This window comes from Candoia aspera, chromosome 2, assembly GCF_035149785.1.
Source record: "Candoia aspera isolate rCanAsp1 chromosome 2, rCanAsp1.hap2, whole genome shotgun sequence".
Lineage (NCBI taxonomy): Eukaryota > Metazoa > Chordata > Lepidosauria > Squamata > Boidae > Candoia > Candoia aspera.
In genome coordinates, this window is record NC_086154.1 from 244,286,074 (window position 1) to 244,358,162 (window position 72,089).

General features: G+C 39.4%; 1 protein-coding gene across 1 annotated transcript; it reads right to left on the reverse strand.

The window, feature by feature from the left end:
- Window positions 1-5,998: 5,998 nt before the first annotated feature.
- On the reverse strand, window positions 5,999-12,630 carry MRPS30 (mitochondrial ribosomal protein S30). Its single transcript, XM_063295686.1, has 5 exons — window positions 12,042-12,630; window positions 11,385-11,530; window positions 9,528-9,633; window positions 7,488-7,664; window positions 5,999-6,535 (listed from the first exon to the last, which is right to left on the reverse strand). The coding sequence occupies exons 1-5, from the start codon at window positions 12,613-12,615 to the stop codon at window positions 6,267-6,269; spliced, it is 1,272 nt and encodes a 423-aa protein (XP_063151756.1). The 5' UTR covers window positions 12,616-12,630; the 3' UTR covers window positions 5,999-6,266.
- Window positions 12,631-72,089: the final 59,459 nt, after the last annotated feature.

The window sequence follows — 72,089 nt, forward strand, 5'->3', positions numbered from 1 at the left end:
AATTAGGTATCTGGGATACAGCATTCATTTTACAAGACAATGTGATAGATGTAATATTAATAATATTGATATTATTTAGGAATAGTATTGATACTGTAATAAATAATGTTATGTAGTTGGATAATGAAACATCTGCAAGCAAACAACCAAGCTCAGAGAGCATCAAAGACTCCACGGTTCAACCCTGAGCTACATCTATTCTCTTCTGTTGGATATTTATTTATATTGCAGTTAAGTGCAGAACATAAAAAAGGAACATCAATTGATTCAGAATATACAAAATACAAAGTTAATACATTAAAACTAGGCAGGAAAGTAGAGAATACCAATTTAAAGTAACCACTTTACAGCTAATCCTCACTTAACAGCCACAATAGGGACCAGAAAACTGGTTGTTAAATGGTACAGTCATTAAGTGAGTCAACACGGGACTATACCTGATTTAATGACCATTTTTACAATGATCATTAAACGAATCCAGCTTCCCCAATGGACATTTTTTGCTGGAAATTGGCAAAATGGTTGCAAGTCGCAATCACATGACTGCAAGATGCTGCAACTGGTCGTAAAGGCAAGCCAGCTGCCAAGTGCCTGAATTGCAATCACTTGACTGCAGGGTTGATGCAGGGCCGCAACTAGGGGGGGCAACCGGGGCATGTGCTCCAGGCACCGCGCTGGTGGGGCGCCAAAATGAGTGCTGGGGAGGTGCCAAAATGGGCGCAGAATCCATGTTTGTGTCAGGTGACAGACCCTAGCTGTGGCCCTGAGTTGGTGCAATGTTTTGCGACAGTTGTAAGTGTGATAAGGTCATAAAGCACTTTTTCTGAGGCTGTTGTAACTTCGGACTGTCATTAAACAAATGGTTGTTAAGCAAGGACTATCTGTACAATGAAAAGAATAGATCAACTCAAACTTGGCAAGTTTAAGATGCGTGGACTTCAATTCCCAGAATTCTCCAGCAAACATGCTGGCTGAGGAATTCTAGAAGTTGAAGTCCACACATCTTTAAGTTGCCAAGTTTGAAAAACACTGAGCTAGACCCTATAAACAATATGTAACAATATAACTTGGTAACTTAACAATATAACAATATATCACTAATTAGATCAATTAAAATTAAGCAATATATTATATAAAAGCCAGAGAGGCCTATCACCAAGGCCAGTCCAGAAGCCTCATGTCCCCAATCAGTGAAGGACCCCATTCCTCAGAATCAAATGAAAAAGTTTTAAGCCCAGATTTAAAGTCTGAAAAGTCATCTATCATCTAAAAAGTAAGAGGGAGCCAATTCCCCAACTGTGGAAGTAGGTCCTGAAGGCGCTCCACCTTGAAATGGCAGTTAGAGTAACGGAAGCAGCCAAAAGTGCTAAAGAGACTGAACAAATAGATTTTGTGGAGATGTACCTGCTCAACAATTTGAATTGAAGCCACAAATACTTTTATTAGGAATAATTCCAGAAAGCATGAAGAAAAATATCACAATCTTCTGAGATACATGCTGACAGTGGCAAGAACGAATTTAGCACAACACTGGAAAAGTGAAACCCTGCCGACAATACAAAAATTGGAGACCAAAATTGGAGAGTATGTAGCAATGGAAAAAGTGCTAATATGTATTCATAACGGAAGTTTAACTAAATTTAAGTAGGAATGACTCCCTTACAATACATCACATAGCAAGTAGGTTTAATCATTTGCAATATGTTTCTTAAGAAAAAAGAGTTGAGAGATCAATTAAAAACTACCAGATGAATCAATTTAAATAAATATAGCCAACCATCTCCAACACTTCAAGAAACATACAAATGCTTGACAGATGGAAGGGGAAAATGAGCTACTAAATGTTATGTTTTTATTTTTTTACTTTCAGTATCTCACTTTTCACTATCTATACTCTTTATTGTTCACTGCCTTGAGTTATTTATAAAAAAAATAAAGGTGGGACAGAAAATAAATAAATAAATAAACAAACAATTCTTTACTATCAGCTCAAAGAATGTAAATGGACTACAGTATATGTTGGTTTACACACTGGGTATATAAATCAATAAAAAATGTGTATGTAAATGAATGAAAAAATGTGTGTATCCTTGTCCATACAGAAGAAATTGCTTAATACATTCACAGATAATCTTCAGGATGAATTTTGATGGCATGTGGGCAACCTAGAGCTTCCTCATATGATATTACACTCCCACAACCCCTTTAAATGGAATAGACAGTCTGAAGGCTGCAATGCCATACTAAACCAACAGTACCCTTCCGTGTCAGCTTATTTGTGATTACCAGATGTTAAGGCCAAAATCACATCTTCATATCCTATTTACAGACTTTCAGACTCAGCAGTCCCGTCCCTGCTGAACTAATAATTAGGGAGGAGGGGACTTTATCTAGCAAGGACATTTTTTTTTCCTTCACATGTACACAGCTCTTCCATTCTTGCTCATCTTCCCAACCTTTCTCAGTTTAGAGCAACACTTTTAATCCAGTCTATCTGGGCAATACATGGCATAGCCAATGGAGGCCTAGCAAAAACAAGGAATGGGACACCAAAAGAAGGAACTGAAGAGTTGTTTGGGGAACACACCAGAATTTCAGTTTAAAAATAGTAGCAGAAAGAACTAGAAGGTTTAACCTGGACTATACTTCTAAAAATATTAATGAGTTTTCAATAAAAATCCAGAACAAGGAATTATTGCATAGTCAAACCACCTCTGGGGAAAATGAGGTTACCACATGAGAACATTTCCATACTGTTTATTTATTATAAATGCCTGATATATGAGAGGTTTGCAGGTGCATTCTTGCTGTGCAAGTATTTTCCATTTCCACGACAGGCAGGCAGAAAAGCATCAGCGCTTGCTCCATCCTGCAATGACTGGAATAAAGCACAGGCAGGAAATCCCAGGACTCTGAATGTTTCAGTTTTAATTTTGAAACATTCTGCAACTATGATAGATTCTCTAAAGAATTTGTTTCAAATACTTTTCAAAAAGCAACTTGCTTCCTCCTTGGGGGTGGGGGGGAAAAAACACAATACAATTCATAACAAGAGTTCGTTCTTGAAAATAAACCCAGAATTGCAACAATACTGTTTTGTGCACAGCTTGGGGCTGGTTGTATATCTTCACGCAATCCCACTTTCCTTATTCATTCTGTCTCTCACACGAACACACACATAGAAACACAAACCCAATGGGACTGTTGCTACCCCACTGTCTTAAGAATCCCATTTCTAGGTAACCTACATTAACTGGGTTTGTCAGCCAGCCCTTCCCTCTGGGAACAACTTCCAACATTTACTGGTTTAACTTCTCAGTAAGTCATATTCTTGAGAAAGCCTTCCCACATTAACCTGACAGTAGATTATAATTAAGATCCTCTCTTGGCCTACCCACATTTACCACTTAAGTCCATCAATGGACTTATACTTTCCTTGGGCTGTTCACATTTAGCAGCTGGATTTATCAATCAGCCCTCTTCTTATGTTCATTTGAGTAAGCTGGGAGCATAAAGTTTAAGAATCAGATTGAGTTAAACTGTTTCGCTTCTTTACTTGGTTAAATAAGTTATTACAATTAAGTATTGGAAGTTAACATATAATTACAAAATTCATCACCCTAATATATAGGAAAGTTCTGAGATGTCCCCAGGAGATTTTAAGTACAAGTATTGCTTTTCTTTCACCATCTATTTTAATTCTGATCTTCAATTTCTTTGGAACATGTCTGAGTAGAGAAAGCATTCTAGGTAGAACTGGAACTAACTAGGCTTTGGGAAGCTAGCAATCTTTTTCTTGGTACATTTCTCCTTTGGGATAAATCTTCTCTCCTGATACCTTGACCCATCCTGCTTATGGTTCTTCTCCACATTTCCTCATAGGCAGACAATTCTGATCTTCTTCCTTTGACTTCACCTTTTCCATTTGAATACAATGTGGCTGCAATTGGTTGTTTGCATCTTGGTTTTGTTTTTTTTCCTCTGTTGGTAGAGTTGACTACAATTGCCTGTCTGACATTGCTTCTAGGTTTGATACCGTCTTTCAACATCTGTTATTGTCGGTGGTTAGCTATCAACTATCAACAAACCCTCCACTGAAATGCAACTATATTGATATCATCCTCTTCATGTACATAGCTATCTACCTGACCAGCCACTTCTCTGTTCTAGCCTGGTAATACCTATCAATTAGGTTGCACTGAATTGGAGCTTACTGCGTAGAAAAGCTATAGAACATGTTTTCAGTTATAGTGACAAAATTAATTTAACCGCTGAACAAAGCAATATTCAACTGAACTCACAAATAGCGTGCTATTGATCTGTACAGATAATGTCTCTTTCACACTGAGAAGAGTAAAATAACAGGACATGTACTAATATTTTATACATTCCAACTGCATATATCTCATACCCTAGGACTATTTTCAAGGTGCTGACTGGAACACTAGGATGTCTCTGTAAAACAACACTTGTGTATATATACTATATTGACACCACTATTAATCTCAGCAGATAGCAGCATCTTGCTCACCTTGGTTGGGCTTGGAAGGTAAGCAGAGAGATCATAAAGGCTGTACACTAGACTGGAAAATTAAAAAATGTTCCAAATGAACACAATTTCTGTATTGTTGCCAAGAAAACCAGAGACATATCTATGAATTCAACAAGCCCAAATCAAAGGTGACTGTTTTTACAATTCCACTCAAATTCAACATGATCTTAACCTTTGTATGTTTTTAGATGAGGAGAAAATATACAAGGTATGTCATGCCCAGAGCTGAACTGGACAGTTTGGACTAAAAAACAAGAAAACTGATGACTATCCACTATGCATTACATCCCTGTAGTGATATTGATAGATTATACCTGCCCTGCAGAAATGGAGGCAGAGGTTTACTTCAGGTCAAACAAACTGTCGAAGAAGAAAAGCATGATTATGTAAAAGATAGCCAAGAACAAGCATTGATGCAAGTTAAAAATAGGAATTTACTGAACGTACAGGAAACAAAATGTCAATATCAAAAAAAATGTAATAAAAATACACACAGAATGCTGACAAGGAAAAGCATTACATGGTCAATTTCTACAAAAGATTGAGGGGAAAGTGGATAAATGGCAATGGCTTACAACTGGAACATTAAAAAAAGAAGCAGAAGGCTTGATTTTGGCTGTTCAAGAGCAAGCTATTTGAACTAATGCAATCAAGGGACGTGGTGGCGCTGCGGGTTAAACTGCTGAGCTTGCCGATCAGAAGGTCGGCGGTTCGAATCCGCGTGATGGGGTGAGGTCCAGTTGCTAGTCCCAGCTCCTGCCAACCTAGCAGTTCGAAAACATGCCAATGTGAGTAGATTAATAGGTACCGCTTCGGCGGGCAGGTAGTGGCATTCCATGTAGTCATGCCGGCCACATGACCATGAAAGTGTCTACAGACTATAAACAACATAACACTGTCGCCAAAATGATTCACTAGAACATCTGTAAAAATTATGTGCCAGTAATGAAAAATTGGTGGGTATACTTGAAAAAGTAGTCAAAAATTAGCCTGTTAAAATATTGTGGGGTTTCTGAATGCAAACTGGTAAAAGTTCTGGCCCATAACACGCCAGATTTAACTGTGGTTGAAAAGAAGAAAGTGTGGATAATTGATGTGGCAATACCAGGGGACAGCAGAATAGAAGACAAAGAATTGGAGAAGATCACGAAGTATCAAGATCTGAAAATCGAAGTTAAAAGATTATGGCATAAACCAGTCGTGGTGGTCCTAGTGTTTATCAGCACATTGGGTATCATACCAAAAAGCCTTGGATAGCACTTAGAAAATCTGTTCACTGACAAAATTTCCACCTGTCAATTACAAAAGGCCATATCTGCACATATACTATGCCGATACATTACGAGATCCCAGGTTCTTGGGAAGAACTCAGTGCGAATGAAGGCCAACACCAGCTAAAGAACTGGCAGCTGTGATTTCACATTGTTATGTATATAATAATAATAATACATTATTGGAATATTAAGCTTTATTATATGTCAAACAATTGTGAATTTAGGTCATCCCGTAGAAAAGAAAATCATCTAAAACAGCTCACCACATACAGAAGATACTGGCCTTAAAATTTCATTTATACAGCATGGACAACACTCCTGTGCAACTCCTGTATATCCCAATAATTGTATGTAAGACTGTAACTCAATAGTTCCACTTTTCACAGTCCAGGTAGCATTTTAACACTTGATTTTATTTCAGTATTTTCAGAATAATAAGATCATAATTCCTTTGGTCTGTTTAACAGAAATTTAACAAACTGTGCCAGAACTTCATCGTTAAAACCTTTCACATCACTATTTTCTATTGCTTCATACAGGGGCTTACTTTCAGTCCCCCAACAAATATTCCTTCTTGGGTTATTTCTGTCAGCATCAACAGTTAAAGCCAAGGTGTTTAGCTGGTAACAAAAGAAGGCAAAGTATCTTCCTTCAAAAATTACAGCCTGTGATACAAAGGGTCGAGTCACATCGTCCTCACTCCAGAATCCTGAGAAAGAAGAGCAGGCACTTAACAAAAGCATTTCTCTACCATCAAAAAGGTGGATTGTAAAAAGCATTGCAAACTAGGGCCTCTGGCACATTGGACTGGAAGGCTAAAAAAGTGTTTCAAGCAAACAGGGGCATGACTGTAAAATATACATACACTTTCTCAAAGCAGCTGCACCTTTTCCTGCGATCACATGGCTGCTGCCACCTGCAGGTGCCAGCAAAAGATGTGTTTAACAAGTTGCAGGCAGGTGCTGCGTTATGGTTTTCTGAAGTTATGGTTATCAAAATAAGTCATTCTACAATGCAATCTGATCACACAGAACAAATTAATTATTATTCTTGCTTCAGGAAGGAGAAGCAGCCCCAAAATTGGAAAATATTTTCCAAATTGGTTCCAGAAGTATATATTCAAGATGTTCCTGATCTTACAAAGAGCCATTATGCATCATAGATCAGCATAACCCATTTCTCCCACATATAAGACCATGCTCAGTAATTCTTTTACAGATTTCAATATGCACAGATTAAAGTATATAATGGCATCATTTTCTAAATTTGTAAATGAACTTAGCATTTTCTTTGTTAACTGTAAGAATTTGTTGAATTGCCTTCAACAGATGGCATAAATCAATAATGGAGTACATGTATACTTATGTTTAATTACTGACAGGGGTGGGCAAAACAATTCCATTAAAAAAAACAACTGTTTTGAGTTCGAAACCTTAGTGGAAGTGTTCCAATGCTGCTCTGAGCATTCTGGCATGACAAGAATGTGACAATCTTGAAGCATTTCCAATAGAGTCAAAAGAGTATCAGCTGACTTCCAACAAGGCTGGAACAGCTGACTTTGAGCTCTTGGGGTGGGAGGGTGAGAGATCTCAAGCTCAACCATATCAGACTTAAACTGTTCTGACATTTGATAAGTTTTTTACACCTTTTAATTTAATTACCTTGGTACATTGCTTGTGCTCCAGTCCATGCAAAGAGACTTGCAATTGCATTGGCTCGATATGGAACTTCAATCTGATCAGTGAGCTTCAATCCTATCAGTCTTTCCCTTTTCACCCTGTCAGGAAGCAAATGAAACTGGGTGTGCCCATAGCAGCATGGATCTGATATTTGAGAACCTAAATCCCAAGAGAGGATTATTTTAGGTAATTTTCTATACAAGTTCAGAAAATCATACACACAATCATACAGTTGATAGCAGCATAGTTTTTATAGACATTTAAGTTCAAAATTCTAGGCAAGAATGATTTCAAGAAAGATTTATTTAACTATTTAAATATGAAAATATTAGCTGAAAATGAAAACAGGTATTTTGTAACAACCTTTGCCTTAATAGTAAATAGTATTTAACACTTTTTATCAATACAGAATGCTTATACAGTAAACTCTTGATTTAATAGACCTTGGCTGAGCAGACTTCAGATTTAATGAACAAAATCTGATGAACAGAATATGGATGGCAGCAGCTAAAGGCAGGCACTGGGGTGTACGTGTGTGTCAGGATATGTCAGCATCTATGGGAAAGGAAGATGTTAGGAGGATTGGGATGGGGGTGTAAGATATGATGTACTGGGAGTAGCAGCAGCATTCCAAAGAAAAGGGAGGGAAGGGAAGTCACAGAGAGGTTTCAGCTAAAGGCAGGCACTGGGGTGTACGTGTGTGTCAGGATATGTCAGCATCTATGGGAAAGGAAGATGTTAGGAGGATTGGGATGGGGGTGTAAGATATGATGTACTGGGAGTAGCAGCAGCATTCCAAAGAAAAGGGAGGGAAGGGAAGTCACAGAGAGGTTTCAGAAGATGGGTGGGCCTGCAGGATATGTCATGCTGGGCACTGCTGAGGAAAAATGGAGAGCATCATATACCAGCTTCCCCCACTTACCAGCCTTGCCCTATTTTCTGCTGCTGTTATTATAAAGTAAACTCTCAACTTAACAAACATTCAGCTTTAATGACATCACTTACCCCCATAAGTTTGTTAAATGGAGGATTTATTATAACTACATTTTGTCCCTAAAGTAATGTAGATAGTTTATTCTACAAATATCAATCTTACAAAGAGTTGGCTCAGGATACGAAATAAGACTGAGCAACAGTCTTTGTCCAAATATCAATCCAATTTATATTGATTATGTGCAGTCTCAGTTGCCTCCACATGCTGCACAAAGCGGACAACAATGGCTTATCAGATAAATGTACAGTAAAGATTGATGAAATTAATTCAGATCAGGTTGAACACTTAAAAGGATCTCTAGCACTGTGGCACTTAACTGGTGGTATATGTAGCAGAGGAGGAACTCAGAAGTACCTTAGGTGACATAGAAACTCTAACATTAACTGTAAATTATTTATTTATACAATTTATAGGCCGCCCGACAAAGAAAAAAGGTAATACAAAAATATGAAAAAAGAAAGAATAAGCAGCCTAAAGGCAAATATATAAGCCAACCATTTGGTCTATCCAACAGGGGCTCAGCCATCACATGTCCCAAACCTAAAATAGCTAGGTCTTTATCAGTTTTCTGAATGTCATCAGGATGGAAGCTATCTAGCTCTCTGGGGGATATTATTATTATATTATTCCAGGGAACAGGCACTGCAACAGAGAAAATTAAACCATGACCATGTAAGCCACCAGAGTCACTTATATAGTGAGATGGGTGGTATATAAATTAGATCAATCAATAAATAAATATTAGTCCATCTTCTCATTATCAACAAACAGCCAATTCATAAGCAGGGGTTGAATAAGTACCTTCAATTCTATATTTTAAAACCGAAATAGTATTATCTGTTCATCATAACAAAACACTCTTTTATGATACAACCCTAAGAACAATAATCCCCAAATTCCATAATTTGGTATATAATTCAATTTCATACTCAAATGTTTAAATTTCCCTTCCAAAAACCATATTAACAAGCTTATGAATGTTAAATCAAAAAGATATATACAAAGATACACTGACCCAATAGTCTTACCTATAAATATTTTGTTCTGATATTGTCGTTTGAACAATGGAAGTTTGTCAGGTAAATGCTGGATAACAGGAATATCTCCATGACCCAGGTAATCAAGAGGCTCAAACTTGAAGAAAGAAGATCAGCTTAGCAAATAAAAATGATTTACAATGCATTTCTCTCATGACAGAAAGCACTTAAATAATGAATTCCGTCATCTCGGATTTGCCATCTCGACATTAAGCTGCCAAAAGTCCTATGCGATTGCAGCAAGGTCGACAAATTTCCCTTTACTAATTACATAGAATCATACTTGTAGGCACGGGGTACCCTTAAAATGTACTGGAAGTAAAAGCCCATAATTCCCAACTATTATCATCCTGGCTGAAATTCCCAGCATATCAGTAGGGCAGCAATTGGAGAAAACCCAATGAGAGGGAAAGAGGATTCAAATTGTGTGCACCCAGGTCACTAGAAGGAAAAAGTGAGCCCATAAAAAGCATTTTCAATGTACTCTGCACCTCATGGCTCAGGTTCTCCTTTCTGTAGTATCTGACCTTAACTTTATCCACAGTGAATTACGAAATACCTTGAGTCACAAATGGATTCAACCTTGTTTCTGTCATTTGGATTAGAATTGCACCCCACCCTCTCCTAATCAAGATTGCTGGGGTTTACTGAGAGACGCCAACATCACTGCTGCTTCCCACCTCTGCCCTCCTTTTTGAAAGTGCCCATTCTCTTGTACTCAAACAGCTACAAAATACAACAGGGTTATACACCCATATAACACTGAAGATACCATAAAAGAGTAACAGGCCTTGGTATAACGAGGCTGCGTTATGCACTATATACTGAACCCTGAATAAGTGGCAACAATGGATACCATGAGTACCATAAATATTCCTGGAAATTTTTTAAAAAGGCCTTTATGGGTCCAAAATGCTCCCCCACAGGGAAAACTACTCACTACATGCCTCTATAAGATCCACTATACTGAATATGCATCTTTCCTTGTAAGTGTGATTGCAACTTTTTTTAATGGAAGGTTGAATGTTACATACATTCACACACTGTGGTATGATTTATCTATCATCTACCTTGAGGATGTGGAAATGAAGCATAATAGAAGTTTAAATCAACCAATAAAAGTAAATGGTTCAGAAACAGAGATATAGGATGTGTCCCAACTTGCATCTAACTGTGCCATAAAACATGCCTTGGCAAACATCTTTTCTGACTGTAACATTACTACATCTCATCTACGGTCCATGAATGAGTCAGTCTTAAGATGTCCTTAGCTATACCGGTGTTAAAAAAAGTATTTTCACCCTTATTCTGGCACCATTCAAAGGGAGCCTAAAATATATAACATCTGTTAGGTTTTGAAAGGAAGTCACATGACTATGTTATAAAAGAGAGATAACAGAATGATAAGGCTTTGTAATGGCAGCAGCAAATTTTATCTCAGTATAGCTTTCTGCCAACTTAAGGCTGGGTGGGTAGTATTCTAACTAAGTTGAGGGGAAAAGTTTACAGTATGATTACCAGTTCTAAGAAGGGACTACTCACTTTGCTTCCTCCTTTCCACACTTAAAATTTGTGAGAAATTACAGGGCCAGGGGTTCTATTCTTACATATTCCAAACATGTGCTTCCACTTCAATTTTAGTTCAGAAGTTTTTAGCCATTAGCAGTTTTTGGAAATTCTACTGTATTTTTACTACTTCCTAATTTTACTCATTTCACTTGTTCACTATTAAATGGCAAAATTGATCAGATGCAATGGGGGAGAGGAAGACAAATCTGACACACCTCTTGCAATCACCAATACCAACAATTCAACTAATAACTATTGGTTAAACAAAAGTATTTGTACCTCGGAAAGTTGCCTTCTTATACGAATCTGACAGCGTGGCTTATCATCAATCTGAAATCTGAACGGGTCAATCCTGCCTCGTCGATGTCCTCGGGGAACTACTGTCTCCCCACGCAACCAGTAGAAATTTACATCTGGCTGAAAGTCTGAAATAATAAGAATGTGTCTAGTCAGGATGTTCACACAGACAATAAAGAGATAGAGGACATAGTGCATATATTATTTGAAAGTCAATTGTATAAGAAAGAGAGAGATCAATATCTTGGACAACACGTTAGACAAACAGTCTACTAGGATTCTTACATTAAAATAATTTTTCATGTGCGGTCAGAACCCAAGAATTACGTACAACACGCCCCTTTATCTGAACAAAACAGTACAATTGAGAACTACATATGTGGATCTGATTGGGGTAAACTGTAGGGGTGACATAGAAATATGATTTGCATTTTCTTTTACTTATGTATTTTACTCTATTTTCTAACATATGGTCTTACTACTGTTCCGTATTTTATATTTTGTATTCTGATAAGCCTAATGGCCAATGAATGAAATAGTAGTAGTAAATGCTTCAGCCTAGTCGCTTGGAATGAAAGATACATGCAGATTTTTATATGATATTTTCATTTTTCTTTAAACAAGGATGAAGAGACACACCTATGTTGGAAGAGGAACCAAGCACTGGGTTGAGAGAGGCCAGGCGGGCTGCAAGCTTCGGCACCAGATGGGTAATGAAAGGCGCGGGCCCCTGCTCGCTGATGCGGAAGAGTTTGGGGCGCTGCTTGCGCTGGAAATAGTACTCCTGAAGGAGCACTTCGCACACGAGGGACCGCAGCTCGGCCAAATCCAAACTGTCTTTCTGGGCTTCTTCCCCCACTGCTACCGAAGAGGGCAGTCCTGGCACAAAGACGGTCTTCGTGAAATGTTGGTACCAGCGGTCAGCATTTAAGGTCCACGTCTGCGGGTAGACCACGTACTTGAGGCGCTGCCGCTTCCCGTAGATCCCCAACTTCTCCTCGACAGTAGGCGCGTTGTGAATCGTCTGGTAGTACAGCTCCCGGCGCCGGAGTTTGGCTGCTTTACTCTTGGCGGTAACCGAAGCCACCACAGGCGGATACAGAGAAGCGGGGGAGGCGACAGCGTCGGAAGAAGGCGCCGCGGAGGCCTCGCTGTGGATGAACTGCCCAAGGCGAGTGCCAAGCAGCCGCCACCAACCTCTGAAAACCGCCATCTTGCCCGGGCAAAACGGAACAGCAAAAGACCGCTTCCGCCACCGTCGAACATCCGATTGACCACTGGCGCTCACGTGACGCACTTCCGCCGGTGGCCTCCCTCTGTCGGGGAATTGGAAAGACTGTGGTGGGATGTTGCTGCGCATGCGTGGTATGGCCTGTCAGTTGCACGTCTTGTAACGCGGGAGAGAACGAAGCGGGCAAGGGAAATGCAGGCACTCGTATCTAAGGAAGCCAACGGGCTTGTTTTTACATTTTTTTTTCGTATGTTTATGTTGCATCTTTCTTTATAAAACTACAGGGAGATTACTGATGTGATCCATACCTCCTTAGCTTTGGGAAGTTGGTAGTGACACTATTTTTCCTACTGGATTAAAGCAAAAATAAACAGTCCATCTGCATTAAAGCAAAGAGAAACAACTCCATCTCTGAATATAGATTATTATTGTTATTGTTATTGCCTTCAATAACAGTGTTGACTCCTGGCAACTGCCTGGACAAGTCCCTGCAGTTTTTTTGGCATAATCAGCACAAAATAAGGCTTTGCCAGATGAAACCCATGTGGAACAACCAGTTTCATACACTTGTCCAAATGCATTAAATAGTCATGTAGAAGACATGTGACAAGCCATCTTATTGTATTGGGGTATAATTCAAACTAAATAAACAAATAAATTGCTTCTGGTTTTCTAAAAGGGCTCAGAATTTCCTAGCCAGAGAAGTAATGATCTTTTTAATTATACATGGAAATAACATTTTCATTGAGATAAATGTGATTATTTATTTATTTTACAACATTTGTATACTGCACCAATCAAAAAAGACCTTAGGCGATGCACAGAAAGACAGTCCCCCCAACCCCCACCAAATCATAATAGTAGTTAGATGGTCACCCACAATGGTAGGGGCCAGGCATACATCCAGGGGGAATGTGTTCTGAAGAATGGGGGCTCTGTGGAAAAAAACCTTCCTTCTAGCCAACACTCCCTGTACCTCTTATGAGGATGGGACCTTCTGTAGATCCTCAAGAAGTTCAGGTTGGCTATAATTGTGAGATCCTCTAGAGGTTAGGATTTATTCTAACTGTAAACCACCTTGAGTGTTCTTCCCAACAGAAAGGGAATATATAGATCTAATAAATAAATGTATAAAAACAAATAAATGGTGTTATTATTGTGATGTGTGAACTCAGATTGAGTGAAAGACTGGTGCAAGGTAACCTTGATGACCTTTCTCCAATTTGGCATACCCCAGATAATCTTCCTAGAGGGTGGAGAAGGGACAATTAAATCATTCAGAGTTGTAGAGTCCTTGGTGCTCTCTGAGCCTTGTTGATTTCTTGCAGATGTTTCATTGCCAGACTAGGCAACATCATTCAGAGTTGTTGGCATCCCCTAATTTTGCAATTCTCCCTCAGTTCACACCATCCTGCTGCACTGTATCCCACATTGTTCAATACTTTTTTTCAATTATCTAGAGTTACTTTTGAGAATTTGTTGGCAGTGTGGTCTTAAACTGCTTGATGTTTGAGTGCACACCAGCTAGAAATAGAGCCAGCTAAAGAAATCCCTTTCTGATCTCAGCCCCTTCCGTACTTCGGACGCAGTGATCCCCTGAAGGTCTCTCTGCACTGCCTTTACTGTCTGTGCCAGGAAAGTAAGTACCACCCCTTTCCTTTAGAGGGCATGTGGTTTCCATTGTTTGTGTGAGTTTTCCTTCATTGTTTGTGTGAGTTTCCATTCATTGACTCCCCATAGTTCCTGACACCATCCTTGTCCTAACAGTCAGAAATCACGCTGAGGCGAGGAGTAGGTCTCTAGTGTTTATTACTGCTACATAAAACAGAATCCTAACAAACTGAAGAAGCGTGGGAAAAACCCAGACATATAACCCCCAAAGGTTAAGGTGGGTCTGATCTGTGTCTCTTTGAATGGCTGCTTAATTCCTCAGTACTACGCATGCGTTTTCCACCCTGGATAGAGGCCCCCTCCTGCTCGCCATCAGTACTCATGACAATCCTGATTGGTGCATCTAACAATGGATGGGTAAAAAATTAAAAAAGAGCACAGTTTTACCGTTTTTCCTGTCATTTGGGCTAGAGACAGAAGTTAAAGAACTCTGGTCAATTTCACCTGGTTAAAACAAAAAGAGAGAATGGTCCACCATTTCAGTGTTCCATCAAGGAACTGGTTTTAAAAAAAGCTTTTCACCTTTCCACAGGGGTTGTAAAAAAGAAAAAGCAGCCATGGAGGGCAGTTTCAGGAGACAGGAGGGATGGGGGTGTTTGTGCCACAGCTCACAGTACCCAACTGGAGTGGAGGTGTTTGCTTACATAGAAATGAAGCACAATCCATTTGTGCTGGCACAAGTCAGAAAGCACAATTTTTGATGTGTTCAAGGTGGGGGTGGGGAAAGTAGGGAGGGGCTGCCTTCTTGGTGGGCTAAGGGCATATCTACTTGCCCTCAATAAATTATCAGTGGCTTGTACTCATGTTGGGGCTAGCTGGTCCTGTGATTAGCCCTTAGATCAGCATTTCTCAACCTTGGCAACTTGAAGATGTGTGGACTTCAACTCCCAGAATTCTCCAGCCATCGTTCCCCTGGCTGAGGAATCCTGGGAGCTGAAGTCCACACATCTTCAAGTTGCCAAGGTTGAGAAACACTGCCTTAGACCTACTAGAAGTTGCAAGCAAAAGAAGGGAAAAAATTTGCTTTCTAGTTCCTGTTTAAGAGTAACTTTACTTTTAAAATATAACATTGCCTCCCAGTTCTATCTAGAAATCCCCAAAGAAGCTTACAACATATAAAACAATTTTAAAAAATCAAAACAGTAAAGACAAGTGAATTCAAAAGCATCCACTTAATGACATTCTTGAACTATTTCCAGGGTACTTATATTTTGTTTGCAAAGAATATAGGAAAATACAGATATAAGGCACTAGATGTCGCTGTCTTATCACTAAGAATTTAAATAACTAACAAATTAGGAATATGCTTTGAGATGGGCTGCCAATTTCATTGCACAATATATTGCGATTCTAAAGAAGACAGTGAACCTTTTACGTGGTATTAAGTGTCAGTGAAATCAATGAGATGCCTACCAGTATTTATTACGTATTCAGTATTCCTGAAAGCTTGAGCACTGCATAATGTTCTTTCTCTTTCCTTTTCTCCTATGGGCTTGCAGTGGAGTATTACAATGAAGCCTTTTTTCATCTTACTATACCAGGCGAAATAAAATTCTTAAGAAACCTGCTGTTACTTTGGGGAACTATGGACATTTTACAAAACACATAACTAAAAATGAGGATTTTTTTATTGCCTCCTGGCTTAACATCCACAAGTCATGTTAGATTGATAAAACCTGTCTATATAGAAACAGTATAATTCTGAATTCCAAATGTTGGACAAAACAATAAGAAAAAGCTGCCACTTTCTCCAGATCTCTTTGAGTAGAAACAGACATCTTGCACTTTGCCTTATTCCGTATGCCTCAAATTCCAGAATAATACACCAATTTCTTAATTTTACAAAAGCTCCTTTAAACAAAAGTATAATTCACTCACATTAAAGTTAGATCAAAATCAAAATCCTTTATTGCCACCAGTGACCAGATGTAAGTACACAATGTTACAAGGGGGGAAGGGGAAGGGGATACAGGTAAGGGTGCAATTTACACAAAAGATAGGAGAAAGAAGAAGAAAAGCTTGTAAGAGCTGGAGTACCAGACCTTATTTAAAGTATGTAAGGCAAAGGGAATCTCAAGAAGTGCTTAATTGTTAAGTACAATGCTATATTACTGATCAACAGTCTAGTATAGTATTAAAATATTGATATATTAAAACATTTAGATAAATAAAAATGTAATAATAAAATACAGAAGTATACACTACAATAATAAAATTCTACCTAGGATACTTTGAGTATAATTGATGATGCTTACTTGATACCTACTTAGTTATTGATTATAATATAATTTAGAGTTATATAAGAGGAGGAGAGAAAATAAGAGAAGGGAAAGAAAAATAAAATGGTCCAAGAACTTTGAGTTATCAGGTTGAGTCTGACATTAACTCTTGCCTAGTTTTAACTGCTGCAGTGACAGTTTTAACTATTGTGTGGGTGACATCACATTTTGAGACTGAAAGGAGATAATGCATATAGAAATTGTCCATTCTCCCCAGCACTTGCTGTAAAAGGGGAGTTATAGTGTTGTTTTAAAGGTCCTTGTGGAAGTTACAGTAAAGGAGGACATGTTGTATTGTTTCGATGTCCCCACAGTCACAAGGGCACATAAGCTGGGGCACAGGGATGTTGGCATACCTGCCATATAAAAGCATCAAAGTTAGATTAAACTGTTAAAGGCTTCCAAGAAAGTTTCCTTGGAAGAAACCAATGTATGGCTGTATTTTTTAAAAAGTCAAGCAAATGAACAAAAATATAAGCAAAAATATTTTTAGAATAAGATGATCTGGTCTGAACATCATGCTAAGTTGTGGTTTGTTTCAGCCATGGTTTTGCTGAATAAGCCACAGTTGGCTGGGTTCACATATAGTAAGCCATAAACCAGGGTTAGGCAATTTCTGAGGGGTCATTGACCACCACTTAGGAGGTCTGCAGGAGGCCATTCTCATTCTCTCCTTTAATCCCATCTCCCCAAAGTATGAAATTATACCTCTCTAATTTGGTTTTTTTGCCACTGATTTTCAGTAAGGGGATTTTACTTTGCTGGGGGTGTGGATGGGAACGGTACACAAGCCACAGGTTGCCTACCCCTGCTATAAACCATAAAGTATTATTTAATTCTGCCTTTTTGTGCAATGTGTGAGCCCGGCTCCCAGTTTTGTTCTTATTGGCTGCCTAAAACAGAAATAAGCCTTGTGCTTAGATGTGATAGCTTTGGTGACCTGCTAGCGATAGATAAAAAGAGAAAGATAATATTGGTAATAATTATCAATAAGCAGTTATTAATACTAATGTCCAGAGAGCCAGTTTGATGTAGTGGTTAAGGATAGAAACCAGGATAGAAACCAGGAGACCCTGAGTTCTAGTCTTGCCTTAGGCACAAAGCCAGCTGGGTGACCCTGGGCCAGTCACTCTCTCCTAGCCCTAGGAAGCAAGCAAGGGCAAGCCACTTCTGAAAATCTTGTCAAGAAAACTGCAGGGTCTAGTCCAGGCAGTCGCCAGGAGCCAACAGTGACTTGCAGGTGCTACACACACACACACACACATACACACAGACACTAATGTCCATGAATTTCAGTCTCAGTAGGTCTTTGGTCAAAGCAAATAGGATCAAGATAGGGATTACTATGTTTATTGTATTTCTACAACTCTGCTACATATAATTTCCAAAATACAGGATGAGTAAACAGAGTCCATGACATAGTGGGTTAATTTTCCAATACTTTTAGAAAAGCCTGTTCTTTATATGTTTACATATAAGAATCTTGATGAAGCCAGATTTGGATTGTAAGCCATTTCTTCTTGGCCAGTTTCAAACATAAAATATTAAAAAATATGAGGCTATGAAAAAGCAAGAATGATGGATGGTGTGATTGAAAGTGAGAGTAAATGCATAATATCCATTAGATGATGAGATCTTACTCTTTTTAACATTTAACTTATGTCTCATCTCCGTTTTCCATCCCGTGAGAAGATGATCTCAACTGAGCAGTTACTGTATGTGGCCGGAATTTACTGTCAACAACCAGGTTGACAGAAAACACCCATTTCCCAGAAACCACCTCCCCTGCCCATGATGCTTTTTCTGCTACCCTGTTTATCATCTTTTCTTTTTCCCTGGGCAAGTGAGCATACTACCAAAGAAAGTGCAGCCTTATGCATTTTTATTTTCTAAGAATCCCTATGGGAATTATGTGGGTCCAGAGGCATTCTTGTAAATAAGGATGAAGCTAGAGGCTCATGTTTATTTTCCATTAAAAAAAAAAAGTAAACAGATTTGAAACGTTCAAGTCAGCTGGGCAAAGATCCAGGTGTGGTCTGTAGGTATAGTGTTCCCCATGGGGTCCATACGTCTTCTCTTGGGCTAGCTGACCAGGCATCTTTTGTGCATTTAATGATTTGGGTTTTTTTAAAGCCACTTCTACACAAGTTCTCAAATTTATTTGTTTGTTTGTTTGTTTGTTTATTCATATAGCTGCCAGAATCTCAAACCAGTGACTCTGGGCGGGTAACAATAATAAAAAAACAGTCAAACAATTAAAACAATACAAAAAAAAATTAAATACAAATAGCAGCCAAGAGATACTAAAATCCGTCAGTGTCAGCACAACCATGAAATGGCCCTTCACACACTCGGGACCCCAGGCCCGGGCACATAGCCAGGTCTTCAAGGCCTTCCAAAGAGCTAGAAGGGTTGGGGCCATCCTAATCTCAGGAGAGAGGAGGGTAGGGTTCCAGGGTTCCAGAGGGTAGGCACCATGGCAGAAAAGGCAGGTCTCCTGGTCCCTGCCGGCTGACATTCCTTGGCTGATGGGACTCAGAGTGTGCCCATCCTGCTGGACCGGATTGGATGAGTAGAGACAACTGGGAAAAGGCTGTCCCTCTATACCTTCTCCCCTATCCTGTTCCAGAAAAGTGTGTGGGTTGGGGGGATGGATCTATGAAGAGCCAAGGGACAGTAGCAAGATATGGAAACTCAAGGCACAGGAGAGGTTTCTTAAGAATGCCTTTGAGGGAGCACTGAGATATTCATCTATTACTAGCTATGGAGAAGATGGGACTGGTTTAATGCCCATCATGGTAACTACCTGCACCATTCCTCCATAAATGGCTGCCATACACCCTTTCCCCTCAGATTTTGTTTTGTTTTACATTATTTTCCTCACAAATAATACATGAGAATGGCATGGTAAAGCAAAGTGCCAGCCTCACGAGTCACCTTTTGACCGCAAGGGTCAAAAGGAGGGCAGAGGAGGTATCTGCAGACCCTTCACATCCTGGACATAAACTGTTTCAACTTCTACCATCAGGACAGAGTACCGCATGTCAAAACATCTAGACATCGAAACAGTTTTTTCCCTCGTGCCATTGCTCTGTTGAACTCCTAATTAATGTAGCATGATATAATGATTGATAATGTATGGCAAGACATGACTGCTAAGATATGACCAGTAATGCTCTGTTAAATGTGAACATATGTTAGACAACAGATGCAGTATATTGTCCCTTAATTCTCCCTTTAAATATGAGTGTGTGTTAGTTAATAGCCGTAGTATTATTTTCCTTCAATTTTTCTTTCTTTCTTGATTGTATAGTTTTAGTAAATAAGATTATTACTTTACTATTGTTTATTTTTGATGTTCTGTAAATATATTGAGAGCTCTTGCACCGAAGTCAAATTCCTTGTATGTCTAATCATACTTGGCCAATAAAGTATTCTATTCCATTCCATTCCATTTCCAAGGTCTCTGGACTCCACGTATAGTCAAGAAGTACTCTTAGAAAATGAAAATGGTGGGTGGTTGCAGCCCAGTTTGGAAGTGTACTCATTAGTTTAGAAAAAAAGAGACCAAAGTAAATGGAGATGATAGGGAGCGTTCTGGCGAGAAAGAGAGTGGTGAAGAACAAACTAAATTGTTTGCTTTCTGTCAAATGGATGTTTGGGACGAATCATGACCCCATGGCCACCATTGCATATTATTCTCAGAATTCCAAATACCACCCCCCAGCAATTTCATTTTCCAAACAGTTTCAATTTAAATAGAAAAAGAGCAGCAGGGGTGTTGGGACAATTACCTGGACTAGATCTTAGTCCTATTGAACAAAGACAATTAAACTTGAAATAAACAAGTCATTGGTTTCAAGATATAGTTATAGCAAACTTTGGCAAGGTTGACCATATTGTAACTTTCCCCAATCCCCTGGTGGCCTCCAGAAGGGATCGACCCTCATGCTGGTTGGCTGAAGATACTTAGAGATTTCTGCCTAACACATCTGGAGGGCTCCTTGTTGGGGAAGGCAGAGATATTGATTTTCAATGACTGCCTCACAGCTATGCAAAATAAGAACATTTGGCAGAAGTGTAAGGGTTATATCTATGAGTAAATTCACTCCCTGCCAGAAACAAACTTCCCTCAGAGCTTTACATCTAACATTTCTCCAAAAGCCTTCCCTAGAGTTCTACTGTAAAGCATTTTGGTTCCAGAAACAGTTCTGCAGAGAAAACAGAATGTTAGCCCAACAGCTGATTTCTATTAATAAGTTCCTTTAAAAAAATAAAGAAAACTACATTTATAGCGCTTGTTAAAAATCACATCAAGTAGATGCGTGTAAAATCAGAAACTTCACATAAATATATGTTCACTTTTGAAAGATGACAAGGAGTCTGGGACATCCCCCACATCTAGGGAATGTGTAAGTGATTGCAACAGATAACTTTTCTGGACCCAGACATTCAGAGAAGGATGTGGTGTATCCATAAACACCAAATAGGATCCAAAGCTATACCTATAATAAGGATTAGACTAATCCAAAGTAAAATTAATGTCAGTCCAGTCAGCCAGTGAGGGCAGCTGGCCATCCAGGGCAAGCAAAGGCTTATTCTAAATTCCATAAGCAGCCACTGAAAGCAGATGTGCACATCTGCCCATTGATACAGGAGGGAGCTTGTCTTATATTCCTTTAAACTTGAAGCCAACCTTGATGGATGGGTAGAGTTAGAAGCAGCTCTGAGGAGGCCCATGAGGAGATATATAGGATTTGCTGAAACAACCTTCGAACACCCTACCATTTCTGCAAATTGCTCAGATTGGTGTCCATGTTTCTTTCCCCCTTGTTTTATTGTTGAGGAAAAGTGACAGGCCCAAGATGTCTGTGAATCCCATGACTGGGAATATGAATCCTGATCTCCCAGTCACGGTCCAAGCACTCTAGCCACTGCTATTGATTGCTGGGAGGGCCCAGTCTAACACTGTAGAAAGTTTTGCTAATCTGAATACTTTATGTCAATGCTGTACCACCCATTTATACTAGAACTTTTGGTTAAAAAAAAAAAAGTAATTACTAATAATTGACACCATAGCATTTCCAAATAGAAAAATCATTAATAGTTGCTGATTATTTACATCTCTCCTTTCTACAATACAAGTAATTCTGTCATTTTTACCACATATCCACAGATCAAGCTGAAACTATACAGTAATTCTGCAAATGAGCCAGTATAAGTCTAGCAGATCTGGGTTGCAGAAACACAAAGGACCACTAGATGGAAGCAAAGGGTACAGAAAACTAATTCTTTGCTGCTGTCTAGTGGCATTTTGGGGTTTTTTAACAGTCTAAATCTAACCTAGGCTAGTGATGATTAATAGAGATTTCCTGACACTGTCCCTAAGCTTCCTGGATTCATGAGTTAGATAATTGGTTAGTTATGGCTTGCTCACAATGATTCCTCAAGCGAATAAAAATAAATTACTATTTTAAAAAGTGTATTATCAGTATACAGAATTACAATTAATTCTGTAGTAAAACAACCCCCTAGTTCCGAAACTCAAAAATGAAAAAATAATAGATTACTGTAGTTCTCTGTCAGGAGGAAAGGGGAAGAGAAAATACTTTGAAAATCTGACGGAGTCTTAAAATGAAGAGATTATCAGAAGCACTTTGTGAAATCTCGGGCAGAAATGCTATCTGCGATTTGCTGAATTCCTGTTGAATTCAGTAAGATGGGCAATCTGATGGATGCTTGCCCAGAAATGTTATAAGCTTCCATAGACAGCTTCATCTTATAAATTATTACTGAAATGCCACCGTGAGATTTTTTAGGCAGAGTCCAGCTTTCTGTGCCCTCTTTTTATATACCTCTGTCAATATGTTGGTACAAATGCTGCCCCACCTCCAAAAAAACGGAAGGAACATGAAATCTGGAATGCTTTATGAAATCCTGATGCTACTTAAGTAATTTGAGAAATTGATAACATATTGCTTGAAATGACAGGATAGAATTTTGTTGTCAAAAACTGAGAAGTGACTTAGGTGATGGGTGGGATCCTTCAGTATTTGTTTAGAAATACTGAATTAGTTTTGATTTTTTTAAAAAGTGTCCCTGGAAACTAAATGTATGGTGATTAAAAGCACATGTTCCTAAATTGATGTCCTGGAAAAATCCCAACTGCCTTAATGTCATGCAGCCTAATTTAATTCTCACTAATCGTAGAGTTTGCCAAAACCCATGATGGTGGTGTGAGGTTTGGAGGCAGTGACTGAGAGGTCTGTGGCTGTACCTCAGCCTTTAAAATAAGAAATACAATTGCCCCTCCTTGATATCAGAACAGACATCTTCATTCCTTACAAGAAACTATTAGACATGGGTCATAGTTTTATAACAGTTTTCTTACAACTTTCTAGACTTTTATGATATGATATTTCATTCCTTTCATGAAATATCATACTTCATGAAGCTGAAAACATCATCTCTTTTTACAGAGCTGATTTAGAAATTCAGGAAAAGCATATAAAACATTCCTCCTAAAACATATTATTTGGAGAACAGTGGAAGAAAACAAATGTGAATATCTTAGGTAAGGCTAGATTACAGTGAAGAAAGGCATAACATTTAGTTCAGCTTTGGGACAAGTTTGGAGATCTACTCCCTACAGTTGATAAGAAACGTACCATTTGCTGAAAAATAATTCTTCAAAATTCATCAGATGAGTTCAGTTTGAATTGGGGAAAATCTATCAAGGGGAAACACTAGTTGAAGCCAGAGATGTTACCAACACTTCCCTCCTCAAAAAAACCCCACTTGAAGTAATTTTGCAAGTTAAAAAAAAGTTATACAACTGTTTGTGAAGCATGATCCCTAGGAAGCAACTCAATAATCTGATTGACACAATGCAAAAGAAAAGAATTTGAGAAAGCAAAACTGGTAGGCCAATTCAGCTACAAAGTCTCCAAGCTAAATAAAGTTTTTGATGGTAGGAATGGCCATCAGGAGGCCATTTGGGAATAAAAGAGCCAACAGGCAGGTGATCCCAGCTGGCTCAAAGAACTAGGTTTACTGTCAGTCTTCCCCAGAACGGTTTGGTACAAGTGATTCTCAGGAAACTTCAAGGAGAAGAAGACCCAACCTGAGGTTGGCCTAAGGCCAACAGAGTGAGCTTTACTGCTTCTTCTTTCCCCAGATGTATCTGGAAGAACCTACCCAATAATAAAGCTTCATTATTATTTCACAATTACAAGAAAATTACTGTAATTTTGACTACAACCCAGGACATTTCCTATATCCTCCAGTAGATATTGTTCTCTTCTGCTGCTGATCCTAGCACCTATTATCCCTTGAACGTTCTTCCTAGATGAAAAGTGTCCACTGATTCCTATTCTCTATTTTTAGTTCTTTTTCTAGTTACCAATCTGTGAAAGCACCTGTACTCTTAATCTCATGGAAGCTAAAAAAAATTACCATGGCTTCTGCAAAGTTAAATCTTGTCCCGCTAACTCTCTAGATGTTTTTGAAGATATCAACAAGCATCTAGACAGGAGTTATCTGATGGACACTGTATCCTGTATTTTTAAAATGTCAGTGGCAAAGTCCCTCACCAACGATTTCTGAGCAAACTTGTTAGTATAGCTAATAAATGGTGAGCCAAGATAAATACAGTTATCCTCTGACAGATGCAATTTTAAAAGCTTTTTTGCTGAACAGTTTTTCACTTACTTAAATTGATTCATTGATCTAATGAAATACGTATTTTAGTTGTGTTTTACAGTAATGAACCTGGCAGCTAAACAGAAAAACTGAATCAGCTTCTTAAGTTACATCAGTGTATATGCCTTGGGAAATATGAATCATAAACCAATAGATTCATTGTGAAAAACTGTTGAACAGTTTTCCCATTTTCTTCCAAAACAATTGGCCAAATGGAATGACTAGTTTGTTATTGCTACCAAAAACTGGTAATATGTGCCAATTTGCTTACACTCCTGCCAAAGCAATTTTAAAAGACCACAATTTATATAGCATACAATAATTGTAACCAAAGGCAGTATCATCTGTGGATTATCTTAGAGATCAGTTCTTGATGAATTAATGAAATAAATGTAAAAAGAATACTATGTCACAAAGAGTGATAGTAAGATTCAGTGAGATCAAATCCCAAATAATATTCCCAGAATTTTGTAAGACTTTCAAGATAACTTATACTTTATATAAGAATGTTGTATAACTTTGACAAGAAGTAGTTGTTTACCAGTCTTTGAACATTATAGATGAATGAGATCTAAATAATTTACAAAGGGATAATTGAACTTGACTTATTAAAAATTGTCACCCAATTGTGACTAGACATTGCAGGAGGAGAGCCATGTAAGTCTATGGTGATGTATGTAGAAACACAATACTGTAGTGCCCTTGATTTGTATCCTAGTGAGATGGTCCAGAAGGATACTAAAGTTAATGGTGTTAAAATTTCTACAGAAATCCAGGATAATTAAATAAGTCCCTGTCCTTCTACCATTGATGGTGATTCATCAGCTTAACCAAAACTGTTACAATGCAAAAATCAATGTAGTATTTGTGCGCGTCTACTTCATGATCCTGAAGCTCCTGGTTTATTTTTAGAATATATGAAAAAAAAATCATGTTTATTGTGAAATCATGTTTGTGTCTCATAAACTAAGCATAAACTAATTGTCATAATCTCATATTCTGCTTTCTCCCATTACCTACATATAGTAAATTCAGTATTTGATTCCCATGAAATGCTATCTTGACTATCTTCTGGACCAAAAGCCAAGGAAAAAAATGAAGTTGCTATGAATACAATGTTTCATTAAATTTTAATGAAATAATTGAAATATATTACAACCTAAAAAAGTCTTTGAGGAAGTGGTTAGGAGAGGAATGGATGCATTATGATTTTGATGCAACTCAAACCACGGTCTTTTTATTTCTACCTGCTTGCTTTTTCTCCTTTGGAAACTGTTGGTTAGCTCTGCTGCCAGATCAGTTCCACTGAAGCAATGAGGAATGCAAATCATTTCAGATTGATTAAGTTATTTTAACAGAAGATATGGGTGGATACCTTCTCAGTACCAGAGGCCTATAAAACAAGGTCAACTACATTAGGGTTGTGTGGGTGTGAGAACAGAATGCAGCTTTTTAATCTAAGAACACTACCCAACATATCAAACCCAACCACAATATAAAATTAAAGGTTAGCCCTCTGCTGGTCTGCAGGCAAAAATTCCATTGGATTTAATTTAATTGAAATTGTTTCCATTACCTAAAGAATGGAAACCCTGACCAGCACATCTAATATCTGTCTTTCCCTATAACTAAGTCAAATAGTGTTTAATTTTATAACTTCTTCGACTTCTAATTAACAGTCTATGGCAATCATGTTTTATTTCCACCAAACCTTTTATTGATGTGATAATAACAGTGTCTGCACTATGTATGATCAAAGTGTAGAATTCAAAGAACAGGCAATTTTTTATGATGGAATAACATACCATCTCTATTTTAAAGGGATCTATTATGATTTGAAGTAATCCAGGATAATTTAAACTCTGTATTATGTGGCCTTTACAGTATATGTGGCCTTTTCACTATTGTAAGCTACAGACCACATTCATATACTACAGTATGATTTTAGGATTAGATTTATATTAGGATTATAAACCAATAAAAATTGAAGTATCGGTGGACCTGACTACCTTTTATGCCGTATAGCTTGCTTTTAAAGTCCTCCGTGTACTACTGGGTCAATTTGTATTTCAGAATTGCCTTAAAGTTGAAGAACCTTCACCCACTATTGTTCACTGAATTTTAATGATCCTGCCCATATCTACTCTTTCCTTGAAAAGACTGATTCTAGCCATTGCCTAGGACCTATGAACAATTGGCAATTGTCACCGGCACTTCTGATAAACTGACCAAGGACTGAAATGTTTAAATCTAATTATAGGGGCCTCTGTAGATCCTTGGCAGCATCTCTGAGATATAGTAGAGAGATAGACAGACAGACAGACGGAGACAAAGAGGTTATCAAACAAATAAGTATGGGAGAAAATTGTTCATTTAATGAGAACTTAAATAATTAACTTAAAGAATTTATGAACTGAAATACAGTTCTTTATAGATATTCCAAATTTTGTGATGTAGTCTGCCAATCAAAATTTGCAGAAACATGCATTCATAGGAGATAAATATAAAGTCTCCATCAAGTTGTGCTCAACATCTAGGGATTACATGGACAGGTCCATATTGTTTTCTTGGCAAAGATATTGAAATTGTTTGCCATTGCCTTCTTCTGGGATATTTTTTTCCAGCTTCCCAGTTTAGTCAACAGCCCTAGGATTTCCTAAAGATCTCCCCTCCAAGTACTGATCAAGTTCAACCCAAATTAGGTTTTCCAAGGTCAACCAAACTTGAATAGGTATTGCTACCTGCACTGAGCACACACAGGGAAATGAACACACAGTAAAACTCAGTTCTTCAGATCTGCATTCTGTGGACTTTGGGTGCACCAGACAATTTTTTTTTCAGACTTCATCCCCTGTGTTACTCTATGGAAGTGAAGGTTGGACTTTGAAGAAGCAGGATAGGAAGAAAATTGATACTTTTGAACTTTTGTGTTGAAGAAGCCTCCTGAGAATACAGTGGACAGCCAAGAAAACGAACAAATGCATCATAGAACAAATCAACCCAGAATTCTCACTCAAGGCACAAATGACTGGGCTTAAATTATCCTACTTCAGACACATTATGCAAAGACCTACCTCCCTGGCAAAGGTTCTAATTCTGGGAAAGGTGGAAGGAAAGAGAAGAGGCCAACCAGCAGCAAGGTGGATGGACTCAGTTACAGTGATAAATTTGCAGATGCTGCATACTGGGGAGGTGGGGCTGGGGATTCTAACACCTCAGAGGACAGGGTCAATGTTCAAAAGGATTGTGATAGCCTTGAACATTGGTTCTATTTGACAAAATGATGTTCAGTGGTGAGAAAAGGAAGATTCTGCACTTAGGTAAGAAAAATCAGATGAATAGGTACAAGATAGGCACTACCTAGCCTAGCAGTAGTACCTGTGAGAAGGATCTGGGTATCTGTCCTAACAGTGAGACACACGCTGAGACGAGGAGTAGTTCTCTAATGTTTATTACTGCTACATAAACAGAATCCTAACAAACTGAATAAGCATGGAAAAAACCCAGACATATAAACCCCAAAGGCTAAGGCGGGCCTGATCTGTGTCTCTTTGAATGGCTGCTTAATTCCTCAGTACTACGCATGCGCTTTACAGCCTGGATGGGAGCCCCCTGCTTGCCATCCTTACTCATGACAGTATCCTGCTAGATCTCTGATTCAGCATAAGCCAGCAGTGTGCAGCAGCTGCCAAAACAGCCAATGCATCTTGGGCTGCATCAGCACAGGTATAGTATTGAGATCACAGGAAGCAATAATTCCACTTTGTGCTGCAATGATCAGACTGCACCTGGAATATTGTGACCAGTTTTGGGTGTCTCAATACAAAAAGGATGCTGAGGAACTGGAAGAGAATAACAACAAAGATGGTGGGGGTCTTGGAGGCTAAATATTATGAAGTACAGTTAAGGAACTTGACATGTTTAGCCTAAAGGGAGACATGATAGCAGACTGCCAATACTTGAAGGACTATCTCAGGGAAGAGGGTGTGGATATATTCTCCATAGTGTCTGAGGCTAGGACAAGAACCAATGGGGGATGCTTTACAGAGAGAGATCCAAACTCAAAATAAGGAAAAAGCTCCAGACCATGAGATGTTTAGCAGTAAGGTTGCCTCCTGGAGTCATGAGTGCTCCATCACTGGAGATTTTCAAGCAAAAGTTGGACAGCCATTTGTCTGGGATGATCTGAGGATTTCTGCCCTGTGAAGGGGGTTGGACTAGAAGACCTCCAAGGTCTCTCCCAACCCCATGATTCTATGCGTTGCTTGCTTGCTGGCCGAACATAGGAATATCAGACCATACATACTCAAATATGGGAGTACACAGGAGGAGGCAAGGGATGAAATGTATGTCACAACATTGCAACACAGACTCTGCCCCTTACACGGTTGTGAACAATGTCATAATGCAAGTTATGAAAGAGCAGAATGATGCCATCATGGTTAGAGACAGAGAACTATGGATGCAAAGCTCTTTCAGTATGCCCAGGCATGTCCTTTTTTACCCATCCTATCATTACAGAAGCTCCTGGTGATTGATTTCAATTCTGTCCATGGGGAATGGAGAGCCCCATGATATCCTATGGGCCATGGACCCCCACCCCACCCCAGACTATAGGACTGGAATCTAAATGTATGCTCTCAATTTGTGCTATTGTTGCTTTTGCCCAAAAGGAGATAATATAATACCAGCGCATGGGCATCACAATGCCAGGAAGAAGACTTTATGACACCCCCCGCCCCAATTTTATTTTATCTTTTTGTTGTTGCTTAGATTTTTAAATATAAAATAGAGTGGCTGGAAAGCTGCAAAACAAAACCTTAATCTTTAGCAACATTTTATTTTCAAGTATGCCTTCCTTAGACACCCTACAGACATTTGCAGAAAATGAAAATGATGGATGGCTGCAATCCTGTTTTATTTGGAAGTGTGCCAACCTTACCATAAAAAGACAAAGGTGGCAGGTATCTTGGCGGCTGGGGGGTTGGGGGTAAATAGGATGTTGGAGTATTAACTGGCATGCTGGAAGGAATGCTGAGTGTGAAGTGGAGTCTGCAGGGACCACATTTACTGGTTGGTTGGTCACTTCCAACTTGTTGGACCTAATGGATATCAATAGTTTGCTACTGATAAGCAGGTGTTTTGTCAAAGTCCCTGCGATGGGCTCTCAAACCTCCCATTGGGATAATTGGTCCAAAAATCTTTCTATTTCTGATTTTGCTAATTTATTTTTCACAGGACACCAGCAGCTCTGATCATTCCTTCTCACTTCACAGCACAAAATATGGAAACAGTTGGCTTGCAACTTTCTGAAGAGAGGCTCCAGCCGACTGTGGCTTGCTTTCTCAGCAAAATGGTGCAATTACAGCTCCCCATCTGTGACCTTATCTGTGTAAGAAAGGCGCTTCTGGTGTGCTTTGAGAGGGTGAATGAATTAAATCGCTTGGGTAGACCAAATCTATGGGTCATGATGAATGCTTCAGTGGAATGACTTTGAAAGTATAAACTCTTGAACTGAGCCCCGAAATTCTTTTTGCTGTGATTTGTATAAACATTTTACATCCTGCAAACTGAGGCTGAGATAAGATTAACTTACGGAGCTTGGAGCTTGGAAGTGGGCAGAAATAGCTTCGCTTGTAACCTTCAAGCATGTTTTCACTCCTTTTCTGCAGACCATTTTACATTTTATCTGCAGAAAAGCAATATCCTGTTGTAATGTTACAGGGTGGTTGGGAAATTTAATAAAGCCAATGTAACACTGGCACAGACATCAACTTACAGCCTGGGATTTTACTGGCTCAGCCCGTGTCAGTGGGAAAAAGAGTTACTGCTATTGATCTCTCACCATGACTTTTCAGTTCACTAAACAGAATATTACAGGACAACATGATATTCAAGAGAAATTCTGATGTCAGGTCTTAATTTATTACAGGGCATTGAAAATAATGGCTGTCTGAATTTTAGGGGCCTTGGAGAAATGTTTCAGCAAGGAGATAATGAACACTGGAGGATTTTGTCCCCTTATTTGTACCAGAGGAAATGTTTGAAGGAAGACCATATTCTCAACTAGATCTTATTCGCAGGGAGGATATTATTAGCCGAAGATATCATTGCCTTTATTAGGGTACAGAAGAAGGGAAACTGAAATAGAAATGATTAATCTCTTAATACAGAAACCAGCTGATGGCTAGGGAGTAATGCTGACATAGGGCAAGGCTAGGAGGACTTCAGAAAGGTAATTTTACACTCACATAAAGAACTAGATCTGCTGTGTGTGTTGGGGTCTGTCTGTCTGTCTGTCTCAAGATGACCCAATGGACACCCTTGGATCACAGTCATTACTGGGACAATGCTACCTTTTCCTCTACCAGAACATTAACATCTGAGTGTTACTACCTATTTGAATTCCAGCTGATTCTGGCAAGCAGATTACCAAACTGTTCTAGTGCAGACCTTGTGTCCTTTACAAAAGAGAATATGTTTGAGAAAAAAAATAGAAATTGATTAGTTAATGTAGAGAGGGAGGAAGGGAGGGATAGATAGATAACTTGACTGTCCCAGTTGGATAGTCCATAACATCACAACCAAATGGTACATACATATTTGATTCTGTCAAATTGTTACATTCTTGTCAGAGTAAATCCAAACCCTTTTTCTGCAAAATAAAATACAAATTGTTCACAGCAGGCCTTCAAAGGTTCCAGCTGTTCACTAATTGACATTACATTGCCCTTGACCACCCATTAACCAATATTGTGCTGACATAATATTAATGAAGAGATGGGCTTTTTCTTGCTACCAGCAGAGTCATAAAGTAACTTTAAATGAGCTCTCTTCTGTTCGGATATCTTCTCTTAGAATATTCTCCCATTTGGGAGTTGGGCGGCCTTATAAATCTGTTTAATAAATAAATACATACATTTGTACTCTAATGTTTTGTCTAACTGTTGACAGTTTTATCATTCTTAGTACTGAGGAGCCATGCAACTAAGTCATCACAGGCTTTTCCATCCATAGATCATCTTTTAGCATCGCCTTAAAGTTCAAATCCAGTGTGTATCCTGCTACTTCTATGTTTCTCGTGGTAGTGAGAAATACTGGACTGGTGTAGAGAGTAAAGAAGATGACTTTGATGAAGATATGCAGGAAACATCACCTAGGCAAAGGGGCTGAAACATTTTTTTAAGTCCAGAACGTTGAGATAACATTTGGAAGTGGCTTGGGCAGATGCCTCCCTAATTCACTGGAATATTAGAAGGAGAGAAGAAGGAGGTACAGCACAATCAGACTTCCAAGATGCCATCTTTTATCTTTTTAAATTCCTTTTAATTGGTTGTATTGTAATTTTTTTGTTTTGATTGTTGGGAGCCAGGAGGTATACAAGTTTAATAATAAATTAAATTAAATTAAAAAAAAAATATTGTAGCCAATCTTAATAAAAAATAGTTTTAGCCCTCCTGTGGAGTTGATTTCCTGGTCTGGTCCACTTAGTGGGACTGACAACTAGGCTACTCCACATAAAAGTCCTCAGTGTTCACCACCCATTTCTAGCACCAGCTGACACAAACTGTCAACATAGATCAAGACAAGCAATTGTTAAATCATTGGGTGAAATATACTTCAGCACAATCTCCACATTTTCTCTATTACCCAATACCATGTATATTTATTCATTTATTATATATATACTGTATATTTATATGTGATAAGTAGGAGGAAGATGTACAGCATAATTAGACTTGCAAGATTGATGTCAACCCCACTAGGCAGACCAGACCAATAAATCAACTCCATGGGAAGGCAAAAACTACTTGAATCAAGACTGGCTATAAAAACAGACTCTTGCAAGTTCTGATTATGTTATACTTCCTCCTCTTACTTATAGTTCAGTGAATTAGGGAGGCATCTGTCTGAGTCTCTTCCAAATATTATCTGTCTGTTGTGGACTTAAAATATGTTTTAGTCCTTGTTGCGTATCTCCATCAAGGCCATCTTCCTTAGTCTCTACAGGCACACCTCTGGGAGCAGTGGGGGATTACAACAGAGGAAGTCTTCTTGAACCATGTTCCTCTTAAGGTCATCCTGTTCTCCCTAAGTGAGCTGCCATTTATATTTGAAGAGTAACACAGACTGAATCCTACTTCAGGACCTTAAAGGTTTAAGTATCTACAAAAGGGAAAGACAAACAATTATTAATCAGAATTCAGGAAAATAGAGATAATTGGTACATGTGCATACCTAGAGTGATGAAGTCAGGGTAATTTCTAATTGTGCTATAGTTCCATATATATGTCCAGATGGAAGATTCCACAGAAGGTCATGGAGAATGACAGGGCTAAGATCCTGTGGGGCTTCCATATCCAGATGAACAGGCAGATACAGGCCAGTCAACAAGACATCATGGTAGTAGACAAGGACCAGAAAAAAGCAGTGGTAATAGATGTACAGTAGCGATGCCAAGTGACAGCAACATCAGGAAGGAGTATGAGAAGCTGGAAAGTACCAGGGTGTCAGATCCCCCGATCAAAGGTTTCACAGAAACACAGGGCCTCAAGGAGGAACTAGAGAGGAAAGTGGAAAGTGAAGGCCAAAGTGGTCCCTGTGGTGGTAGGACCACTTGGGGCTGTGACTCCTAAGCTGGGAGATTGGCTCTGACAGATCCCAGGAACAACATCAGAGCTGTCTGTCCAGAAGAGTGCAGTGCTAGGAACAGCTAAAATACTGAGCAGAACCCTCAAACTCCCAGGCCTCTGGTAGAGGAGCTGAGGTTGAAGAAGACACATACCACCCTTAGGGGTGAGAAAGATGTATGTATGTATGTATGTATAAAACAAAATTATATGTGACCATATGTTATATAGCATGGCTCTGGGCTGTTTACAGAAAAAAACCCAACAACATTAAAGCCATCAAGTCAGTAATGTTGACAATATAAAACTCTTAAAAGCCTAGATAAAAAGTATGCTTTGACCTCCCTCCTGAATTGGAAAAAAGAGCAGCAGCTTCAACATCATGTTTGTTCCATAATATAGAAGCCATAGTAAAAAATCAGAATTAATGTTCAGTGTAGAGGTATCCACGTCAAGACCTGCAAAAAGTATGCCATTGAAAATCTGAGAGCCAGCTCCAAGATTTGCCCCCCCACCCCCACAAAGCATGGATTGTAATGGTCCAACTTTGAGGTTAGCAGCACATGTTTCCCTGATCTCTAGGCAGGAATGCAGATGGTTAATAAGCTGTAGCAAACAGAAACCACCACCACAGATTTTACAGGGCATCTGAAATCAATGCCAGATCCTTCTGGGGGAGAATGGTGGACTGAAGACATCACAAAAGTGGAGCTGACAACTGCAGCAAAGACCAAGGAACCAGTGAGTAGACCGGTCCCACAGAAACTCTCAGGATAAGGAAAGGATAAAAGATTGTCTACATGTCCTCTGGACCAATGCTCCTCATGAGAAGACCATAGGACTGCAGTCTCCCACTGCTGTCCTGTTAAAGTGCTGGGAGATGATGGGAATAGCTATCCTGCTCACAGCTGTGGTCAGCGCCTTTTAAAGGACACTAAATTCACTAACCTCACTTTCTAATCACAGAAATTGTTTATTAAATACTTTTAAGCTATTAGAGACCTTTAGAATGACAAGTTTGAAAATGCCGGGTGAGTTTTCCCTTAATCCTGAATGAAATAAAAATTTAATCATAAGCTTAAGAATTTAAAGAATTTGAAATAAACAGCAAAAAGCTAAATAAGATTTTGATCTTAGAAAGTTATAAACAGACTAAGGATCCAGATAAATTTGGAATATAGAAACTTCTACAATAAGATTTTGGAATCTCTGGTGGGAGGAGATGGGCGATGACAAATTTGATAAATAAATAAATATTAATTAATTGAAAAGAACAAACAGCTTCTTGTGGGAAATGGATCTGTTTTGGTTTTTGTAAGACAACAAAGACAAGTAATTTTATGATTTTAAAAACTGGATGCTAGAGGGGACTAAAGATTCTAGGCAGAGGAAAAAAAACACAAGCCTACCTTTTGTGTTAATTAATTGGGACCTACAAAATGATGCAAAACATTATAACATTGAAAATATTGAAGGAGACTTTTGAAGAATGGAGCCAGAAATTGTAGCCATAATATCAACAGTGTCAGTCATGATGTCTGCCTCTATGCATAGACTATGTCCAGAAGATGTTATTGAAGAGATGACAGATGTGGAACAAATTTTATCTAACAAGATAGAGATGGTATCAAAAGTAGATTTACAAATGACAGACCTAAAGAACAACTTGGAGAAGGATGTCCACTGGATATACAAAAGAAACTGGCTGATGTTTTAAAACTCAAAAGGGAAATACCAATGATAAAGCAAGAAAGTGACCTGAATAATATTTTCTTATTGGATTTACAAAATAGGCTTGTTAAAGACCTGAATAACTCTGTGTGATGGGATAAAGAAGAAATGAAGAAAAATCAAATCTTACAACATTTGAATGAACTAAAGATAAGACTGTTAGAAGTAAAAAGAAGGAATATAAAGTTGGTTTATTTGATCAAGGTTAAAACAAGAAAAAGTTGTTACTTTATGGATTTTCTGCTGACACCAGGACTGAAGAGATGATGTTTTATGGATTTGCCTATAGATAAGGGATGAGATATGGGATGAAGAGATAATTGTCTGAAACTTTAGAAGGGGTGAATAGTCACTCCATTTATTTATATTTGTTGTGATGAAGGTTGGAAGTCACTTCTTTACATATTTGTTTTCTCTTTCTTTATTCTATTCTATTCTTTTCTCTTTCTTCTCTTTTTCCTTTTTCCTTGCACTTTTTACTCTTTCTCTTCTCTTCCTTTAAGTTTAGTTTGCATTAGATTTTACTATTATAATCAAATTACTTAATAAAAATTATGTATATGTATATGTATATATGCTGTACATATTTAACATCAACGGCAGATGCAACAGGTCTACCATATTACAAATATGATTCTTAAGTGGGAGTTGGCATACCTCCTGAATCCCTGAACATGAGTTCCCCAAATCAACAACAATCATTGTAATCCTGCTCAGAAGTCATATTTGTATTTTCAATGTATTCAATCCTACATGGGCAGTGCAATGGGCGGTCTTTCCCCTCCCTTCCCTGGGGAACCTTTATGCGCAGGAAAATACTAACATGTGAGCTGAATCAGGATTCCAGTTCAAGTGGAAGTAACTAGGCTTCCCACTGCAAGCAGTTATGCTCTTAAGTATGGAGATGATTATTTTGCTTCTGTCACCAACACAACTAAGAGAGGTGAGGGGTGCTCACTGCTCCTCCCATGTTGAATTTAACATGTGAAGGTGAATGCCTGAAAAGGCTTCTTTCTTCCCTATGTTAAGCTCTAGGTTCTTCTGCCCCAGTCATTCCTTAACAGCCTGAAGAGGTACACAGGCTTTGAAAATGTAAAATGCAAAGAGTCAGTTAATACTCTTGCCAGAGCCTTATCATCCCTACTAGCTTCTCTTTATCTTATCTTTTGTTCTGCAGCTTTCCTACTCTTAGTGAACCTCCGTTTTAATATGCCAACTATCACAGTGTTAGTCTTCTGAGAAAGGCCAACAAACAATTCAGGGAATTCCTCCCCATAGGTCAACTCTTCCAGCCATATGGGCTGCTCCCTCTTCCCAAATAATAGTAGCACATCAATCTGATAAAAATGTAAGTAGCTGGAGGAAGGTCAAGCCAGACGTTAGCCTCTTTAAACTGTCAGGGCTGTATTTTCTTTAGCTTTTGAAATGTTCCCAAAATGTCGATTTATCTTTTTTCAGATCTGTTGAAGACAGTTCCCAAATCCCAACACAACATTCACATTGACTGATATTTAATACAAAACTACAGGGTTTTGCCAGTTCCAGAGATGAGAAGAGAAACTCTATAAAAACTATGTCAGAAGAGTGACTGGGCAGAAAAGATTATTCTTGCAAAAGCAAAGATTTAATCCATGCGATTTGGAATCTTAATATTCTCTGAATGAAAGTTAGGAGACCAAATAGAACCTGATTCACTGGGTTATCCCTGAAATGTCCTTTTACTGTTTACTTTTACTGTTTAATATTTTATTTTTTATTTTTATTTTATTTTTATCTTGCCTTTATTATTTTTATAAATAACTCAAGGCAGTGAACATACCTAATACTCCTTCCTCCTCCTATTTTCCCCACAACATCAACCCTGTGAGGTGAGTTGGGTTGAGAGAAGGTGATTGGCCCAAGGTCACCCAGCTGGCTTCCATGCCTAAGGCGGGACTAGAACTCACCGTCTCCCGGTTTCTAGCCCAGAGCCTTAACCACTAGACCACACTGGCTTATATAGTTGTTCTTATTCTTGTTAGCATAAACTGTGCTTGCCAATCAGGTTGTACACATCAGGGGCAATACTTACTTTATTTAGGCAATGAAACCACTGGGTGAGATCATCTGTCAACACAGTATATTGCCCAATTATACATCTCCATCCTGGGTGAGGTAAGTGATGCAGTGACTGCCCGCTTCCAGTGCCTGGAGGCTGTTGGGGTCTGGATGGGGAACAATAGGCTTTAGCTGAACCCTGGTAAGACGGAGTGGCTGTGGGTTAATGGCTCCTCTGTATCGGGAAAATTGTCATCTTTAGCTCTGGATAGGGTTGCACTGCCCCAGACAGAGCCAGTGCGTAACTTGGGGGTCCTTCTGGACTCACGACTCCTGCAGGTGACAGTCGTGGCCAGGAGGGCCTTTGCACAACTTTGTGTTGTGTGCCAGTTATGCCCTTTCCTGGATTGGGAGGCCCTTTGAACAGTCACTTATGCCCTGGTCATCTCCTGTATGGACTATTGCAATGCTCTCTACATGGGGCTACCCTTGAAGAGTATCCGGAAGCTTCAGATAGTCCAGAATGCAGCCGCACGAACAGTGATAAGTGCCCCAAGATCAGCACACATAACACCTTTACTGCGTGAGCTGCACTGGGTGCCAGTTTGCTTCTGGGTCCAATTCAAGGTGTTCGTTATCATCTTTAAAGCCCAACATGGCATGGGGCCAGGTTACCTGAGGGATCTCCTCTTTCCCATTACATCAGCCCGTCCCACCCGGTTACGCAGAGAGGGCATGTTGCAGACCCCACTGGTGAAAGAATTTCATTTGGCGGGGTCCAGGAGGTGGGCCTTCTCTGCAGTGGCACCCGCCCTCTGGAACATTCTGCCACCAGAGGTCAGGCAAGCTCCATCCCTCCTGACCTTTCGGAAGTCCCCAAAGTCCTGGCTCTGCTGCTGTGGGAGGGGGCTGGTCATTCCTGGGGGTGGCTGGCACCTTAGACTGCTCCTCTCATATGTACGAACTTTGTAGCCATCTGGATTTTTATTTTTTTATTATTTATATTGTATTGTATTGTATTTTAAACTTATTATGATTACTGTTTTTAATGTTTAATGGATTAATTTATTGTAAACTGCTCAGAGTCCCTCTTTGGGGGGAGATGGGCGGTAGTACAGATTTGAGAAATAAATAAATTTGAGAAATAAATACATTTTATTATTGCTTTTCTTTATTTTTTACATTGTAACAAAATTCACAGGAGAAAAGTAGCATAACAAATAATACAAAACTATCAACCAACCCTACTAAGGACAGATAAAAATAGCCAATTAAAACATCATTCAGTTAAAATATGGCCCAAAACACAGCAGTAGAGAAAACAAACCAGTTCCATAGGACAAACATTAAACAAATAAACGCTTGTTGACAGATGGCCAATCAGTAGTTTCAGTTTCACTAACAGTGGTTCTTTCTCAAGCCGGTAATAAATGCATAGCAATACATGGCAGAAGGGAAAGATTTCTCCATAAGAATTCAACTCAACAACAGGTTTGTATGGGAGAAAACAAGAGAAGAGCAACTGGGTGCATCTTGACCATCTTGGCTTTATTGACCTTCTAACTGTGGACACCCTGATGATACTACTGCAATAGTGTTAAAAATGTGCTGCTTTAATGATCTCCTTCTTTAAAGCAGCAGCATCTTTATTCTGGCCTGCACAAAAACCTGAAAAAGGATGTGCATGCCTTAATGAATAGCAGAAAAGTGCTTGTACCTAATGTAGTTAAAAACATTTCTTCTGAATTGTTTTCAAAATGTACAGCTCTCCTCACAAGTCTGCTTGTTTCTAATCCCCTGATCACCTCTGAAGCCTACAAAACAATTTGCCTCAAAAGTTGACCGACAGCAGCTGTCCAGGATTTCAGAAACAAGACCTTCTTCTCCTGCCTTACCAGGATAGATTAAGGCCTGGGGCATTCTGCTCATAAGGGATATGTTCTGTTACAGAGGACCAGGCTCCCATATAGCTATATAGATCTTAAGCTACTTTCTGTCCTCCAGCTGTGCTGATGGGAAGTTGAACAAAGTTTTAAAATATGGTTGTTTTTGCAAAAAAGGTATGGGGGGGAATAAAACAGCAGGGAAGAGGGATGAATCTTATTTCAGCTAATGTGAGGAGCAGTCAATAAGCCTGATATCATGGCTGCTCTCTGAGGTGAGAAGCTGAAACTGTTGACAAGGGAGCCAGCTGTACTGCACCTTTTAGATACACCTTTGTGGTTAAGTGGCTTGTTTTACTGCAGTCAGGAATCAACTCCATTGTCCTCAATCACCAAAAGTTATGTCTGAAATCCTTAAATATCTCTATTCTTCTGCAGATTCTTATGAACCTCTTAATGATCAGCGGTGCTATCAAAATGGAGGGGATCCTGGGAAAAATATCTCTATTGAGAGCTTCATTCACAATCCTAGGCTCTCTAACACCCATCTTCAGCTTTCTAGCCTCCTCAGATTCCCTTTCCTAATATTCTTACACACACAAATAAACACACACACACACAGATTTTTTTTTTAAAAATGGAGAGTTGTGTATGAATGAAAGTTATGCAGCATCATTGTTGATGATGCTCCTCCTTTCCCTCAGTTCTTAATTTGATACCCCCTTTTTAACTAGAGAACCTTTCATTCTCTCTCTTAATTTTCATCCCCAGGATCAAAAGTTTAACATTTACATTCATATATTTTATTGACAACTGGCATCACTCTAGCAAAGGAAGAAGGTGAAACTGGTCTCAAGAGCAAGTGAATTTATATGAAGGGAAGGCTGCGAAAAAGCACCCTATGTGAGATTGAGGAATGCGTTTATTCAATATTAAGACTGAAACTAAATGATATCTATGCCTTTGGATAGATGGGCAAAATAATACAGACAGCTGTGCACATTTGTTTTCAAAATGTATTGTACTCTTATACTGCCTGTTTTTCCTTCCAATAGAAGAGAATCTCTGTAGCTCAGGGTTGAACTGTGGAGTCCTTGGTGTTCTCTGAGCTTGGCTGTTTGCTTGCTGACATTTCATTACCTGACTAGTTAGCATCATCAGTGCTAGTGAGTATGAGGTTTGCTCCTGGTTTATATACAGTAGCTTGCCCTGCCAGGGTTGGTGGGGGTGTGGTTTTCTCCTTGGTAGTTCCTTGATTAGGGTGTAGTTTCCTGCTTGATTGTTTGTCTGGTGTTAATCCCTGCTTATCGGGTGTTGGCTGCTGGAGAGGATGTTTTTCTGGCCTTTTTGTTTCCTTCTTAGCTTTGTTGTCTCTTTTGAATGGTGTGTAAATGTGTTTATCTCTATGTGTCTATTGATGGCTGATTTATCTGAATGCCAAGCTTCCAGGAATCCCCTAGAATTTTTGGACTTAGCTTAGTTGTTTCTTCTTCATGTATTTTCAGACACATGAAAATGTTGAAAGAAATGATGGGAAAACATTGGAGGGTTACACATGAAATGAGACTTTTGGATCTTTTGGAGCCCTATAACATTCTGTGTTTATTCATTTAAATGGGTGGGGGAGGAAGATTTTGGTGGGTGAGGATCACATAATATTCTGTGGAGGGTGCAAGGTCACAAACTGGATGGGGCCACATTACACATGGCTAAATTTTAGCACAGTTTGGAGGCTCTTTTTTCTTTTTAAACTATGCTGTGCCTTTTCTTTTTCACTCCACAGTACAGGACCCAAAATAATGAAATTGTTACTATAAAAATAAATATCCAATTGAACATCAAAGAAAAATATCACTAATGACATGAGCAGTCAACAGGAGAACCACTTCCCTAGAGCAGTGGTGTAATCACCATCACTGAATTTCATGAAATAGATATAGAATAACCATCTATTTGGAATGGTTTAATTTGTGTTCCTATGCTTAGAAAGAGGTTGGACTTGATGGCCTCAGTGATCCCTTTCAACTGTATGAAATGGCTGTTGTTTGTATCTTTTTCATCTTTTCTTCTTCTTCACCTCCTAGAATTAATTGGTAGCCTTAGATTTTTTTGTAAGTTTATATGATGGAGTAATTTTAATTAAGCAACTATTGGGAAGCATTATTTCACCAAGAATGCATCTGGGTGTATCTGCATTTACTATGTATATTAAATTGTTTCCATGTGGCTCTTTGTTAAAGGTAGTTTTGTCACTTCAAATTGCCATGCAGTTAGAGTAAACAATGCAAATTATATAATTATTACTTTTTTCAGCTAATGTAGTGTTTTTCAATGTTCTTTCCATTGTTTCTGTTTTCCCCTTGAAGAGCTTATTCTCCGTTCTCTCCTCTTCACAGCTGGACTATAGTTTCATGCCAAGCAGGAAAAGGCTTTGTCCCAAATATGAGAATGAAGCAACAGCTGTATAGAACTTCATTGTGTTCATTTTACATTGACCGTTTTCTTAGACATCCTGAGAATAATCCTGTAAGGTAGATCAGTATTATTATTTTGACTAAAGTGGAGATTGAAGAACAGGATGATGATGGCTTCAAGAGTACTTTCTAATTAGTTTTTAGCTGATGTAAGACTGAACCCAGAAATTTTCCAGTTTAGATTCTTTGCTATTATACCACATTGCCCTGTCAGCCAGAAATAGCTGGCAAACTATAATACTTAGAGAGGGCCACAAATCTGAACTAGTAGACTGCAAAATTCAGTCCTCGTGTGTTGGTTCTAGTGGCATTTAAAAAAAAGTAAGTCCATGTGCCTTTGGAAGGGGAAATAATTTTGCAAAATAAAGAGATGGAAATGGGAAGAATTAAGGTTCCCTCATGTGGTACTCTCAATCCCAGTAGGCCACTGTATACTACTTATTCAGCATATCTAATACAATAGTTTGTACAAGCTTCTGTCTGAAAGGCTATTTTTATTTTAAAAAAAAAAAGGAGCAGAGTGTCTCTGACAGGTTCAGTGTAATAGCTAAGAACTACATTTGACCTTATCCAAAAGGCCAAAAAGTGATGTAACAAGTATGAGGGTGTGATGATTTTGTTCTACAAAAGTTTATATTTTTGTAGACATATCATTTATTTATTTATTTATTTATTTATTTATATTTTATAAATTTATTCACCACCCATCTCTCCCTTACGGGGGGATTCTGGGTGGCTTACAACAAAACAGGATTAAAATTCAAAACCTTTACAATACAAAATACAGTAAAAATACAAATATAATAAAATCTCCATGGCGAAAAGATCTTAATCAGTCCTTGAGTGTAATAGGCCCCTCAGAATCACTTTATGGTGCTAGCCATCCCCAGGTGTAATTATTCCCCCTCCCATTCCAAGCCTGCTGGCAAAACCAGGTCTTTAGTCTTTTTTGAAAGTCCAGGAGCGAGGGGGCTGGTCTCACCTCTGGGGGAAGGATGTTCCAAAGGGTGGGAGCTACTGCAGAGAAGGAACGCTTCTGAGACCCCGCTAGATGGAATTCTTTTACGGATGGGGTCCGTAACATGCCCTCCCTGCATGACCAGATGGGGTGGGTCGATGTAATCGGGACAAGACGGCCCAGATATCCTGGCCCCACGCCATGTAGGGCTTTAAAGGTGATAACCAACACCTTGAATTGGACCCGGAAGCAAACTGGACCCAGTGCAGCTCGCACAACAAAGGTGTTACATGTGCAAATCTTGGGACACCCAAGGTGGTCCGCACAGCCGCATTCTGGACCAGTTGTAGCTTCCAGATATTATGAATCTCCACTGCAAAATTCAGAAACATGATCTATCTGATGTTCCAATCTGCACAGGATAATGGTCCACTGAAGAAATAGCCCTCTCCCTTCTATGTCCCAGCCTAAATATCTTTAAAAGTAATCAGGTGAGAAAGGATTTGATTAATTAAAAAGTCATCCTGATTAATCAGATGCCAATTAAAAAGATGGGTAATTTTAATTTGGTTCAGCAGGAGGCAGCATCTGGCTGAGGTTGTCTGGGTTTGGAACCTAAGAATTACACCTGGTTAATACATGGATGGAAGAATACCAGGAAATACTAAAATATACTGGAGAAGATGAAAAATACCTTGGAAGATTAGCAGATCACTTGCATACTACTGATAACAAAACTGCATAGACATGTTCCTGAAACCCCCAGCAAGTGAATTGGACTTGAAGATGACATCACCTTTTCAAGAGTTATTTTAATATAAAGGAGGCATTTCTCCTTTTCTCTCAAAGTGTAGGGAATGTATTATATATTTATTTATTTGTGTAATTTTTTTATCCCACCTTTATTGTTCTTATAAATAACTCAAGGCGGCAAACATATCTAATACTCCTTCCTCCTCCTATTTCCCCCACAACAACAACCCTGTGAGGTGAGTTGGGCTGAGAGAGAGGGACTGGCCCAAGGTCCCCCAGCCGGCTTTCTAGTCCCCTTTCTAGTCCCCTAAGGACTAGAACTCACAGACTCCCAGTTTCTAGCCTGGAGCCTTAACCACTAGACCGCAGCCCGACTCCCAGCACCTCTGAGTCATTTACAATGGTTAAAACATTTAAAAACAATGTTTTAAAGAACTAATGCCCATAGTTCTTCTGTTTTTATTCTCAAGCAAATGTTTGAATATTAAAATCACATCACTGATTGCATGATTGCTCTAGAACAGCATAATAAATATTAATATAATACTGTCCATAGTGTTATCCATATTTTAAAAAAATAGCAAGGGTGAAATGGGCCATGGAACATTTGTGGTTTAATGAGAGAAATTACAGTATAACGAAGGAAGTTTCAGCTGAGAGCTTGTCACGCATGGAACGAAAACATAAAGGTATCATTGATTCAGTCATGCGTGACTTCTGCTGATTGTATCCATGCAATTTTCTTGGCAGTATTAAGGAAGTGAATTGCAGTTCCCTTCTCCTGGTGTTTTTTTTTTTTAATTTATTCATTTAATTTTATTTTTCAGTTGAATCTTGAAATTCCCGGGTGGTCCCCTATGGAAATACAAACCACGGCTAACCTTGTATAGCTTCTAAGGTCACCCAAAGTCAGTTACTCTAGGTGTTGCAACCTACTGAAAAAATACTTAGAATAATCACATGAAAACCAGTGGCACTTAACTTAGACCTGGTTAACATAACTTTCCTTGATTTCACTGTAACTATTCTTGATTTTACTGAGTCTGGTTCCAATACGCCATATTCCAATAACGATTTCATACACAAGTATTACAGTGCAATCTTATACATGTCTACTAATTCAGTTCAGGCAATTATTAGACCTCTTCTTATTTTTTTAGACATAATTTTTATTAAAGAAATTAATTCCGAATGTCCTTAAATCTACCTTATCTACCTTAAATCTTTCTTTTGACTGTGCATAGGAAAACCATTGAAAACTAAATCTCTCTGCATCCAGCTTTTTTTTATTATTATTATTTCATCTTATACTCCCCATGCTCTGGTTCTAACAGCTCTCAATAGGTTAACCTTTTTTCTTTGCCTGATGTTTCTTTCCTATAAAATGCCTTTTGTGCTGAGACCCATGAAGGCATTTTCAGGCACAGTCTGGGTTTATATCTGTTTTCATTTGTACTGGTAATAAATTGAAATTGTATTGAATTGAATTATATCTACAGTATTCCATATTCTCAATATGGTACTTTCAGTATAGTGATTTTTAAAAGCTAGTTTAACCTTAACTTTATTGTATCACAGAAAGCCATGCCATCCAAACCTCAGGTAATGCTTTTCTAGTTCTAAAATTCTCTTATTTCTCAGCAGCAATTTCAAATCAGGCAATCTTAACCCTCCTCATTCCTTTGCATCTTGGACTATTTTTATCTGACCCTTGGTTTTTTCTCTTGCCATACAAACCTAGATATGTCTTTCTGCCATAGCTTAAATGGTACATCAGTTGTCAGAACAGGTATTGTCTGAAACGAAAACATCATCCTAGGCCAAACATTAATTTTTACCACAGAAATTCTCCCCAACAATAACAATTGTAATTTCTCCCATCTTCACATGTGCTTGACATGTCATTTCATTTCATATCTTAACATAATTATTCTGGTATGGTATAACATGCAGTTCATGTTAGTCATAATGATACCCAAATACTTCACTTTTTTCTCAATCTTAAAATGAGTTTTTTTCCCATCAGTTCCATTTGTTTTTTCCATTTCCATATTCTTCATTAACATCTTTGTCTTTTGCTTATTAATTTTAAAACCAGCTACTACCCCAAAATCCTTTAGTTTTTCCATTAATATTTCTATTCCTTCAAGGGATCTTCCAAAGTTATCACCAAATCATCAGCAAACACCAGTAATTTGTATGTTTCTCTTTTAATCCTCACTCCAGCAATTCTCTCATCTTGCCTTTTTGTCTCTATTCAGTACTTCCAAAGCTAAAATAAATATCAGTGGTGACAAGGGGCACAGTTGTCTTGTTCCTTTCTGTGTCTCACAAGGTTTTGCTAATTCCCCATTCACAGTTATCTGTGTCTTAATTATTAGACCTCTTCTTATAAATGATCCCTCAGAGTGGTTACTTATAAACCAGCCTCTAACTTCCCCTGATTGGGTAAGGTGACTAAGGGCCAGGCTCCCTGGTTTGAATTTGGCAGAAGCTACTCAGATGCTTGACATTAAATTTCTAGATAAGAGCCTTTATGGTTATAGCCTTTGCTGCACGGAGCCACTTGAAGTTATGATCACCCTCTGGAGCCACCTGCTCTGAGAAACTCCAGATCCCAACATCACCCTTTCAATTGAAAGAATTGAGGCTTCTCCTCTACAGGCAGTCTTGCAGGAATCAGATTGTCCTGACCCATTCCAAGATGCCTATGGGGTTACAACTGCCTTAGGCAGCCAGGTAAAGGATCTTTGTTTGGGATTAAGGATGGAAATAGATTCTCCATGACATTCTTACTGCTAAAAGACTAGTTCTTTAGCATCACAAAGACAAATTTATGACGTCTTTGAGTGGATTGAAGACTTGCTGTTCTGTGTGACTTATGAAGGAGTCGCTTATAGGTGTAGACTATGAATCGACAATTACAATTAAATATTATCCTAATTGAAAATATTATGTCTGTGCGTGTGTGTGTGTGTGTATGTATGTATGTATACACACATACACACACACGTTATCTGTCTCTCTATGAAAAACCCTATATGTATAATTTTGTTGTGTTGTTGCATAGCTTTTTTTTCTTCTTTCCCATTATTGTTCTTTTATTCCTTTTCTCTTTCTTCTGTTCTATTAAATAAATAAATAAAACAGTGGAAGCTCTATCCCATTGCTGAAGAAGGCTAAAGCCAGATCAAGATGATCTGGCAGAAAAGAAGCATTTGTGATGGGAAAATGGAAGAAAATCTCCTCTGAATAGCATTTGTGTTGCATGGAGGGGGAGCTTGAGAGAAGCGTCTGCAGGACTCCAATTGGCCAGCTGCAGGACCGCCCACCTCCCATTCTGCCATGGGATTCTGAGCTCCATGGCCATTTCTGTTTTGGCTGCCAGAGAGACCAAACATCTAAGGTTTCTCTTTTCTTAGCTGATATGCCACTTGCCTCCCTTTCTGGAAGATAATGACCATCAGACTGGGGTGTACAAGGTGATCATTTCCAGCCTTCGCTAGAGTAATATCTTCTATGTGGGGCTGTCTAGGTGTCTAGTCCAAAAACTTCAGTTGGTACAAAACTTGGCAGCCAGTTTATTATTGGGAAGAATGTGGAAAGATCCTATTACACCTGTGTTTAAAGCACTGCACTGGTTGCCAATTCATTTCTGGGCAAAATACAAAATACATTACCTTTAAAGCCCTATATGGCTGAGGTCCAGGCTATTTGAAAGAATGCCTCTTTGTATCTGAACCTCTGTGTTTACTGAGATCCTCTGAGGAGGTTCACTTACATTTGCTTCATGCACATCTGGCAGCAACTTGGTATCAGCCTTCTCTGCTGCCATCCCAGCTCTTTCCAGTGCTCTCTCCACACTGTTGAAGATCCTGACATCTTCACCACTTTTTAAAAAGCCCTGAAAACTCATCCTTTTGTACAGGTATTTAACTGTGGGCTTTAAGCATTAATTCCTTTATTTTAAATTCCATTCCTATTTAACTATTTCTAATGTCTCGTTTTTAACATTTTTAATGTAAACCGCCACATGAACCAGCATGATGACTCATATTTAGCAAAGGGAGATGAGAAATAATCTGCACACCCCCCCGAAAGGGAACTTCTTTATTCTGAGAAGTCTTACGCAATTTTACACAACTTTTAAACTCTTTTGTGCTCTCACATGTCTTTGGGGGTTGTGCACTCAAATATCTCTTTTAAAAAATGAATTTCTTTTACTTTTTTAAAGGTAAGCTCACTGACAAAAGAAGGCACTGGGCATTTTGCCAGGATCGGCAAGTTGTATGCTCTGCCCACCTCTTCAGTTAACAACTACTCTGACAAAACCAATTCACAGGGATCTTAGAATTAAGAACTGCATAGTAGAAACCAATTTCATGAGAACATCCTCCCTGAATTTCTCCTTTCCCAAACTCACTAGTGTCTCAGATGAACAAAGGATTTCCACATCCTAAAATAATACATTAATAGTTTTCAAATAGATATTTATAGTGTTTTTCATTTTCATGAGATTTATAGGCTGTTTCTTTTTCATAATTATGCAAAGTTTTATTCATCCTCATTTTCTCTCTCTCTCATTCCTTTTTAGAACAATGTGGTGTGAACACCAATGCAGCTCATTTCAAATAAAACAGATGAAAGTTTTGCTGCCGCAGATTTTAGTGGCTTGGCCCATCTGCCACCAGACACAGAGAGGCAGGAGGATGTCTGTTTCTTGTCATCTGCTAATTGGAAGAACAGCAGGATTTAGGAGCTGCTTAGGTATCAAGGGGGAAGTGCACACCACACACCATTCACTTCAGACCTGTGATTGGATCCAGACTCCTTTATCCGCCACATCTGGGGGAATAAGTCCCTCTATACTGTTTAGCATCAGATAGAATCTTGCTTAGTACAGAGGGAGATGTAAACTTCTAAGGAGGTGTTGTCAATTGTATTAACTCTAGGCTGTGAGATAATGCTTGAAATAAACCCTTGGCCTCAATATTGCTCTTTCCTGTTTGGAGTAATTGCTGCCCTACACAGCAATCCTACAAGCTAAATAATGTGCCTGCCAGAATGTTCACTGAGCAGTTGGTGGGCCACCATATAGACATTGACCTTATCTGGACAGTCACAAAGTTGTATTAGTCAATCTTACTGCTTTGTTTTAAAGACTTATCCCCAATGTGGAAAGCAGAGAAAATGTGGTGTTCTCACTCCCATCTAGCAAACAGAACACTAAGAAAATTGGTGTTGCAGTATATACCTAGTGTATACATATTTTTATTTTCATGGTTGTGTTCTCTCCTGTCTTCTTTTTGGTGATGCTTCAGTGCCCTCCTAAATTTCCTTTATCTAAACTTCCTACCAGATAAAAGATTTTCTACTTTAATATCCCTGGAGCCTTATATTTCTATGTAAGTGAATTTATAATGCAATGAATTACAAGTGTGCTTCAAAATGTGTTAAATATATCTGTATTTGATACACCACTGTGTGAATGTCCTTAAGCTTGCAATTCTTTTTTACTAAAGTGTTTTTTTTAAAAAAACAGAAAGAATTGTCTTTATGGGGACTAGCAAATAACTGTTTGAAGCTCTCCCATTTTTAAGTCCCTACTAATAAACTTCTTTTAACATTATACTAATTGTAATTAATAACACCATCAAAATTCCTTTCTGTTAGGCAACTCAGTTTATACATGCAGTGTTTGATTTTGGTTTGGTTTCTAAATGCATACTCTACATGATGGTTTCAAATCAAAGCTGGAAGATTCATCATCATGTTGTGGTTTCTTAAAAAATCCTCTACATGACCAGAAGGGAGCATTGTCTACTCGTATAAAGGCTGGATAGACAAATGTCTAATTCAAGTGTTGAACTGCTGTCAAAGATATTTGATTTTGAGTGATTCTCCTAATGGTACAAACATCCACATGAAGAGCTTTATTCTCAGAATGATACATTATATTTATTCACCTCCCATCCTCAATATATCATTTAAAGAAATTTCCATAACTGGCCAGATATTTGTGGTTCCTTTAGAAATATACTGGAGTCACCATATATTTCTTCTCCATTTATGATGCTTCCACATTTGACATAAAGGCCATCTAGATATGATGAACAGCGGGCTGATTTTGTTCCTTAAAAATTGCCATTAATTTGGACTGCCAAGAGTTGAATCAGCTGTACACTGAACAGAATTTGATCAGATGCAATTAACAGGTTAAAACTGACTTTTTGTGCTGATTGTTTTCCATCTGCAATTAAAGGTACAGGAACAAGCTATAAGATTTTTCTCTTTGACCCTTAATAAAGCAATTACAGATATTTGTAATTCTTATTTTGATTCAGTTTACCTCTCCTTCAGAATAACCCTCACCCCCAGTTAGTATTTCTGAGATTCCTTTTGCAATAAAGAAAAAGAAAATAATTCCAAGATTTTTGTGACACCCTTAAGTCTAACAAATTTTATTATGTCATAAACGCTTGTGGATTGATTGATTGATTGATTGATTTAATTTATATGCTATCAAATCCTTCAGATCTACCAGAGGCTTCCAAGGAGAACAAACATACAGTAAAAATTAAAATTTCCATGGTGCATCCCAGTGCAATCCAGTTCATCAATTAAAGCAATAACAGGCAAACCAAATTTAATAAAATGTAATAGTAAAGCAAAACTGTAAATGAAGTAATAGTTATCATTCTCCAAGTCTCCCTGGAAAACCTTGGTTTTCACCAGTTTCCAAAATGCCATTACTGATGGCTGCAATCATACAGTAGTACTAGTAGTGGAAAACCATGTTTTTCATTAGATGCAATAGCCTAACCGCAAAAAAAGAGAAAGTGTATGTTGGAGGGTCCACAAAGGGGAGGGGGGGGTCAAAAAAATAAAAATGGCAACCTGTAAAAATCAACATTTACATGCATCACATGTAAAAAGGGGGGGGGGCTTTAAATCATGTGGTTGCATCTGCCATCTTGACTTTTTGACATCCCCTTTGGACACCCCTGACAGGATGGGAACGAGATGCTGAGGGCGAAAAAGGTGAGCCTTGAAGAAAGAGCTTCTATAATTCTATAATATCAAATATGTTTCTGAATGTTTGTGGGATCCCTTGGGAAATTATTTTTACTTTTTCCAACTCAGTGGAATATCAGAAAGAAGTTATGTAAAGGGAATCAAAACTCTCTTTTAGCAGGTTAACCCTCCCAAAACAGAACAAATTTGGTGTGGTGAGAAAAGCCAACAAATGAACATTTGAGTTCTGAAATTATCTGGCCTCAACCATGGGCTGCAGAGAAAAAAAATCCAAAAACAAAAATTCCCAGATGTATCCTTCTGGGGAGAGACCGACAGCTCATGGCTCAGAATGCTCCCACCTTCTCCTCCTTTTTGGTCACATGACCCAGATGAAGCTAGCAGCTTGGCAGGAATTCCAGAAGCCATGCTCTGCATATTTTCCCTAGCTTGTTTTATTTAATATTGAATCACCTGGTGCCCCCTCCCTACCTTGAAAACTGTTCCAGACTCCCTTCATGTCTTTGAAATTAAACTCTGTATGTAAAAAAGCAGCTGTTGGCAGTCCTTCTGGTTAAACACATGGACCCTGGAGACTGATCCAGTTGGTATGGTCCTCTTTCCCCCTTCTCTGTGGAACATCATTTCTTCTACTTTTCGGCAATGTCACAAAGATGCAGCTCATTTGTGACAAGCTTGCATTTTCATATGCTGTCAAGATAACATCTAGTCAATGTGTGGAAATTAGAACTGGAGTTAACCACTGAGATCCCCATCCAGCATATGTTGATTATACTTAGCACACAAATGTCTGCAGAGACTTCTAATTCTGTCCCAATGCCATATTAGTACAGTATTTTACGGTGAGTTTACAGTTTCTTTTGTTCTCTTTTTTCCCCTTCAGGTGAATTATACCTTACTGAACCACATCAGTGCTCACATAGTATATCATAAGTAAAGGAAATGCGAAGGAGACTACCCCATTCTGTGCATCAATGCATCTCCATTTCCAGATCTTTTACTGTTTATTTTTTTCTTTCATTTGACAGATACATGTTCCATTCTCTAGCACTAGAGTACACATCTGCTGTTTGTTTGTTTGTTTAAAGGGCAGACATGCCTGTCTTCTCTGTATCAAGTCTACCTTTGCCTTTATGCTTACACTGATCTTTCACCATCAGTTCCCAACTGAAGCTAGCCACTCAGAATGGAATTCCTATTGCTTCCCCACCCCCCACCCCGCCCCGAGGTGGGTGGGGGTGGGCTTTATCTGTCCATGCCAGGAAAGTTCATCCTGCAATTATGAACTGAGAAACACAATCTGCAACCTCCCATCACTTATTCTGTGTGATAAATTGTGATAAAAAAAAACTGTCTGAAAATTACTGAGCACCTTACTGCTAAGATCATAAAAATCAGAAAAGCTTGCTGGAATTCTCGGATTTAGTTTCAAACACAGTAGTCTTTTTGAAACAAATGGGATTACCTTAACCTCCTTGATTTCCCTGATTATTTTTTAAAAAAATCAGGCTATTTGTTTCATATTAGTAGTAGTAATGCAGAATTGAACTCATATGTACCGGCTCATCCCATTGGAAATCAGAGGGATTTATGAATTGCTTGTGCATTTATCCCAGTAAGATCATGAACATTTACATTTTACAAGATTGCATCCAAATGTTACCATTAAAAATGATATGGAAGAATCCCAGGCAGGTTTATCAGGTCTCAGAATTTATACCTGGGATAAGGTTGTGAGAGGCATCTTCAGTTCTCCAACTGGAGAATCTCTGTCCACTCATGCACACACCCACTTACTCTTTCCTATTTACAGTAGTTTCTCTTTCAAATAGAGTACACATTGTTGGAATGCTTCTCTTTTTGACTTGGAGAGAGAGAAGGCAGCTAGGAGAGCAGCAAGATGGGATGTGTGGTTGGATATACATCAGATTGGTTTTATTTTTACTGCCTACTTTGGAAAGCAGATTTCCACTCTAATAATTTTTTTCCAAACAAAAAAAATCAATCCAGAGAAGAATTTATCTCTCTCTTGCAGTTCCCTCTGTTGAATGGAGAGTTACCTTGCCATCTCTTTAACCTGCCCTCAGTTGAGATGGAGGAAGTTCACTGGTGTTGGAGTTAACTTCTAAAAATGGAATGGGACAGCAGAGGAAGGAGCCATTTTGGAATTTGCCCCTGGAAGCAAATATTTTGTGCCAACCCTGACATGTGTGGTATGTTATACATATGCACCTTTTTGTGCATTGCTGATAATATGACTACCTCCATAATGGGAATAGCATTCATCTGAACAACACAGGAGAGCTGACAAATGTGCAAGCACAGAAACATAAGCTCTAATCAGAAGGTGCATCAACAGTGTTTGTGCCTGCCATTGCTATGCCTCCATCATTTGAAGATCTGTTCCCCAGTAGAACATTGATAAGAAATTTATATGCATTTCTAGCATTAAATGGACCAGCTGGTAAAATTAAATGGCTTCAGCTGGTCCAGATTGCGGCTGTGCGGGCTATTTTTGGTGCCCCTAGAAGGGCACACATAACATCTTTGCTATGCGAGCTGCATTGGATACCAGTTTGTTTCTGGGTCCAATTCAAGGTGTTGGTTATCACCTTTAAAGCCCTACATGGCATGGGACCGGGTTACCTGAGGGACTGCCTCTTCCCCGTATCATCAGCCCATCCCACCCAATCATGCAGAGAGGGCATGCTGCAGACCCCGTCAATAAGAGAATTCCATCTGGTGGGGTCCAGGAGGTGGGCCTTCTCTGCAGTAGCGCCCACCCTTTGGAACATCTTGCCCCCAGCGGTGAGATTAGCCCCATCGCTCCTAGCCTTCCGGAGGAAGTTGAAGACCTGGTTCTGCCACCGGGCTTGGGGCAGGAAGGAGAATTGCCATACTTGGGGTTGGCTAGTGCCTTAAAGTGCCCCTCCTACATAATGATTGAAGAGATCATAGCGATCTGGATTTTATGAGCTGGGGTAGTTGAGAAATTGTTTTAGAGAGGTTTTATCAGAATTTTATTATATATTTATTGTTTTCTTCAGCAAAGGATTGTTACCTTGTTGTGGTGCTGGAGCTTGAGCACCTCAGTGATGCCATGAGCTAATAATAGAATGATCTCAATTCAAATTCAGGGCAAGCCATCTAACATCACAGTGATCCAAATATACGCCCCAACCACAGATGCTGAAGAAGCTGAAGTAGAGCAGTTCTATGAGGATCTGCAGCACCTACTGGACAACACACCTAAAAGAGATGTTATTTTCATCACGGGAGACTGGAATGCTAAGGTGGGCAGTCAAATGACACCTGGAACTACAGGTAAGCATGGCCTGGGAGAACAAAATGAAGCAGGACATAGGCTGATAGAATTTTGCCAAGACAACTCACTCTGCATAACAAACGCTCTCTTCCAACAACCTAAGAGACGGCTTTATACACGGACTTCACCAGATGGACAACATTGAAATCAGATTGACTACATCCTTTGCTTAATCCTTGGGAGAAGAGCAATGACAAATCTTGATAAAATAGTTAAGAGCAGAGACATCACACTGACAACAAAAGTCTGCATAGTTAGAGCAATGGTGTTCCCTGTAGTAACATATGGCTGTGAGAGCTGGACCATAAGGAAGGCTGAGAGAAGGAAGATAGATGCTTTTGAACTGTGGTGTTGGAGGAAAATTCTGAGAGTACCTTGGACTGCAAGAAGATCAAACCAGTCCATCCTCCAGGAAATAAAGCCAGGCTGCTCACTGGAGGGAATGATATTAAAGGCAAAACTGAAATACTTTGGCCACATAATGAGAAGACAGGACAGCCTGGAGAAGATGCTGATGCTAGGGAGAGTGGAAGGCAAAAGGAAGAGGGGCCGACCAAGGGCAAGATGGATGGATGATATTCTAGAGGTGACAGACTCATCCCTGGGGGAGCTGGGGGTGTTGATGACCAACAGGAAGCTCTGGCGTGGGCTGGTCCATGAAGTCACGAAGAGTCGGAAGCGACTAAACGAATAAACAACAACAAAATTTATTGTTTTATATTGTAAACTGCCCAGAGTCCCTCCAGTCGGAGGAGATGGGCGGTGACAAATTTGATAAATAAATAAATAAATAAATGCAAACACTATCGGACAGGAAACACCAACATAGCAAGAATAGGCACGCATGGGTGTGTTCAGAAATGCAGTTCAGTGTAGATTTATCTTTCTAGTATTTGTTGAAGAAAACAAGGATAATATACAAGCTGCATGAGACTGGGAAGCTAACTTGCTCTTCAGTGGCTAGGGAATAAAAGCAGGAAATACTGACATTTCAGTCAAACTACAAGATTGACTAGTGATGCATGCATTGGAGCACCTTAACCTCTTATAGACCCCAAGGAGCCCTTCATATCAAATACTAAGTCTCTGATTTCCAACAAATCTTAGAATTCAACCTTTGCAAAATAGCTTATTCTTTGCAACTAGGCTTTTAAACATAACTCTTCTATTTTTCCAGTGTATGGATAATGCTAGATGTTGTCATTCCTTTTGAGTTTCATTCTTAAATGAATATCCATCTATCTTGCAAATCAAGATTTGTATTAAAAAGATAGACTCTTGGTCTCTAGTCTCATAAAGCTGGAAAACAGGAAGATCTATCACCTCATCACTTCTTCTAAAAATGTACAGGCCAGTATTTTCAACTGTACCCTGGAGCCTTTTAATCAAGGAACGTAAAAGTGGAAGGTCAAGTTGCTGAACTAGTGATTTCCTCAACGATCCAAGACTTACAATTGATATCCTTCCAACACAAGAACTTCTAACAAAACATAATCCTGATCCTAGAAGGTCATAACAAAAATAAACCCAGCAAGTATTTAGCTGACATAATCTAGTGTCACTTTTAATTTATGTATCTTCAGGGGAGAGGGGAAAAAAAGTGCTTGGTGAGATATATATGACCTCAGTAGGAAGCCTTAAGCATGAATTGAGACACGGGAATTATCAGGACACTTAAGATATTTACACATTATTTCTCAGCTTTAGGCATGTTTTTTATTTTTCCTTGGCGAATGAAACTAAATAATGTCATCGGATGCAAACACGTGCATGCAAGCCTCAACTTTCATAGTCTAGACTTTAGCTCATAGGGGATCTTCTTGTTCATTTTATTGGCCATGTTGCTTTCCTGGTTCCCCTACCTCATTTGGCCCAGAGAAGGTAACAATAACAATGCTGAAGAGACATGAAACGTCCAGTGGAAACAATCTCTTCTCATAGAAAATGCCTGTAAATAGTACCAAGCAAAACTGTGCTTTCAGATTTGTCTTTCTCTTCTAGATCTGAATCCATATCAGACTAAATCTGTGTGAACTCCTGCACAGAAACCTGCCAAGTTATTAAGAGCAGAGGGTCTTTGAGGGGTCCCACTTTCAGAGGTTAAATGGATAGCAACTAGAGATAAGGCCTTTCCACTGGTGGCTCCTGATGATTGAATGGCCTCTGCAGAGATATCCATTCAGCTGGCATCTATTTTACTAGTATTATGTAACACTAATTTTCCCCTCCATCTGAGATTTCATCGTGGCTGATATATGAATGCTGTTGCTATTGTTTTATTGCTGAAGGCTTTATTGTTTCACTGCCCTTTGACTCTTGAAGGCTTTATTGTTGCTTGGCTGCTGATGGTTTTACTGTTTTATTAATGTTTTAATTGCTTTATTACTTTATTTAGTGGCTCTACTCACTCTGTTGCTGCATTCAACTCATGTGTTGAAAGAAAATGTGAGAGGGAGCTGAGGTCCTGTTTTGGGGTCTTATCTCTCTCTAGGTAATGTCCATACCAGCTGCACTCCATACTTCATCAGCAACACTGTGGTGGTCACATGACTGAATCTTACATGTGCACTATTAATGCACTATGTCTAGTTGAGGAGAAAGCCAGAATGTGTAATGACAAGGGTGAGTGGGCAACATAGTCACCTCACAATGTGGGTGTTCAAGTGAACCCCTTTTATTTCAATTTGATTGGAACTGAAGTCTTGAAAAAGGTCCTTATTTTTGCAATGTTAAAGTAAACCCAGCTAGCCATTAGTCCACAACTGGATGAAAGATAAATTAATCAGGAAAGTCAAGAAATGAGGGGTGAAAGTCAATAAATCTTCAGTCCTGCCACAAACTCTTTATGTTCAGATTTCAGAACTCCTTTCAAACATTCAGATATATATATAGATATATATATCTGCCCAGTATATATATATGCCCAGTAAATAAGAAAAGAGAGAGTGAGATAGAAAGAGGAATTTACATTTTCTTCAGAAATTAATTTTATTCAAGTGTTTGTGAATGAGACTGAAGAAAAAATATGGAGTTGGAGGCCAATGCAAGTTGGCCACCATTATTCTTCATCATTCTCATGCTGACAAGGAACGTATACAGTGAGGAATCATATGTAATTTAGAACTCTGACTTTTAAGATACTGGAAGCCTGGAAGCACTTTCTAAACTCACTTTACACAACTAGATGCCTCAGAATTCTGAGGCTAAGAATTTAATTCTGGACAAAAGTCCACTCTATTTTACCCCATTACAATGGCTTAATTTAAGTAGAAAAAGTCATATTTTTGTTGCATTTGCTAAACAGGTGGAAAGCTTGCTTTTCATTGAAAATCATCCTGATATCTATTTGATCACAATTCCATTTCTATCCATGCCTAGATCCAAAAAGGTTCTTTTAGTACAGAGATTTGCCCTCAACCTAAGGATAGTAATAGAGAAAGGAAGAGCTATTGTGGCCATGCTTACCATCCCTTGTGTATTGTTTAAAACTGCCCATTAGGGTTGTACATGCCTGAAAATAATTTGAAAAATCCTGCATGAGCATGAGCCTGTCTGCTATTCATTAAAGAAGGCTGAAGCCTTCCAAGTGAGCCTGAAAAAAAGTCGCAATAACTTTAATGAATGGATTAAAGCCACATTCATTTTAATGAGAGGATTCATTAAACCAGCAGCAAACTTTTTGAAGGCTTGCTTCAAAGCCTGAAAAATGGCAGGTTTCTTTAATGAATAGCAGATAAGTGCTTGGCTCCTACTCCTAGGGCATCTGTATCACTTGTTACACATTATTTTGCAATAATAATTTGATATATAAGTACCTGGGTAGGGCTTTGGTTACCATATCTGAAGCATCTGGATTAACCAGGCTTGCTGTTTATGCTAAGAATTTGACTTCTTGCCTTTTTCCTACAAATTGAATAAAATAAATAAACAAAGGCACACTTTGAGCTTATTACATATCAGGTGCCAATTCCTTGGGCCAGCTTGTCATTAACTCTGAGCAAATCCACACAACTCTTTGTCCTAGTACAAGAATGGTCCACTAACTGTTTCCAAAGCACATGTCTACATGCTTCCATCAGTTTCTCAGTGTCCTCCCATAGCTGAGAGAGGCAGATCAAGGGCAGGCCAAGGTGCTATACTTTGGAACTGACTTTTCCCTATTATCCCATCTCTAGATGTTGCATGTGGGCACTGTAGGGCATGTTGAGGTACATCACAGCCTGATATGATGTGCTTCACACTGGCAATGTTATTTTTCCAGTTGGTTCTGCCAGTTTCCTGTGTGAAACCCCCTTTAGTCTGGTCCTTGACATCTTCCCCTACTCGCCCCTCCCCTCGCCACCACCACTCCTCAGTTGGCATCAATGGAGAATGGATTCCTGGCACCCACAGCCTGCCTTTTTAAAAACTTGTAAATGGGTTGATCAAGCAGTCATTCAGACAACAGGCAGAACACATATGCCATTATACAAACTCTTGGAAAGTTCAACTGAAAACTCCATTCTTGGGGTTACTCTGTATATTTGTTTGTTTGCTCGCTTCATCGTGTGGTTGACTCATCAACCTAATAAGCAGTAGAACAAACCTCCAGCTTTTCAACAACATTTAACAAATGGCTGCATTGTAGCTGAATCCATCTGGATAACCATTAGATGGCAGCCAATAGAGACAAAATAATCTAATTCTTTCCTGCCAGCTAGCAGTTCAACAGGGAAATGGTTGACCTATAGCAACAAGGTATATTTTTTTAAAAAGCCAATCAGTTGATGATGTGGGAAAAAACAAAGAGAAAAAAATGCAGTCACTTGGTGTAACGATTGCCCTACTCAAATAAAATGCTCAGACTCCAAATCTAAGTTTAAGGTCTGGTTTTATTTAGAATAAGGTGCAAACAGAGAGAAAGCTGAGAATGAGAAAAGTGCGCCTAAACTCAAACTAAATAGCTCCGTTTCCAACAACAACCCCCCCCCCCTTGCATACAGAACAATCCCACATTCCCAGGTGCTCCTAACGAGCTCTGCTGATCGACGGGCAAAAAGACCTTGACATTTAAGAGATAACCCAAACACATTCCTTCCTGGCACAGCCCTACACATCTCCCCGTACAAGGTTTATCAGCAGCACCCTCCCAGCCAGGAACGCGCATCAACACTCTGGCATGCGAACCGTTACGATGGAGCGAACATCGCAATGGTGACCATGACACTTGGTGACTGGAGGAGGTTTTTCATATGGAGATTATGCTGAGTAGAGGTAAAATTTCAGCTGAGGAAACCACTAGCCAATGCCCTTGGAATGTCACCCATTAAAGCTGTATGGAGAGCATCAGTTTGCCCAGTTATCTGGGAGCAGTTTGATCCTGTTGGACCTGAGGACAGGACCCTATGGACAGTAAATGCCACCACATGTCATCTAGACCTATGCCCCTCCTGGCTGGTAAAAGCAACCCAGGAGGTGACATGTGGTTGAGTCCATGTGATGGTTAATAAATCCTTGGGAGAGGGAGTGTTCCTGGCTACCTTTAAAGAGGTGTTGGTGCACCCCTCCTCAAGAAGCCATCGCTGGACCCTACTGTTCTGGGCAATTTTCGTCCAGTCTCCCACCTTCCCTTTTTGGGGAAGGTGGTTGAGAAAGTGGTGGCTTTGCAGCTCCAGAGGGTCCTGGAGGAAACAGATTATCTAGACCCCTTTCAGTCAGGTTTCAGGCCTGGTTATGGGACAGAAACAGCATTGGTTGCACTTATGGATGATCTCTGGTGGGAGCGGGATGGTGGCAGTGCATCCATCCTCGCTCTCCTTGATCTCTCAGTGGCTTTCGATACCATCGACCATGGTATCCTTTTGGGGCGGCTCAGGGAGTTGGGGGTGGGTGGCGTGGTCTTGCGCTGGTTCACCTCCTTCCTCCAGCACTGGTCCCAATCGGTGGTGATAGGGAGCAAGAGATCCAACCCTTGGCCCCTTCTTTGTGGGGTGCCACAGGGTTCGGTACTCTCTCTGCTCCTTTCAACATCTACATGAAACCACTGGGTGAGATCATCTGTCACCACCAGGTGAGGTATCATCAATATGCTGATGATACTCAATTGTACATCTCCATCCCAGGTGAGGTAAGTGATGCTGTGACTGCCCTCTCTCGGTGCCTGGGGGCTGTGGGGGTCTGGATGAGGAACAACAGGCTTCAACTGAACCCTGGTAAGACGGAGTGGCTATGGGTTAATGGTTCTTCTGTATCTGGGACATTAACATTTCTGGTTCTGGATGGGGTTGCACTGCCCCAGGCAGACCTGGTGCGTAATCTGGGGATCCTTCTGGACTAACAGCTTCTGCTCGAAGAGCAGGTGGCAGCCATGGCCAGGAGAGCCTTTGTGCAGTTCATGCTGTGCACCGGTTACGCCCTTTCCTGGATCAGGAGGCCCTTCGAACAGTCACTCAGACCCTTGTTATCTCTCATATAGACTATTGCAATGCGCTATACATGGGGCTACCCTTGAAAAGTATCCGGAAGCTTCAGCTGTCCAGAATGCAGCCACACAAGCTGTTTTTGTTGCCCCTAGAAGGGTACATCTTCAGCAAAGGATCGTTACCTTGTCATGGTGCTGGAGCTTGAGCACCTCAATGATGCCATGAGCTAAACTGTGAAGGGCCACCCAAGACGGGAAGGTCGTGACAGAGAGGTCAGACTAAATGCGATCCCTGGGGAAGGTAATGGCAACCCACCCCAGTTTGCTTGCCGTGAAAACTAAATGGATCAGTACAACCAGAGATATGTTGGTATACCATCGGAAGATGAGACCCCCAGGTCGGAAGATGGTCAAAATGCTACTGGGGAGGAACAGAGGATGAGTTCAACTAGCCCCAGACGTGATGACGCAGCTAGCTCAAAGCCGAAAGGACGGCTAGCAGCCGATGGTGCTGGTGGTGAGCGGCGAATCCGATGTTCTAAGGATCAACACACCATTGGAACCTGGAATGTAAGATCTATGAGCCAGGGCAAATTGGATGTGGTTATTGGTGAGATGTCAAGATTAAAGATAGACATTTTGGGCGTCAGTGAACTGAAATGGACTGGAATGGGCCACTTCACATCAAATGACCACCAGATCTACTACTGTGGACAAGAGGACCACAGAAGAAATGGAGTAGCCTTCATAATTAATAGTCAAGTGGCTAAAGCACTGCTTGGATACAATCCAAAAAACGACAGAATGATCTCAATTCGAATTCAGGGCAAGCCATCTAGCATCACAGTGATCCAAATATACGCCCCAACCACAGATGCTGAAGAAGCTGAAGTAGAGCAGTTCTATGAAGATCTGCAGCACCTACTGGATGATATGCCTAAAAGAGATGTTATTTTCATCACAGGAGACTGGTGGGCAGTCAATGACACCTGGAATTACAGGTAAGCATGGCCTGGGAGAACAAAATGAAGCAGGACATAGGCTGATAGAATTTTGCCAAGACAACTCACTCTGCATAACAAACACTCTCTTCCAACAACCTAAGAGACGGCTTTATACATGGACTTCACCAGATGGACAACACCGAAATCAGATTGACTACATCCTTTGCAGCCAAAGATGGTGGACATCTATACAGTCGGTAAAAACAAGACCTGGAGCTGACTGTAGTTCAGATCACGAACTTCTTCTTGCACAATTTAGGATCAGACTAAAGAGATTAGGGAAGACCCACAGGTCAGCTAGATAGGAGCTCACTAGTATTCCTAAGGAATATGCAGTGGAGGTGAAGAATAGCTTTAAGGGACTGGACTTAGTAGATAGGGTCCCGGAAGAACTCTGGACAGAAGTTCGGAACATTGTTCAGGAGGCGGCAACAAAATACATTCCAAAGAAAGAGAAAACCAAGAAGGCAAAATGGCTGTCTGCTGAGACACTAGAAGCAGCCCAAGAAAGAAGGAAAGCAAAAGGCAACAGTGATAGGGGGAGATATGCCCAATTAAATGCAAAATTCCAGAGGTTAGCCAGAAGAGATAAGGAATTATTTTTAAACAAACAATGTGCGGAAGTGGAAGAAGACCATAGAATAGGAAGGACAAGAGACCTCTTCCATAAAATTAGAAACATTGGAGGTAAATTCCAGGCAAAAATGGGTATGATCAAAAACAAAGATGGCAAGGACCTAACAGAAGAAGAAGAGATCAAGAAAAGGTGGCAAGAATATACAGAAGACCTGTATAGGAAGGATAACCATATTGGGGATAGCTTTGACGGTGTGGTCAGTGAGCTAGAGCCAGACATCCTGAAGAGTGAGGTAGAATGGGCCTTAAGAAGCATTGCTAATAACAAGGCAGCAGGAGACGATGGCATCCCAGCTGAACTGTTCAAAATCTTGCAAGATGATGCTGTCAAAGTAATGCATGCTATATGCCAGCAAATTTGGAAAACACAAGAATGGTATCAGATTGGAAAAAATCAACTTATATCCCCATACTAAAAAAGGAGAACACTAAAGAATGTTCAAACTATCGAACAGTGGCACTCATTTCACATGCCAGTAAGGTAATGCTCAAGATCCTGCAAGGTAGACTTCAGCAATTCATGGAGTGAGAATTGCCAGATGTACAAGCTGGGTTTAGAAAAGGCAGAGGAACTAGGGACCAAATTACCAATATCCGCTGGATAATGGAAAAAGCCAGGGAGTTTCAGAAAAACATCTATTTCTCTTTTATTGACTATTCTAACGCCTTTGACTGTGTGGACCATGACAAATTGTGGCAAGTTCTTAGTGGTATGGGGATACCAAGTCATCTTGTCTACCTCCTGAAGAATCTGTATAATGACCAAGTAGCAACAGTAAGAACAGACCACGGAACAACGGACTAGTTTAAGATTGGGAAAGGAGTACGGCAGGGCTGTATACTCTCACCCTACCTATTCAACTTGTATGCAGAACACATCATGTGACATGCTGGAGTTAAAATCGCTGGAAGAAACATTAACAATCTCAGATATGCAGATGATACCACTTTGATGGCTGAAAGCAAAGAGGAACTGAGGAGCCTTATGATGAAGGTGAAAGAAGAAAGTGCAAAAGCTGGCTTGCAGCTACACCTCAAAAGAACCAAGATTATGGCAACCAGCTTGATTGATAACTGGCAAATAGAGGGAGAAAATGTAGAAGCAGTGAAAGACTTTGTATTTCTAGGTGCAAAGATTACTGCAGATGCTGACTGCAGTCAGGAAATCAGAAGACGCTTAATCCTTGGGAGAAGAGCAATGACCAATCTTGATAAAATAGTTAAGAGTAGAGACATCACACTAACAACAAAAGTCCGCATAGTTAGAGCAATGGTGTTCCCCACAACATATGGCTGCAAGAGCTGGACCATAAGGAAGGCTGAGAGAAGGAAGATCAATGCTTTTGAACTGTGGTGTTGGAGGAAAATTCTGAGAGTGCCTTGGACTGCAAGAAGATCCAACCAGTCCATCCTCCAGGAAATAAAGCCAGACTGCTCACTGGAGAGAATTTTATGAAAGGCAAAACTGAAATACTTTGGCTGCATAATGAGAAGACAGGACACCCTGGAGAAGATGCTGATGCTAGGGAGAGTGGAAGGCAAAAGGAAGAGGGGCCGACCAAGGGCCAGGTGGATGGATGATATTCTAGAGGTGACGGACTTGTCCCTGGGGGAGCTGGGGGTGTTGATGACCGACAGGAAGCTCTGGCGTGGGCTGGTCCATGAAGTCACGAAGAGTTGAAAGTGACTAAACGAATAAACAACAACAGAAGGGTATGTATAACACCTTTGCTGCATGAGCTGTATTGGGTACCAGTCTGCTTCTGGGTCAATTCAAGGTGTTGATAATCACCTTTAAAGCCCTACAGGGCATGGGGCCAGGTTACCTGAGGGACCACCTCTTCCCCATTACATCAGCCTGTCCCACCCAATCGTGCAGAGAGGGCATGCTGCAGACCCCGTCTCTAAGACAACTTTGGCTGGCAGGGTCCAGGAAGCGGGCCTTCTCTGCAGTGGTGCCCGCCCTGTGGAACATGCTGCCCCCATAGGTGAGATTGGCCCCATCACTCCTGGCCTTTTGGAGGAGTCTGAAGACCTGGTTCTGCCACCTCGCTTGGGGCGGAGAGGGGAATAGATCTACATGGGGATGGCTGCTATAGACCACTCCTTCCACCCTTGGACTGTTTTAGATTCTTTTGCCACTTGGACTTTTTATTTTTTACTCTTATTTATATTATTTATTGCTGTAATTTTATATTGTATATTTTATTCATTGTATTATTGTTGTTTTAATTGATTATTGTAAACTCCTCAGAGTCCCCTGATGGGAGGAGATGGATGGGGACAAATTGGATAAATAAATAAATAAATCACATCCCAGATGCATTTCAGGTATAAGATAAGGGTGCATTGTGGGGGCAGCAAAATTTAGGGAGCCTTGATTTTCTGCTAGCTCTGGAATAAGAGGAGCACAGCAAAGCATCTGTATGGATATGGCTTGAAGAGTTATTGATATAGGAATCTTCCTAATCTGAACTGGACAGAGCTACTCATATCTAGCTAGCCAGCCCTAACCTAGATTTGTTGGGATCCACAGTTTCTGCATAATGATTTATGCGTTTACTTTGAACATTCCTGTGAGTTCTGAAATCTGTAATGCATATACTGTATTTAATTAACAATTCATATATGTTCCTCTGTATTAATTCAATGCAGCCATGAACTATCTGTCAGTCTTCGTGTACCATGATTCTGAATGAAGACAGAAAGTATGGACCCTTTAATTTGTTTTGGTAAGTTAGGATTCTGCTCTGGTGCCATTTTATAGTAGTCCTGAATCCATTTCCACTGGACTTCCACTACGTCTTCTTGAAAAAGTTTCCCCAATCACAATCCAAGTTTATACATCTATGTTGTAACTCATTAATAAAATGTTTCAAGAGTCTATCATCATAGGCAATAAAAGATGGAGAACAAAGTTAACCATTAGGCGTTTATAAGTTCCTGCTATTAATCAATATATTTTTTTTAGTGAATTTTTGATTGCTTTCTTTCTTACATTGTTTTTAGACATCCACTCAGAGTTGTAGTTGGAAAACTAAGTCTCCATTTCAGCTCCTTTGAACTAGCTTTTTCTTCCATTGCTAGCCATTGCTAGGCCCTTCATTCACATTTGTGCCACTTTCACTGTCTGGTAAGAACAGCAAATGTTGCATTACCAGGAACCCATATAGAGCTGTAGAGAATTAATCTTCCCAGCTAATATTTGAATTAGGAACAGATGCCATGTCATCTCCCATCACCTTAACATGCATAGAATAGCTAGATGTTTCAGAGCAGGCAGTGAACATTGTCTGAATTACTTGTTACAAGCCCTAGACATGGAGTTGGTAGATGACAACTAGTATCAATTCCTGAGCAATGAAGACATGTCAACTGTAGCCATTTGGGCACATGTGCCTAGATAATAGGAACCCTGAGGCATTATCAATGGAGTGGCCAATGTTTTCTGGATCCATAGCTGTATTTTAGCTTCCTAACCAACTGATAGTCTTACAAAAGACATTCTGATGATGTGGTGATGTTACTGGAAGGGACAGGACCCCCCGCCCCAAAATGTATTGTTATTTGCCTCCATTTTAAGGGCTTTGGGAGGATTTTAATGATGGGAATAGAAGTAGGCATATATCAGGAGCCTTGGGCTGCCATTTCAACCCTTATTGGGTTGAACAATAAGGGTTGAACAACAACCCCAACCCTCCCTCTTTTGCGGGAGATGGCCGGTAACTAAATTTGAATAATAAATAATAATAAATAAATATTTGTGTGTTTTATAGACCCTTTGGCTGCCAAATTTCAATTGAAAGGACTCAGGAAGCTATGCGGGTTGCAAATGGGTTGATTGAGATGAGCGTCTATATAAGGAACTTGCGAACAAAGGCTTGATGTAAGACAATGATATAAACATGCAGTTGGTACAGAATAAACGATAACATGGCTACTTTCCCATTAGTGCTGCTTAGCACAAGGCATCTGATAACATCAGAGACACTATGAGAGAACTTTCATTTATACATTCCACCCATTTTAAGATAAGCATTTTTCTAAATGTACCCTGCTTGGGAGCTACTGATGATGACACTTGCAAAAACTCAAAATAATGTTTTCTTTGCTTTATTCTTCATGATATTTTCTACAGTCTTATGTAATGCTTTCAAACTGATGCTAAGTTTTAGATAATCTGCTTGGTGATGGAGCTTTGAGAAACCTGCAGAAGTAATTCAATGGCTTTTTTAAAATTGGTTTGAGCCAAAGGTGGAAAATATATTTAACCTGCTAAGTAAAAATGAGAGGAAGTAGTTGCTGTTCCTCCATTAAGGTTGGAATGGGGACATGGAAGGAACAGCAACTACTTTTGCCTTGGCATTAAACTGCACATCTTGGTTGGAAGTGCACGAATTTAACTGAGCCCCATCTTTACTCTGACTTTTATTAATCAAGCAGGAATAAGTGTCCAATGTGGTACTAGCAACTTGCCTCTCCTTTTTCCACTTTTTAATTTTAATTTTAATTTTTATATTTATTTATTTTGTAATAAAAGACCCAGTCTAACTGATTTACAAAGCTGTGGGAAGCCTCAAAGCCCCTATCAGCATGCCTTTTTCCTTAGTAGTAAAGGAAACCCACAAAAGATATTCTCTGAGGCAGTTTCAGCAAAGGAAAGGAACCCATTTTTACATTTCAGTTGGAGGAATTAAGTTAGGGTGCTGTAGCTGTCCACAAAATTTGATACAAGATACAATGAAAAACACCTCTTGAGATATTTTCTCCCTTTTAAGACATTAAACAACATTTACTTTCAGCTTTCCAGCCTTTCTTGTCAAGAGTTATTTACAGCTAGATAAGCACATTCCATTCTCCACTTGGCTGATAACTACCCTGGCTTGAGTTTTAAAATGCCTTGTAAAGGGGACTGTTAACCCTGCTGAATATTAGACAGCCTAGGTGTTCTCTACCTGTGATTTATGCATTCTATAATATTGGCTTAATACATATGTACCCTGCATTATTTTGAAATAGCCTATCTCTTCCTAGCTTCTAGACCTTCTGTAAAGGGTAGAAAGGGTTAAGCTAGAAAGAGGTAATGTTATGTAAAGGTTAAGTTCCTGAACTAAGACAAAAATCACATTTAGCTTGTAACTGTAATTGTTACTGGCTTGTTTTATTTAGATTCGGTTTATTTGGCTGGATAGGACAATACCATTCAAGAGAGAGAGAGAGAGAGAGAGAGAGAGAGAGAGAGAGAGAGAGAGAGAGATGATAGATATTGTGCGTGCACACACACACCGTATATTTGAGAAAGGTGACCACAGAGACAAGACTTGCCCATCTTATTCAAACTTTTTCTGAACATTCATGGATGAGTGGGTGGAAAGTTCTTAAAAAGTTCTTAAAAATTCAAAAGTTCAGGATAGAAAAGAACACTGAACATCAAATGTAGAAGAAAACAAAATGTAGGAGAAATTGGGGGCTCTTCCTCACTTACTCTAACCAGGGCAAGAACATGCCTGGTAATCAGAGGTGTCCATGGGAGTAGGGTCATGCAGGGGTAAATCATGAAATCAGCATTGTACTTTTGCACTGCAAGTTGTCTTACTTTTATACCTGTGTTATGATATCACACACCCATATGTGAAAAGAACAGAGCTTGTAGCATCATGCTACTTAATATTGTCTAAAAGCACCGGATCCTACAGATGCCTCTGGTGGTAACTGATTTTTCCCGCCATGTCCTCACAGCACCTTAAAGTCATCCTCAGCTCTTCCAGTTTTAAAGTAGTCTTTTCCCTCTTTTTACAACTCAGGTTTTGCTGGGAATACAATCTAGTTGCTAAAGTTTGGGATCTGCCCAACTTGGAGTTGGGATCTTCCTAACCCCTACTGGCCTCTTTGCAGTTGTGGGCACTATACCCTCCCATCTGGAGCTAGGAACTGCTCTCCATTATGATTTTAACGTGGGCTGCAAGAGAAACAAGATATCTGGCTTCTGGAGAGGTATCTGCTTCTATACTGTCTTTCTGAAGGACTTGTCAGATCTTACAGAAGCTCCTTATAAATATGGGTTTCACCATATTTGAAAGTGTGCTGGATCTGTTTTTTAAACATGGGCTTAATGTTCTCCTGAACAGCACTAACCCTGTGCTGCACAGGACAATTCTACCAGCTGTATGTTGCTAGTTCTGTCACCACTGAATGGATTATAGGTTTTCCCTGCTTCTACTGACAAGGTGTTTTGGATGGCTGTACTTTTTACTGTTTTTATCATTTATTACCTCTGAAAGTTTGTGCAAGAGTGCAACAACTATAGACCTGACCAAGCAACTCTATCAGGACTCATGCAGCTACAGTTTCTACCACTGTTTGTGCAATGCACTGTGGTTACTTATGTCCTCCTTGGTAGGTGGAGAGCCCCATTCCGCTCACTCCATTCCACCTTAGGTGGCATTAGGTACCATGGTGATGACTGTTATTTTGTATGGGATAATCCCAACTGCCCATCTCTAGAAGTCTGCACTAACAAGTCTGCTCACCATGGTCATCCAACGGCTACTTCAAGATACTGCTGGCAATAAAGTCAGAAATTAACACTTGTTCACTAGTGAAAAGCAGTGCAGCACAGGTCAAGGATGAAACTCACTTTTTATCAGTAGCACCTCCCACTTCCTCACACAATCTCTCCAGGCTTTTTACCAACTGGCGAGGCTATTTTTTGATCACAATTTTAGTGCTGTTTCAGAAAAGACCATAGATGGGGTCAGAAACTGCCTGAATGATGAGATATAGGCATGGAGAAGTTCTGAGAAGCATCATGAGAGCATCCTCCCACTTGTCCCTATCCATCACCTGCCTCCTGTTTGTCACCTGTTAGCAGATGGCTAAACCCAATGTAGTACCTTGTTATTTTATTCTGGACATTTTATTATGTTATTATAGGCTGCTGTCAGTCTAAAAGATTCAGCAGCATACAAATTTAATTAATAATAACCACAACTTGGACATGAGAAGGGTCATTTGTTATTCTGCAAGAAGGTTTTGAGAACTTATTAGGGTCTGGATTTAATTCCCTACATATTCAATATTTGTGTGTTAAATCAAGGTTGCCATCTCTTTCTTTTAGATAGGTTCCTCATCTACATGGCAAGCAGGTGAAATATAATCTTCTCCATGATGGCAAAAATGAGACCTATTGAATTTGACAGACACAGAGGGTTGAGCATTTTATTCAGTTCAGACATATAAAGTTTATAAATATGCATATATAAACGTACAAACCTCCAGTAATTTCTCAGTAAACAGGATGGAGAGAAGTTAGTATTACAATAATTGACAGTGGGTCAAAGTTAAACTGACAGATTCATTCCCTCTGGTTTAAATAAAAGTGGTACTCATAACATTTGTTGATAGCTGTAAGGTACTGCCTGCCCTAATGAGTTAGGAGCAGATAGGATAGAGTTTGGGACCAAGCTTGAACCTGCTTAAGACTGCCTACTTGCTCTGAGAATACACCAGATCAGTTTAAAGAAGCACCATGAACTCAGGGCAGTAAGACTGTGGTCTGATTTTCATTGGACTAGCATGTTTTCACAGTGACGTAATTCCACTGACTTTGATTGAATTACTCCTGATTTATATCAGGGAAGGAAAGATCAAAATCAAGCTGTTAAGACTACACTGGTATGTGAGAGTAGGCCCTCAAACAGCCTGGCTTGTCTGTTTGACAAGAAATGTCTGCTCTCCTGCCCCTGGTAATCACAGCAATGAGCTACTGCAGTAAGCCCCGGTCGTCTTTTTTATCTGTATAAAACAACATTATCTTTCCTAAGGCTTTATTAGAGTCTGTGAAATGTACACCTCCCATTTTGTTTAAACATATAATTTTAAAGTTGTCCTGAGCTGAATGTTGAATGTACTGTATATGCCAACTAACATCCTATTTTTAGGTGCCAGCTAGTAAAAGAAGTATTTAGAGTTGAGATAAAGCTTGACACTTAGTAAACACAGTGCCCTGGTTAATACTGACCAGGTATGAAGTGGAGGAGAGGGAGGGAAAAGTGACTATTCAGACCTCCCAGGAAATAATGATGATGATGATGATGATTCATGAAGAATCTACCACCAAATGAGATCTACTAGAAGGGTAAATCTCATGGGAACACATGACTAGGATTACATAGACTCAATAAACTGATTCCACTCCTATTTTGAACCCACAGATTTGTGTGGTGCTTCCTTTGTAAATGTATCCACATCCTTATTTGGCCATGATGTAATTATTAAAAGGGTGTACCGTGACAATGAGATTCAGAATTCAGAATTCAGATTCAGTGATTTTGTTGTTTATTCATTCAGTCGCTTCCAACTCTTTGTGACTTCACTGACCAGCCCATGCCAGAGCTTCCTGTCAGTTGTCACCCCCAGCTCCCCCAAGGTCGAATCCATCACCTCTAGAATGTCATCCATCCATCTTGCCCTTGGTCGGCCCCTCTTCCTTTTGCCTTCCACTCTCCCTAGCATCAGCATCTTCTCCAATTGTGTCTTGAAAGCAACCAGAAGCCCTCTGATTCAATGGAGCGTGGGGACCATGTCCAAAGCAATTTAGAAACCAAAGATCTATTGCTTCCTATTGACTAGCATGGGGAAATCACAAATGCTGTGACTTTTTAAGTTAATGGGATGAAATTTTTAGGCACAATTGACACAACTAGATATGAAAGCCCATTCTTTCTCAAGAGGCACCAACACTACCAATTCAATCCTCCAATGTGGCATTTTCTGATCAAGAAAAGCTGAAGTCTGTGTTGGAAGAAGTTACTAGATAAATATAATAAAAAGAATGAAGCTTATCTGGAAAAACTTGAGCAAGCATAGGATTGAAGCCAAACTGATTGATGAGACTTGAGGAATGTAAAATCTTGCTTAGGAAGCAAAGTTCTATTTCAGATCCCAGAAGACCTGCTAATCTACAATGTCATAGAACAGAAAGTAAAATTCTATGGATTATCAACTCTTCCTTGAAAAGGAAGACACTCCTCTATATACAACTGTAAGTTTTGGTCAGTTTGGTTTGTTTTTCATATGAACTTTACTAAAACATGATCCCAAATCAGATCTGGTCATCAGAGAGAAGATCTATTTCCATAGTAAAAAGCAGAGCACAGTAAGATTACACAGACTATCTGTACATCTCTTACTCCATCCTGTAATATATCTGTTTGGCCAATCTTCCCCAGGTTGGAGATGGTGGGAATTATATTCCAACATTATTGAAGGGCACCAGATTGGGAGAAGCTGAATTAGGCTATATATATTTACATGGAGGAGAGTCACACTGAACTCATTCAGTTTTCTGGGTAGATATGTATTGGATTATGCTGTCACTCTTAAAAAACAGTTATGGAATTCCTACAGTACAATCCATCCAAACATTATTCTCCTCTTCAGTGAATGGGAATTGCTCAGGAATATTTTATTCCTTGTTAGTCCAGAAACATGACAAAAAACTTAGCTGTGGGAAGTGGCCTGGAAAGGTTGATAACTATTTCCCCAAGTAGTCAGATACGTTTCTATGATTGCACTGATACTTCTAATTCAAGAGAAGATATTCTGATGCCTTTCAGTTGTTTAGAGCTATGCAGTGTCCATAAATTCTAGCCACCATGAAGAATGGCAAATGGATTCTGTGAATTACCCATTTTTATTAACCTGTAAATCCTGTCTCCTCACCCCCTTCCCCAATTTCTGCTAAGGTTCCAAAGTGATTGTAAACAATTTGACTTCTGCCTGGGTTTTATAGTGCTGGCATTTAACCTCCAGAGGAGCTTCCTTGCATGAACGTATGGTGAAACGAAACAACCAAGATCAAAGTAAGACTATAGGTATACTATACTATGCCTGGGTTCATGGAGAAAATCTCTGTTGTCGATAAGAGTTGATGGCACATGATCAATCAATCAATCAATCAAATCCTATCCAATCATTTGTGGGTCACCAATTCTGCTCTTTTCAAATATTTTGTTCTATCCCATCATCAATAGGATTCCTTGAGAAACTACTTTGATAATTGAAAGAAAGATGGAGGATTAGGTATCCTCTATCATTCACCTGCTTTTACATTTCAGCTATGTAAGACCAACACTAGAGAATGGTTTTTAATATATTCCTCACCTGTTTTTTTTTTTTCTTTTAACCCAAATCATTGTGGCTGTTCTTCTTTATCATTTCACTTGCCTCCATTATACCCTGACAAGTTGTCACCTTAGTATCCAGTTCTGCTTCACCTTATAATGATTTATTGTTACAATTTTATGTCAATTGTTTTAACAGATGTTTTTGTTCCTAATGACTTTCTTCATAGAAAAATGTGATCACGGCTATGTTGCCAAGGTCAGTGAGATGAGTATGTGCTGCTTACGCAAGCTAAGATTTCCCATGTTTTTTGACATATCTAGACTACAAACATTTCCTAATGTTTTGGGGACAAGGAATTTTTACTTTTCCATTCCAAGAATTTCCATTCTTTTCTGTTTTGGGGATAAGGAATTTTTACTGTTCCATTCCAAGAATTTCCACTCTTTTCCTCTTTAGGGTTTTTTTCCCCCTTTTATTTTTATTAGGACTGCGCAGGAGCTTCAAACTTAGCTCTTCACACGGTGTGTTAGCATGAGCAAAGCACTCTACCTTGAAGAAGAAAGAGGCTGTGTCCTCCAGGACAGGTGGCACAACTGCTTCAAAGCCTTTTTCAGGAGTCTTCACAAGCAGATGCATGTGTAGTCCATACTGCTGCTGGAATCACCATCAAAATGAGGCAGTGATGCCTACACACCCATGGAAAACACAAAGAAAGCATTTGATGCAGCTGCTTTAACACTTCAAGGGAGGATCTTTACTTGGGCAAAACCAATTTTGAATGCTTTGCACAGCCCTATTATAATGTCCTGTT

Coding starts and splice junctions, on each gene's coding strand:
- MRPS30 (XM_063295686.1), bottom strand. CDS start 12,615: ATGGCGGTTTTCAGAGGTTGGTGGCGGCTGCTTGGCACTCGCCTTGGG. Junction 11,531..12,041: donor TGGTTCCTCTTCCAACATAG/GTGTGTCTCTTC, acceptor TTATTATTTCAG/ACTTTCAGCCAGATGTAAAT. Junction 6,536..7,487: donor AGCACAAGCAATGTACCAAG/GTAATTAAATTA, acceptor CTTCTTTCTCAG/GATTCTGGAGTGAGGACGAT.